Source organism: Henckelia pumila, chromosome 2 (genome assembly GCF_033568475.1).
Source record: "Henckelia pumila isolate YLH828 chromosome 2, ASM3356847v2, whole genome shotgun sequence".
Classification (NCBI taxonomy): domain Eukaryota; kingdom Viridiplantae; phylum Streptophyta; class Magnoliopsida; order Lamiales; family Gesneriaceae; genus Henckelia; species Henckelia pumila.
Window position 1 is genome coordinate 147,988,067 of NC_133121.1, and position 72,089 is coordinate 148,060,155.

The 72,089-nt window shown below is 37.0% G+C and overlaps 4 protein-coding genes across 5 annotated transcripts; 2 read left to right on the top strand and 2 right to left on the bottom strand.

The window, feature by feature from the left end:
* The first annotated feature begins 7,051 nt into the window (after positions 1–7,051).
* On the top strand, positions 7,052–12,602 carry LOC140879955 (UDP-glucuronic acid decarboxylase 2). The gene is made up of 7 exons (XM_073283950.1): positions 7,052–7,951; positions 8,055–8,202; positions 8,285–8,364; positions 11,291–11,374; positions 11,502–11,576; positions 11,938–12,030; positions 12,157–12,602. Exons 1-7 carry the CDS (start codon positions 7,370–7,372, stop codon positions 12,367–12,369), a joined length of 1,275 nt encoding a protein of 424 aa, XP_073140051.1. The 5' UTR covers positions 7,052–7,369; the 3' UTR covers positions 12,370–12,602.
* Positions 12,603–12,771: 169 nt separating this feature from the next.
* On the bottom strand, positions 12,772–16,082 carry LOC140882397 (uncharacterized). Its single transcript, XM_073288379.1, has 7 exons — positions 15,992–16,082; positions 15,794–15,834; positions 15,406–15,430; positions 14,142–14,216; positions 13,699–13,803; positions 13,364–13,483; positions 12,772–13,098 (listed from the first exon to the last, which is right to left on the bottom strand). The coding sequence occupies exons 2-6, from the start codon at positions 15,796–15,798 to the stop codon at positions 13,367–13,369; spliced, it is 327 nt and encodes a 108-aa protein (XP_073144480.1). The 5' UTR covers positions 15,799–15,834; positions 15,992–16,082; the 3' UTR covers positions 12,772–13,098; positions 13,364–13,366.
* Positions 16,083–39,131: 23,049 nt separating this feature from the next.
* On the top strand, positions 39,132–46,011 carry LOC140880590 (magnesium/proton exchanger-like). Of its 2 annotated transcripts, XM_073285160.1 has the most exons (9): positions 39,132–39,272; positions 39,818–40,261; positions 42,658–42,833; positions 43,727–43,845; positions 43,980–44,128; positions 44,399–44,520; positions 44,603–44,819; positions 44,922–45,051; positions 45,647–46,011. In XM_073285160.1, exons 2-9 carry the CDS (start codon positions 39,871–39,873, stop codon positions 45,942–45,944), a joined length of 1,602 nt encoding a protein of 533 aa, XP_073141261.1. In that variant the 5' UTR covers positions 39,132–39,272; positions 39,818–39,870; the 3' UTR covers positions 45,945–46,011. The 2 variants fall into 2 exon arrangements, with proteins under 2 accessions (XP_073141261.1, XP_073141262.1); XM_073285161.1 differs by lacking the exon at positions 42,658–42,833 and having other exon boundaries at positions 39,818–40,146.
* Positions 46,012–52,504: 6,493 nt separating this feature from the next.
* LOC140883364 (U1 small nuclear ribonucleoprotein A) lies at positions 52,505–54,731 on the bottom strand. Its single transcript, XM_073289803.1, has 5 exons — positions 54,575–54,731; positions 54,288–54,460; positions 53,760–53,853; positions 53,038–53,126; positions 52,505–52,923 (listed from the first exon to the last, which is right to left on the bottom strand). Exons 1-5 carry the CDS (start codon positions 54,660–54,662, stop codon positions 52,636–52,638), a joined length of 732 nt encoding a protein of 243 aa, XP_073145904.1. The 5' UTR covers positions 54,663–54,731; the 3' UTR covers positions 52,505–52,635.
* Between the last annotated feature and the right edge of the window lie 17,358 nt (positions 54,732–72,089).

Consider the following 72,089-nt stretch of genomic DNA (forward strand, 5'->3'; position numbering starts at 1 on the left):
TACAGAAATTTTTGATTTGGGATTGTCCCTTGATGGCGAGAATAGATTTTGACCGATGATGATCCTGTGATATTATGGAATGTCAGCGAAGAAAGAACTTTCTGATATCTATTTTGAGATTTTGTGAAATATTTTATTGATCGAATTTGATTAAGGACATTCGATGAATGTGGATTTGTTTAAGAATGACTCATTATACAAGTTTGAGATGTTAAAAACTGTTTGATTGACATAAGTTTCCTCTGAATTTTAGACTGTGTATTGGGTTTAGTTTGAGATTGATTGATTGAATATTGAGTTGTTGACTCGTTAGAGATTTTCGAAGTCCTTTTGTTTGATTCTTTATCAGCTGACCGACAGATATGACCAGTGAATTGTTTTCGAGGAATTCTTGATACTCAGTTATGGCGATTCCAGCATATCATCATCAGATCGACGGACAGTCGGAGCGAATTATTCAGATTATAGAGGATATTCTACGAGCCTTAGTGTTAGATTTTGTTACTAGTTGATAAGAATCTTGACCTTTTGGTTGAATGTTCTGATTTGAACAACTATTAGAAGGATTAAAGATGACTCTTTTCGAAGTGATATTCGATCATAAATACGAATTTTTTGTTCTTGTTTCGGAAATGATATTTCTAAATGCATCAATTGTAGAGTCAGATTTGACCGAATGTGGTCAAAGATGTCAGAGAAAGCGAATATGATTCATGATATAATCAGAACAGTGCGAGACAGATATGTCAGAATTTTAAGTCTAGATTCATACTTTAATATTTGAGCAAGATTCGTTCTGTAGTACTTCAGCCAGATGAGGCCGAACTGAATGAGAATGTGAAATATTTTCGAACGACCAATAACCAATACAGATTACGTACCGAAAAGAGAAGTAGCTCAAGAACAATTTGATTCTAGTTATTATGGTGACTTAGATCAGAGTTGATGAAGTCACCTGAAAGCTATAACAGAATATAAGACATATATATCCAAAAATTTTGTTTGAGGTCAGATTTATTTTCAGTGCTTGATTCAGTCTATTTTTATCAGTGTTGAGATTGAGATTCTATTTCGAGGACGAAATCTTATTTTAGAGAAGAGAATTGTAACGCCCAAAAAATTAACTATCGAAGTAATTGACAATTAAAATAATTATTGAGTGGATAAAATAATTATTACTGCCAAATGAGTTATAGAGTGTATTTACAAAATACACGTGTTATTTAGTCAATAAGTTTGACTATTTTTAGATATATGGTATTATTTGATATTTTGAGATAATTATTGTATTATTGGAATTATAATTATTATTTATGCCAGATAATTTAATTTGGAAAAATATTGACTGAAATGACTAGTCAGAGTCTAACTTGTACTTAGTAAGTAATTTGCAAAATTATGAGTCCAATTGACTGGTCAAAGTCAATAATTTTAGAAATGATGTATTTAGATGTTGGATGTGTGTACAGTAAAAATATCAGATTAAAGACTAATTTTACCATTTGAGCATCAAATAAATTATTCCGGGACCCAAAAATATCGGGTTACTTTAAATAGCAAAACATGCACTGAAACACCATAAATAAAACACAGAACAGAGAAATGGGCCGATTTTCCCGAAAATTCTCGAGTTACTGTAGCAGCTCCCATGTTTTCCTTTTTCGGAAGTTAACTGGATCTCCAATGAAAAATCCGAACGGTCATGTTGTAGCTAAGATAAAGACAAATCTATTAGTATAAAGAAATCGAAGATCGGATGGTTGGATCATCGAAAAAATGAGAAAGAACAGTTGGGTTCTGCGCAGGTACTGTTCATCGTCTTCTTCGGTTTGAATTTTGCGATTCGAGCTCGTTTTTGTTGGTTTTAGAGTTATTAAGCGATGCTACGAGGTTTGTACAAAAATTATCGAGCTTATGGTAGTATTTTGGTGTAAAAACAACACAGATCGGAGCAAAACCCATCTTGTCGTTGCCGCCCTGTTTTTCTCCGATAGCCGCCGCACCGGACCTCCGTTCCGACTGATTTTTGTACGGTTGTGTTCGTCTTGAAGAGAGATACAAATCTGCAAAAGTTCGTAATTTTTGGACAAGGTCTGGATTGCCGCCGTCGTCTTTTTCGGCGAGCCACCGACCTCCGACGTGTTAACCATTTTTTATCGCCTCGACGTGATAGATCCAAATATCCAAGTTTCGAGTCGAGATTCGAAACCGTGAAGCGGTGAGAACGCAATAAAGTTGGCGAATTAGCGGTCAAAGTTTGACCAAAGTTGACTATGGTTGACTTTTGACTATTATATTATTTTTCGCAGATTGGAAGCCAGTAGAGGATATTTAAAGGCAGAGATCAACTGTTTAAGGGTTTGAACTTTTCCATATTTGGAAAATTGAAGTATGAGCGTACAAGAAATAAATGGGATTGAGCCTCGAGATGAGTTGAATTCTCGAGCTCATTCAAAAATCACATACTTGCATGATTATTTGATCTTGAATGAGATTTTGAATGATTGATTGACTTTCTATATTAATTAAAAGACATGAGTTTGTCTACATGAATTTGATTGAAATATTAATGTATATACTTGATTGAAAAGCATGAAGTTACTTATTTGAATTACTACGATGATTATCGATTATATTCATGATTTTGAATATATGAGTTGAATGTGTTGGCATCTATGATATTTTCATGTCTGAGTACACAGATTTGTTATTCTTTATTTGATTTAATTGCATTTGATTCATATGCATTCATATTGAGCCTATATCCTTGATTTGATAGGGCTGAGTCGCCCAGATACGAATTAGATGATTTGGGAATTATAATCGAGTGGTCTGGGTTTTTGAGTTACGCCTAGCGTCTGAATACTCATTATAGTTGCTCCAAACTCTAGAGAATTGAGATACGTGACACCACTCCGATCGGGAGCGTAGGTGAGTACGTTACGAGATCTTGTCATCGGGATCCCAAACGATGAACCGAGATTTCTTTGTTATCCAATTTGATAATCCTGATTTTTAAATACATGCATTTTATTTTAATTATCATCGAATAATATTTTTATTATATCATGATTTTGATATATTCATTGTTATTGCATGTTACGTCATTTATATTGAGATTTTATTCTCACCGGAGTTATCCGATTGTTGCCTTGTTTTGTATGTGTGCATGATAATAAGTGGGGCAGGAGCTAGTCAGAGAAGACATGAATAGCTCGAGATCGAATGATAGACGTGAGGAATCGGTTTAGAAGTTGAATAGATTTTAACTTTTTGTTTATTTGAAAGCATGTTTAGAGTTTTAATTGTCAAGAATTATGATTAATTGAGTATACTAAGAATCATGTTAGGATTGTCGAAATTATGAGATTGCTTGTATTTTATTTCCAAGATGTTGTAAAAGGGATTTTATGTTGAAAACAAGTTCAGAGTTGATTTTGAGAGTTTGAGGCACTATTCTTTAAAAAAATAGTTTTTTTTCTTGGCTCATTATTTATCGATGGCTGATTTGTTATTCGAGATTAATAGATTAGACCGAGGTCCTCACAATTTATCTCACAAGCACACAAGACACGAGGCACAAACTTTATGGGATACATTCAATGATAGACCAGTTCGGTTAATCAAAGTCTGGATTCCTAAAGGACTAATCCATCGAGGACCCACGTAGACTTGAGTACCATAGTCTAGTTTGATTCTGTACTAACAGGTGACAGGAACAGAAGAAGTCAAGGAATCAATTCGGCATGAGTAGCCTAACTGTAGTAGTAAGAAACTAAAAGAAAATCAGTTTTGAAGAGAAACTGAAGTGAGGAGGAACTTAAATCTCATAAATTTCGATGAGGATTGCGTAAATATTGAAGAACATCAACTGAATCACATATCTTGATTCAAGACTAAGCCTTCTTACCCTTAACTTTTAAATTTAAGCATTAATTAGCTTTATTAATTCAGTTTGCTTCGCGAATGATGATATGTTTTGTAATGTCAGTTTCGATCATTTGTCATTGTAAGTAATATGTTGCATGAATTGAAATAAAGGGTACCTCATAACAAATAGAAATAGATTTTATTCATAGATGATTTTTTACAATATATATATCTCATTCCACTGCTATCATCCAGTAGCTGATCCAGGTGCCCAGTTCACCTGAGGAAGCTTCCAGGAACTATGCAGTTGAGGAGATTTTGTTCAAAGTCTGAAGCTTTTTCATGAGCATCGGGAGGAAGAAACCTTCAGTTCTAAAGACATATTCGGACTTGGAAGTACAAAGTCGTTGTTTATATTTCTCAAACCTCCAGTCTTCTACTTGCAGAAGAGGAACCGCAACTGACTGCAACTCTTTCACTTTAGTCTTCACAGACTCCGTCTTCACAGAGACGACACTCTCATATTTATGCTTTTGAGCTTCCATGAGCTGAACTGATATCATAATATTTATTTTACTAATATCTTACGTTACACTATAGGACTTTAGCATCTCTTTTATAGACACACTCAATCATAATTAGAGTCGCACAAATGCTCATGTTTTCCTATAAACATCTCGGGTACTCTTGAGAATACGAAGAGACAACACGTTTTCCAACATAATTCTTACACTGATTTGAGGGGGAATGATGACGTGTTTTAATGGTCAACTGATAAAGGCAAAATGAGTAAATCAAAGTCTCACAAGTAATGTCAGTCGAGATTCAACTCAGGAAAAGATGACGAGTCAAAATAATCCCATCAATACAGCATTCTTAAATAAAGCTTTGAGGAACATCATTAATTGAGTGGGAATGACATATTTACAAAAAGAAATTTGTAGCAGAAGAAACTTGTGAAAAGATTGACCAAATGAAATTGAAGACACTCTTTCAGAAGGAAGAACTGAAGAGCAGTTGAGTGTTGCATTGGTTAAAACAATTGAAGAATTTTCAATGAAAGAAACATAACAAGAGTTTTGACAATATCAAAAAAGGAGAAATTGTTGGAACCTAAATAGTTTTGATATTGACAAAACTGCACGAGAAAAACTAAAAGGTAAACTGCACTTGTTCACGAGCAAAAATGAAGAATAAGACTGAACAAGTTTTCGAGCAAAACTGCATAAGCAAACTGAGTTGACTATTGACCAGAGCCAAACTGCAACCATCAGTCGGTCAAACCAATCAAACTAAGTTCACTTGGTAAACTGCATTCAGTCAGTCACTCAGAGCCAAAATGCTTCAACAAAACTGAATTACTCAAGATGAACGATTGCAAAACTGAACCATGCAAGAAACTGCGTAAGCAAGACTGATTCAACCTAAATCTTATGGATATACTTTTCCGTACAGCTGATGTTGCCAAAAAAAAAAAAAAAACATAGCACAACAGTGTACTACCATGTCAAAAGATGTAGGACGAAAAGACAAGTTAACAACCTCAATTTGAATTTAAAAGAGTCGTTGCCCACCAAGTATAAATACATATCAAGAGGTGCTTGAAGAAGCATCCGGCTGCTTAGAAAAAAATTCAAGCATAGTTTACACACATATAGTCAGTCGAGGAATTCAAAGCTTACTTCAAAGAATGCATCAAGACACAAGCACACATATCAGTACACCAGATCAGTGAGGATCACTTTGTGCTAAGCGTTGAGTTGTAAAACAAGTGTTGTATTAAGTTTAGTAGTTGAGGTGCTGCAAATCTCGTTGTAACAAGAATCATTCGAGGGCTGAGTTCTTGAGTCTAGGAGTTATGGAATAGGCTGTGTGGTAAGTCCTAATCTTGGAGTGGGCTGTTGCAAAGTATTGTAATAGTCAAATTCTTCTAAAGTGAATCTTTCCGAAGAGGAAGAAGGGGTGACGTGAAAAATTTAGCTCCAAACATCTAGAAACAAACACTTGCGCATTTTACTTTTGGTCGAGCATTCTCAGTCACGCACTGCTCCATTCAATCTATTTCATCATAAGTTCTAATCTTTTAGTTGGCATCATTCCGCACATAATATTTGTTTGTCAATTAACATCGACACACAAGAAAAACAGTTCAGTAGATCAACTTCAACTGAACTCAACTTAGAAGAGTCAAAGGTCAACTGCTACAGTGAACTCAGTTCAAAAAATTAGCTTTCACAACCCAACTGATCCTAACTAGGAATATTATAGCAGTTCGATCATCCCCAAACCGATCATATCATTGACATATCTTAGGTCTTAAATTTTATAAATATCAATATTGTTTATGAATATTGATATATATCCATATTCTTCAGGAAAATTAATAAAATTATATCTTGTTTCAATATTCTTCAAAAAGATTAATTAATCTTAGATATTTTATCGATATTTTGTAGCTACATGTATTGACACACCAACTATTTTCAAGCTGTAAAACACTTTTTTTGACCCATTGAATTGCTTAGATGTGACCCACCCCAATTGTACACAATTACATAAATTTCCTCTGATATTACTATTTTTATAAGGTAAAATGGACTACAAAGTTCTCTTCCAAAAAATTTTCCTTAATATATTGCTAACAGCAGCTTCAATTATTATGAAAGCTGTTTTAAAGATATTGATATTTTAAATAGGCTGCTGCAATTAATTAATGAAATGAAACAAATTTGTTGGAGGTCGTAGACTTTTTATTATTTTATTTATTTTGTCTCTCTCGAAAATGAGCGTCCAAATTACTCAAAGATCTCACCGAATTGCCTTTAAGTAGCTTTCATTCTATTGACCAGCTTTTGGTGGTGACACCAGTGACGGGACGATTATGCCCCTCGGACTGTAACAGATTATTTGCCATTCCTCGAGTCCCGGGTAAAGTTGGAATTTAAATAACACTAATATCATATGTATAACGAGACATATATGAGGGTTAAATATGGTAATATATTAATTCTTAATATTGTAAAACTACCTTCAATACATTTTTGAAATTAAAATGCATTGGGTGTAGTTATGTGATCTCAAAAACAATGTTTAACACGTGCGTATAACTGTCATTATATATGTATTAGGCTATGTTTTTGAAGAAGTCAAAAACTTTAAGCATGGCTAGGCGTATTCATGATTTTCACGTAAAAAATAATGGCGTAACAATTAGTAAATGATTTGGGCCTCCACCTTTTGCAAGTAAAATGGGGCCCATAACAAAGAGCAGATTAATGAAGTAAATCGGAGGGTAATTACGTAATATGAGCCAAACCTAAGCTTCCTATTAAACTGTGGAATACCTCTCAGAACTGCGATCGATCAGACAGACAGACATCAGACCTCCGGCCGCCGACTGAGACCACCCCTTTTTCCCGCCGGCCATTCTTCTTTAATCAAAATACGTAGAACCCACATTCAGAATCTGTCAGCCATTGACTAAGATTGCTCCCTCATCATGGCTTCCGAGTTGATATTCCGAGGTCACGAGTCGCAGCCCGTGAGTGACGCCTACTCGCCGAAGCCGCAGAAGCCTTGGCCCGCCGTGGCTGGGCCGGTCCGCTACATGCTACGCGAACAGCGATTGGTTTTCATGTTGGTCGGCATTGCCGTCGCCGCTCTGATCTTCATTACTGCCTCCAAACCACTCTCGCCGATCCAGGAGGCCCACATTATCCAGCCGCAGCCACACCGAGTGATGTACCAGAAGGGGGTCGTCGGCTCCTCCTCCTCGGGATTCGTGGGGAAAATCCCTCTGGGATTGAAACGCAAGAGCTTGCGGATTGTGGTGACGGGCGGCGCGGGATTCGTGGGAAGCCATTTGGTGGACCGGCTGATGAGCAGAGGCGAGAGTGTGATAGTGGTGGACAATTTCTTCACGGGGAGAAAGGAAAACGTGATGCACCATTTCGGGAATCCGAGGTTCGAGCTCATCCGACACGACGTGGTTGAGCCGCTGCTGTTAGAAGTGGATCAGATCTATCATCTGGCTTGCCCCGCGTCCCCCGTTCATTACAAGCACAACCCAGTCAAAACGATCATATCCTTCCTTAAATGATTTTATTTTTTTATTTAGTAATATATGAAATCAAAATTTGGTATTGTGTTTAGAAGAATCCTTCCTTAATGAATGAATGTTGCACAAGACGAACGTGGTGGGGACATTGAACATGCTGGGGCTGGCGAAGCGTGTGGGGGCGAGGTTCTTGCTAACCAGCACGAGTGAGGTATACGGAGACCCATTGCAACACCCCCAAGTGGAAACGTATTGGGGCAACGTCAATCCCATTGGTGCGTTAGTACAAATCTCATTAATGATGATGGATACCATCTATCTTTTGATTGATTGATTCTGACAATTAAGCTGCTGCAGGTGTCAGAAGCTGTTACGATGAAGGAAAACGAACTGCCGAAACTTTGACCATGGATTATCACAGGGGTGCTGACGTTGAGGTAATCTCCTCTTTTCTTTTTCTTTTTCTTTTTTTTAGTTAATAATTAATTACTCTCTGTACCATGTGAGCCTTGAACGACACCAATATTATGTAAATATTAAGGTTAGAATTCGACTCCAATTAGATTATATTTGAGCTCCAGTTTGATCACAGCTCCGGCTCAAATTCGGCTTCAATATAAAATCAAATATTTTTCGAGGAGCCTTGAAATGCTTCCAAATTGTCTCAATTCGTTAACATCCTCAAGTCTCTCATTTATGCACACACATGTATTTTTGTGTTTTCAAATTTTTTTTAAAAAAAATTATTGAAATTGAAAATATTAAGATTCATAACGTGTATATAAGATGCTATTTTATTTACATAAAAGTTCATGTAAGACGGTTTCATAGATCAATTTTCTTAGATGGATTTTTTATTCACGTCGATCCATAATGAAACAGTATTAGTTTTTGTACCAAAAGTATTATTTTTATGTCAAAAAAAATTGTTTCTCATTTTCCGAATTGATCGGATTTTACTGGCATTTGTTTGGTGTTTTAATTCCTAATCTATCCTCTAAAATAAAGATCAGCGATCTCTATTTTCAAAAACCTTCTCCAACTCATATCCTCTAAATATTACCAAATACTCTATTTTTCTATTTTTTTTTACAACACATATATATATATAATTAAATAATTACATAATATATCTTTCAACTAAATTAATTCGATAAGATTCAAATAAAAATTGTGTAATATATTAATAATTATATATTATATTAAATGTGTTTTGGTCGTATTTTTTTTAAATAATGTGTTCTGGTCATATTTTTTTAAATAATGAATTTATTTTTTTAATTACTTGCATTTGAGATTTGATCCAAATATTACAAGTACAATAATAAATAAAAAAAAAAGAGAGAACACTCAATAAAAATTGGACCAAATAACCCACTAACATTTAATATAAGGATTGAAAATAATATAAAATAATTTGAAATAAAGATCAAAAATAAATTTTTATGTTAAAAGGTCTAATTAATAATTTTGAAGGATGACATTTTCGTAACTATGTCATCCTCCAAATTCATCCTCCATAGTAGGGGTGTTCATTCGGGCGGTTTGGACCGATTAACCGAAATTTCGGTTCTCCGAAAAGCCAAACCGAAAACCAAACCGAACTGAGCGGTTTGGTTCGGTTTTTAACCGAAATTATTTCGGTTTTTCGGTTCGATTTTTCGGTTTTTTTTAAAAAAAAAAAATTGAACTTTTTTTTTAAAAAAAAATCGGTTTTTTGAATTAAAAAAACTAAATATTTTTAGTTATTTGAATAATTTTTTGGAAAAAATTAATGGTTAAATCAAATATTTGTGATTTAATACTTCGAAAAATATATTTGAAAATAACTGCACTTAAAACAAAAAAATTGCTAACATTTTTAATTTCAATAATAATAATTTTTGAATTTATAAAAATAATCTAATATATAATGCAAATATGTGTATATATAATATAATAAAATAACTTCATTAATTTTTAATTATTTCTATTTCAAAAATTAATATTTTTTAAAATCACTAAATCAATACATTTTTCAAGTTGAATCCACAATTCAAGTATGTTTGAATAATTAGATAACTAATTAAACCAATTATATTTTTTAAAAAAAAGAACGAATGATGACTTTTGTTATTTCAGTTTTTTAATAAAATTAATTTTATGGGCACACAATATTGATATACATATTAATTGATTGGTAAAAAAATTCAAATTCAAAAACAAAACAAAAAAACAAAAAAAAGCAAAAAAAAAAAAACGGTTTTTCGGTTCGGTTCGGTTAACCGCGAAAAAAAACCGAACCGAACCGAAAAACCGAAAATCCGGAAATCCGAAAACCAAAAATCGAACCGAATTTTCGGTTCGGTTTTCGGTTCGAACCGAATTTTCGGTTTCGGTTCGGATCGGGCGGTTATCCGAACCGTGAACACCCCTACTCCATAGCTACAATGATCCTCCAAATATGGAGGATCACTGTAGCATCCTCCGAAATGGAGGATGCAAATGGAGATGGGTTGGAGCTCTAACTAGGGATGGCAATTTCCTCCGAACCCGATGGGGAACCCGATATCCGACCCGAACGGAGGAGGGTATGGAGGCATTTTTTGGACCCGATTAAATAAATGGGTAAATGGGTATGAGGATCTTGTAAATGGGGATGGAGGAGGATGTAGTGGTATCCTACCCATATCCGACCCAATACCCAATTATATATATATATATATATATATATATATATATATATACATATTAATTTATATTAAATAAATGCTAATTTAATTTTTTTTTGTTGAATTATGTTAGTTGGATGAAATAATGAAAATTATTAATATAAAACTAATGCTATTTTTTAGAAGTTTTATTTTTTATATAAGTCTTTGGTTGTAAATTTTCTTCGGTGTTTTATTTTTTTATTATCTTAAAAATTTTGATATAAAAATCTAGTAAATAAGTATAGTTTTATCAAATAATTAAAATTTTAAAAAATTATTTTTATGGAGTATATAAAATAAATGGGTATATGGGTAGGGTATGGATATCCGATCATCCGACGGGTATGGGGATGGAGATGAAATATCCGATGGGTATGGGTATGAGGATGGATTTAATAAATGGATATAGGGATAGAAGTACGATATCCTACCCATACCCGACTCATTGTCATTCCTAGCTCTAACCATCATCTAATATTATCATCGAGATTCGAGGCATTAATTATTTCACAAGTTCAAATTGTATGGGTCTTTTTTATTTATATAATACATATTTCTAAATAAATTGTCAAATATTCAACATATAAAATGATATTTTACCGACGGTGGGATATTTAAATTTAATAATGGTTAATGATAGATGCTGATGAAATGAAAAAAATCGTTACAGGTGAGGATTGCTAGAATCTTTAATACATACGGACCTCGTATGTGCATTGATGATGGCCGTGTTGTAAGCAACTTCGTTGCCCAGGTAAATAAACAGTGGAGTTTTCGTTACTTTTCATGTTTTTTAAATGCTTCATTAACTAATTATTAAATGAGACAACTTTGAAAGCACAAATTACTCCATTTTCTTGTCCCCTAAAAAAAAAAAACAGGCTTTGAGGAAAGAGCCACTCACTGTTTATGGTGATGGGAAGCAAACAAGAAGTTTTCAGTTTGTTTCTGATTTGGTAAGCATCATTTTTCGGGTTACCCATTTAATTATATCCACCTTTTTTCCAATTAACCTACTACTGTTTGAATTTGAAATGCATTGTAAAATATATAGCATAAAGCATCATGCTTTGTTTTCACATTCTTGGGCTGTATATGGTAGCCTTGACTTGGCTGTCTTTTATGTTGTCTTGTTATTGCCAAGTGAGAATCATACTTATCTATTCTATTAACTCATATTTTTTGCTTTTGTTACTAGCTTTCCTAGTTACTTGAAAGGCTCGATTTGTTGGATCTAATACAACCTAGAATTCGTTGATTGGTGTCGTATTTCATATAACCTAGAATACATATTTCTATACGTGTTTAAATTGTTAGGTGGAGGGCCTAATGCGATTGATGCAAGGAGAGCATGTCGGGCCTTTCAATCTTGGTAACCCAGGAGAGTTCACCATGCTTGAACTTGCTCAGGTATCTCCATCTCCATCGCTGCATCAATCTTAACTCTTCGTAATCATTCTTGGAGTCTTCATCTAATCTATCTAATCTAATCTGTTAAAAATACGTATGAAATCTGTCGTTTTATTGGGAATGCAGGTGGTTCAAGAAACCATTGATTCAAATGCAAAGATAGCGTTCAGGCCTAACACAGAAGATGACCCTCACAAGAGGAAGCCTGACATCACCAAGGCAAAGGATCTGCTGGGTTGGGAGCCCAAAGTGTCACTCAGACAAGGCCTCCCTATGATGGTCTCAGACTTCAGGCAACGGATCTTCGGCGACCACAAAGATAACACTGCTTCCACATAGCATGTTAAAGTCGACTGTGATCCGCATCGTAGCCAATCTTTGGAGGCGCGGACATGAATGTCGTTACAGAAGCCACCATGAAGCAAGGATCACCGATCTTCCATGTAGAGTTCCTGTTGAATTTTGAAAGTTTCCCAACTTTCTATTGCTATCAGTCTTTGTACCCGGTTCTTTTTTATATCACTCGAAATCACCATATGATTTTTTCATTGAACTTTAATGATTTAGTATCACTCTTCCTCTATCAAGAAGGCATTGGATACCCTCACGAATTTGTGTGTTAAAAAGGTAACCGGGTGTATATTATATCACTAGGTATAGAATGCTTTTATAAAAACAAGGAATCATACAATCAAACTCAACATAAGTAAACCTACTACGAAAGGCAGGTTCACCCCAAGCTGCGCACACAATTCAACTCAAAACATATTAAGAGCAGACAACAAAAAAGCTACAAAGTCCTGCAGTTTCAGGCAACAATAACTGGAATAAGCAAGTCACTAATTACATCTGAAAATAAGTTGGACGTGAAAGTATACTCAACATCCATAGTTTTTAGTTGGGTTACTACAACTTCGCGAAGTGCATGCAAACAAAGTGAAACAGGCTACGCCACAAGCTTGGCAAATTGGCAAACAAAATCATGAAACAGTTACATTCGTCTACTAATTGAAGGCTCTATTGAAATTCCCGATGCACTCTGGTAGATGCACTCTTGTAGTTATACACCTGCATAAATGAAACAAATGAGAACCCTATTGCACACCAGCTGAAATGATGGATAATTTTGACAAATATACAGTTTGGAAAGTGAGCCATAAAATTAAAGTTACTTGGGATATTCTTTTTCAGACATCATATCCTATCTTTACTAGCATTCATAAGAATATAAACAACCAAACAGGGTCAACAGATTGATGGCTCAGAAATAAATTTGTGGTCACAGTTCTTGCTAAGGTTGGAAAATTGAAATTGAACATGTAGCAATTAATACCTGTCACTTGGGGTTTCTGAGGACAATGATCACTGAATCTCCACGGAGAAACATCTTACTGATAAAACGATCTTTGTTAACCGGAAGAGCTTTCTTCTTGCCTTTCCCGGTCTTTGGCACCTGTGCAGTGAAATAGCAATTAGATAAAGCCATCGCCATACAAGGAGAAGTCATCGATAGATTCAGTGGAAAATATTAAAATAAATAATTGTTTTTTCCCAAATTGATATCAAACACATCAAATCAGCCTCGGAAATAAACCAGATGTCAAATCTGTGACAAAAATAACACCAAACATCTGTAACAAGAAGTAGCTCTCCAAGAAAGGAATCAACCTCAGTCCACATCTCCCTCACATTTTCCAGAACCATGTTGCAGTGGCGGTCAAAAGCCCTTACATGGCCCAGGAGTTTTTTGTTATTCCGGCAATTGATCAACACCTAGCAGCCAATAAAGGACAAGTCAAATTATTGCAATAAACATATTCATATAAAATAGCACAAAAAAACCTTATAAAATCCCATCCATGATCCATCTCCGCCCTCCAGCCCCAAGGAATGAAAATATGAGAGAATAATTATATACACTGTGTCAAAATTTATACACGTACACTTAGGATGGGATGAAGTTGCAAAACAGAAAGAGCAGAGCAATGGTAAGACAGGTAAAGAGTCTCGTTTAACAAAAGAAACATCTATCAAAATAAAGACATTTACATGAGCATACACAATTTTTCAAGAGAGAATCTTAACCTGGTTCCAGTTACATTAATTAATACCTGTGTGTTATTTTTAACACTCATCATCAGAACAGAAAGCGGACCTGTGTTGAACTCCTCATCCTCGTTCTTAACCTGTTGAAAGAAAAAACTTGTTTAACCAACATCATGTTTCCAAACTTCAACACACCAGATTATAATTAGAAGAGAATCCGTATAAAAGAGAGCATGCATGAATTTAACTGCCCTTAGAACAGAAAACAAGAATATGAGTGCTGCCAAATTGGTCAAGTGGTATCTTGGGTGCTAGATGTTTATAGAAATCACTATCAAGATGAGGGCCAACAATACATTTACACACAAAAAATTGACAAATAAAAAAAGTTGAAAGCACCATATATGTGACCGACTTCTTTGCTGTGATGTTAGGAAAATAATACCATGCATATTCAGGCTGAAAAAAGACTGTATACTAAGGTTTTAAAATTCTCTAGGCGCTAGTCAGGCGGCAAACCAGCGCCTAACGCCTAAGCCGCCTAGGCAGATAGGCGGATTCCTCGAATCAAGTAGAAATTGAAGCCTTAATATGACATTATCAATTTTATTATGAGTTTAACAAATACACACACCTCATATATAGTCATATGTCCATACAAATCGATTTCTCCCCCTTGGTTCGAAGGTTAGGGCAATAGAAATTGAACATTGAAAGATGAAGATGAAGTTTGGTGTTAAGGCAACCCACAAAATATCTTGTTCGACGTTAATTTAGGGCCTATAAATGTTGAAAAAAATATAGGTTTAAAAGTTAAAAAAAAACTACATTTGAGTTTTTTTTTTAATTGGACTTTTAAATTAAAAGCCAAAACTAAAACCTTTCCTGTGCGCCTAGGCTCGCCTGGACCGATTAGTCGGTGCCAAGGACGCCTAAAATCCCAAACTAAAACCTTTCCTGTGCGCCTTGGGTCGCCTGGACCGATTATTCGGTCCCAAGGACACCTAGGCTGGTCGACTAGCACTTTTTTCAGTGCTAGTAGGCCAGCACCTAGCACCTAGCACCTAGGCCTGTTTTTAGAACACTGCTGTATACTAACACTTCTGCATCATAAATTTCATCTTATGCCTCTGCTGCAATACTTCATTACAATGCTAGCATGATTAATATGGTGAAAATGAATGCTGGGGTAAAGTGCATGTTCGATTCTTTGATATATACTCGACAAATGTTCTGTCTTTTAATGCTAACCCCAAAACAAGAACAAGCATCCAAGCTTGAATAAGAACAACATAGTTTAAGGAAAAAGAAAAGAGTGAAGTAACTTACCGGGGCGTCCTCTTCCATCGGTCGACTGCAAAAACACAAACCAAATTAATAACATCACATGAATCAGAATTCTATAAAACTGACTAACGTAAGCAATCAATACCAGAAATCCTAGAATGATAAAGGGTCGAACAATTTAGTACAGAGTATAAGTACAATACAATTAAGCATACAAGGAACATGTCTTCTCAATACATATTCATGCACATATAAGTATAGGACAGCAAGTTGCTAAATTGTAGACTAAGTATCGGATTCAAGAGTCATTTGTCTATCGGGGTCAAGAGTTATTTATCAAACCCCAACTAAAAAAAACGCCTAGGGTTTTACAGTAAAACAAACAAGAAACACAAATTAAACCAATAGAAACCGATCCGAGTTAACGCACCTCATCTTCAGGATTCAAAAGCTTCAAAATCCAAAACACAACTGCAAAAAGTACGAATTTGTGGTCAAAATCACTGAAGAAAACGCTAGGGTTTAAGAGATGAAGCGAGAATGGGAGAAAAAATTTAAAGTCGTAGGCATAGGGGGCGTAATTTACAGGTGGATGGGGAAACTAAGCTACAGTGAGCTCGTTAAATACCTATAGCGAAGAAACGCCGCACGCCGCCTTGTTCGCCACCCGCTAGCTGTAAGGTTTGGGCGAGAGATGGAGACTTCTCGGTGGTTTAAACTTTAAATTCTATTATAAACTATGAGCTGAGTGGCTTCACTGGGCTTTAATTTGGACTGTTCCAACATTACGGGCCCGAACAGAAGTTAAATTTATTTATTGGGCCTAAAGATCTTGATACTTATTTAAGCAGAAAGTCCGGTCCGAACGTAGCTTTGGCTTGATTATACTTTTCTTTTAGACCAAACATTTTTTGAAGCAATCTCAAATACCCAATCAATTTATTGAAATTTTAGATAATTTTATATAAATATTCTCAAATATTCATTTTATTTTAAACTCCAATCAAACTTATATTTAAATTACAAAATATTTCCTTTCAAAAAAAAAACTTACTAAATATTTTTTTTATTTTCATACAATTTTTAATACTTAATTTATCATGGCAATCGTGAAAATAATATGAAAATTAATTAATATTAAAAAAATTATGCATTCAAAAAAAATTACAAATACACACAAATCCGATGCGAGAGACCGTTAATATATATTAGTTAGTTCCACTGTTATATAATATTATTGATAAAAATAAGTGCTCATTTTACTTCTGACACCTAATATAAAAAGGGAATCCATATTGATAGAGATTAATCTGCATTAATCTATCCTTAATATCTTCGAAAGGTATGGGATCTATATATCACATGCTCATCATTTGACATCTTCTCATTATTATCGTAAAAAAAAGACATCTTCTCATTATTCATCTAAACTCGCATATATAACACATATTATTTGAGGGTCTCACTGTTCACTCATACGATCATACCTCTTCATTCTTACACCTTCTTAATTTTTCAATTTTAAAAATAATATTATTTAAAATTAATATAATTTATAAAATTCAAATGAAGGAGATGTAGATGCGTCAAAATGGGTTAGAATCGTAGCGTTGGCCCGCCCGACCATATAAAATAGGTGGTTTGGTTGGTAATTTTCTAACCCATATGGCAGGCTGGCCCGCCTTCGCCTCGCCTAATGGTGTTGTTGCGGGTTGCGGTCAGCCCGCTCCAACCCATCAGATTACATGTAGCTTGTTGGGTTGACCTGTCCCGCAACCTAAAATCGATAGGTTGGGTTTGTGTTGTCCAACCCGCCTAAAAAGTAGGTCGGTCTGCCACACCACGGCCTAATTATGGATTGTGGGTCGGTTCGCTCTGTTAGCTTCGTTTTGACACCTCTAGAGAGAAGTGAGGGTGGACTCTCACACCCCTATCACAGCGTGTGTGTGCATGCGCCAGAAGTTCGTGTCTGGCGCATGCTTCACGCGTATTGATGGAATTTTTAAAACATGATATATTAACGAGATGCGGTGAATTTTTGGGTTGATGTGTCGGCCAGGATTATTAATATGTGCACTGCACTTTAGGGATGTAAATGAGACGAACAGTTCGCGAATTGTTCGGGTCTCGACTCGTTAAAAGCTCGTTTGGGCTCGTTTAATGAGGCTTGTTAAGACAAATGAACCAAGCTCGAGCTTTATAATATTCGGCTCGTTAGCTCGTGAACATGCTCGTTAACAGGCTCGTTAACAAGCTCGTAAGTCATCTCTTAGACGAAAAATAATAGTATTGATATTTAATTTATAAATTTACACTTTACTTATGAAAAATATTGAAAAATCTATAAAAATTAATTTATTAGAATAAAATTACAAATTTTAATAATAGTATTATATTTTTTCAAATATATAACTTAGTTTTTAATTAATTTAATGAATATTTAAATTTATAGTTTAAATATATTAAGCTCGTTTAGGCTTGAATAAGCTCGTGAGCCATGAATATATTCGTTAAATAAGCTCGAGCTCGGCTCGTTTATAAATGAACCGAGCTTGAACATTCAAAAGCTCGACTCGGCTCGTTTACATCCCTACTGCACTTACATTGTCTATAAACATGAATTGGTGTTAATAATCGTCCATTAATGCAGAGAAAAAAAATATAATAATTCTAAATTGACATCGAGAGTAATATTATTCCCATTTATATTTATGGATAAGAAGTATAAAAGTACCTTAACATTGAATGTGAATATTTATTGAGTTATTATAAAATAATAAATAGATTTCTCTTATTTTGTCATTAATAGACTTTAAAAGTTTGATTCAGAGATCTTATATTTTTTAGAGTACAAGTATAATTTTGATCTAAATTAGAAATATATAATATAATTATTTGCACTAATGATGAGATTTGAGCATTATTATTTCGAGCAAAAAAATTTACAAAAAGCTTCTAAATCTATATAAATAAATTAAAAAAAACCATCCGTAGAGATCTTGCGTTGTTAATTTAAAAATTCACTGAAAAAATTATATGATACTATAATTATTCTTGTGGTTGATATTATTTTTTATTATAAAAGAAATTTAAAAGACATTGTGGTATTTCATTTTTTAAAAACGAAAAAAAAAATTGCATACGATGCAAATGAAATCTCCCGTAATGTATTTGAAAGAATTACCATTTTGGTGCTGGTTATTTATTTCTTTGTATTTTCGTCATCCAATTGTACTGGATCAACTAATAATCACTTAATTAGCACGCAATTTTATGAATAATTAAACATACTCAGAATCCCATAATTCACTAGCGAAAAACAATTGGAACCTCATAAATAAAATATTTATACAACCTAAGAAAATAGGTCGAATTTAAAAAACAATAATAATAATAATCTCATATAACATCAACTGGTAACATCTGCTTCAGTCTTATAGGCATGATTATTGACTGGTTACTATCTTGACCGTCATGGAAAACTTGCAAATTTTACTTTCGAATTGAGTATTCACTATTCATGATGAAAATTAGGACGTAAACGACACTCGTTAATACCTAAATATGAGCATAAAAGTATATACATGCATGCAAAAATAAACGTGTACTAGATATCATAGTCAATGAAGAACATCATGCTCAGACTAAACGTCAAGTGCGAGTAGTATTATCGCGGTCCCAGCTAGAGCTGTCAGACAATTTGTTGGGTATTCAACCAAAGTTTCACATTGTAAGATCAAAAAAAAATCATTGGTGTATGAGGTCTTTTGAGTGAAGTCCAAAAGCAAAGCCATGAGGATTTAGACCCAAAATGGATAATATCATACCATTGTGGAGATATTAAGGATCTGTTGCTTAACAAGTGGTATCAAAGCCATGGTCTGATCGATCCAGGTGGGTTGAATCCTCATAGTACTTAAACGGAGGAGGTGAGGGCTCTCGGTAAAAATCCGTGATAAGCTCTCAAGGCGGTGATACTCCCGATAATTCATATAAGACATGCGCTTCAACGCATTGACGTGGAGTGGCCTCGGTTGGAAGACGGATTGAGTGGAGGCCTGGACCATGTGAATAATTGTGGGACTTTGTTTCAGGGCAGTATTGTTGTAGTTGTGAGACCTCGATTCTAAACAACTAAACTCGGACAAAACAACCGATAAGCATATAAGAACCAAGATTAGAAGCAACCAAAAATAAACTTTTTTTTTTTTAAAAGGACGTTCGCGCGCCCGCGCCTCGCCAAAACCAGCACGCCTGCGCTCTCAGAACGCGCGCTAGCGCCCTAACCTCGCCAAGACGCCACGCGCCCGCGCCCTAACCTCGCCAAGAGGCCGCGCGCCCGCGCCGTCCTCTTGCCCAGAAATCTAAGGCACCGAAAAGAAATCCAACCAAACCTAAACACTTGCATTTAAAGTATCTGATAAGCCAATAACAATACAAGAACAGTTTAGGGAAGAAAAACATTCGATTCGGTAGTACCTACATCGATTCTTGCGTACAATACAAAACGAGAAGTTTGAATGACAAAACATAAACTAGATTGACATGCTGATTCGACTTCTAAACGAGTCTCACTTCTATCTCTTGCTCTTGACGCTAACCCGGTCTACGCTGACTTGATCCTGCCCCTTTTGTTGCCACATACAAAACAAAGCAACAGGCGGATAAACCGGTGAGAATGATATTCCCAAAAAAAGCAACATAACAAGTAATACAATCAATAAACATGCTTCCAAGGCAATACATGATCAAATAACAACGTAATGAAATGCATGTCTTTAAATCGGGATATCAATTCTGATAAACGAGGGATTACTGCTGTGCTTTTTGGGATCCCGAGGATGAGATCACGTGAAGACTCACCGACTCTCCCAATCGAGGTGATGTCACGTATCCCACTCCTCTAGACTTTGAGCAACTATAATGAGTATGCTAGCACTAGGTGCAACGACTACGTCCTAGGCCACTCGACTATAGCTCCCAAACGTCTAACAAAAGGGATGTTCTGCTCATCGAAACAATAGTGCTGGCTCAATATGAATGCATATGGAAACAAAAGGTACTTAGCCATATAATTCATTCAAATAATCAACAAAATACAGGTTCCATAAACTAGAACCAGTATCGATGCAATATGTGATTTTAAGGGAAACTCGAGAACCAACTGTCCCGAGTATGCTATTCCGCACAACGATGACTGCTTTTACCTTTCAAGGCAAGTAGTTTCAACTCTGGAAAAGCTACAACAAAAGATTGTATCAACAACTATACAATCTAAACAACAATCGACGGCTCAAGGAAAACTCTTTACCGATCTTCGTCTAACTCTTGACGATCAAATACTGTTAACCCTGGGCTTGACAAACTCCAAACGAATCTGTTCAGATACAATAAATGATCAATAACCACGATCAACTTACAAGCCAAGTTCAATAACTCAAAACGATTCGAAATCTCAAAACTCAAACTGACGGCATAACGGCTATAAACTGAACAAACCAGAAATGCAAACAGCATTTCAATATCGATATCAATACGACTCAATGCTAATACAATAACAAAAGCTCCAACCCAACCAATCTCAAAACTCAAACTTTCAAAAATAGCTTTCAAAAATCAAAACAATTACGAACGTCGCTCTATTTCAAAACTGACAGATAATAAACGATCAAAACTCCGCCAAGTACAACATACTCGAATCTCGAACGATTCTAACAACATCCAAAAACTAGAATGTATCTGATCGTAGAAAAACTTACAATAAAACGGAGCTCTCGCTGCAATGACCGCTAATATGCCTTCAGAAATAATTTCTAACGGCCGGATCGAGCTCGGACTGAAATCCCAAAGCTCAAAAGCTCAAGAAGACGTCTACAATGGAGGCTCTCGGTTGGAGGAGGTAGGAGGATGCTTTGAATAGTCAACACAAGTGTAGATAATATATAAAACTCAATAATTGCGTTTTATATGCAAATATCAAGACGAGCGTCCGAAGTAAAGCCAAGTAAAATTTAGCGAGGCGTTTAACTAATAAAAATAAAAATAAAAAGGCGAAGCCGATTCAAAAGGTCGACAAGTCATGTTTAATGCAAAATTCATATTTTACTAATTCTAGCAATCATTAGTAATTTAGAATGTAATTTAACAATGTTGAATTTTTTAGTAATGCAAAAAATCTTTACAACCTACCCAATCCGAGGACCCGGTATCTTGAACACTTTAACATATGATCCATGTCATGTTTACTTCAAGATTAAAATCTTTGGAAAATATTAACGAAACAACTCGATATCTAAAACAGTCAATGCGTCATGTTTCGATTTCTCTCTTTTCACCCTAAAGACAAGACTAAAATGGGGTTGTGGGTATTAGATAAGAACATTTGCAAAATGGACCCTGATCAAAATCAAGTCGGCTCGTGAACTCTATAATCTCCGATTAAATCAAATAAACTCATTTAAGATAAAAACGGGGCGTTACAATTCTCCCCCTCTAAGAAGAGATTTTGTCCTCGAAATCAATAATAATCGCAACTCATAAGATAGAATAAAGAACTAAAAACGGTAAGAAGAACTCACGTCATCCGAATAACTCAGGAAAACGCTGTCTCATGTCGGATTCTGTCTCCCAAGTCGCTTCCTCGACCCCGTGACGGCTCCACTGCACTTTCACCAACGGAATCAACTTGGTTCTGAGTTGCTTCTTCTTCCGATCAAGGATCTGAATCGGTCATTCAAAATAGCTCAGAGTATCGTCTAACTCGGCTTTGTCAGGATGAAGGATATGAGAAGGATCTGGATGATACTTTCGCAGCATCGAGACGTGAAAAACGTCGTGAATACCAAATAAAGACGAAGGAAGTGCAAGTCTATAGGCAAGATCTCCTATCTTCTCAAGATTCCCTCTCTTCCCAAATCTGACAGTACCTATGAAAGGAGAAATCTTAAGGAAAACACGGTCTCCCTGCTCGAAACTCAGAGGTCTACGTCTGACATTTGCATACTTTGCCTGTCTATCTTGAGCTGACTTCATTCTCAACTGAATGATCTTAACTTGCTCTGCCATACCTCTAAGCATATCCGGTCCCAAATCAGGTGACTCGGACAAATCATCCCAGAACAACGGAGATCGGCATTTCTTACCGTACAATGCCTCAAAAGACGACATACCGATACTCGCTTGGAAGCTGTTGTTGTAAGAAAACTCAACAAGAGGCAAAGAATCTTGCCAACTAGTGCCAAAGTCTAGCACTACCGCTCGCAGCATATCCTCTAATGTCTGGATAGTCCGCTCTGACTGTCCGTCGGTCTGAGGATGATAAGCTGTACTCAGATACAATCGAGTACCAAGTGCCTCCTGAAAACTGTGCCAGAAGTGCGAAGTGAACCTAGGGTCTCGGTCTGAAACGATCGACTTTGGCACCCCATGAAATCTCACAACATTGCTAAAATATAACTCAGTCATCTGATCATGACGATACGTCATCCTGTACGGAATAAAACAAGCAGACTTCGTCAATCGGTCGATCACTACCCAAATAGCATCGCATCCTCGAACAGATCGCGGTAGCTTCGTGACGAAATCCATAGAAATATGATCTCATTTCCATTCAGGTACAGATAGACTGTGCAATAGACCACCCGGTCGCTTCCGCTCTGCTTTCACTTGCTGACAGTTTAAACACCGAGATAAAAACCTTGCAACATCGCTCTTCATTCTCTTCCACCAGAACTGGTTCTTCAGATTGTTGTACATCTTACGACCTCCAGGATGAACACTGAACCGACTGTAATGAGCCTCTCGGAGAATACGCTGTCTCAACTCCAAAATATCAGGAACAACAATATGGTTATTCACGAACAAAACGTCATCTCTAACCTGGAATTCAGACTGATGCCCAGATCAGACTTTCTCTACTGAAACCTGAATGCTCGGCTCAGACTTCTGTGCTTCTCTGATCGCAACAAACAACTCTGGCTCGGCTTGAATAGCAAGCACTCTGATAGTCTTCCTATCTGTTTCAAACTCTAAACCAGAAGTGCAACAATCATCGATCAACTGAGAAACACCGATAGTCGAAAGAGATAGAGAACAAAGCTTTCGGCTCAAGGCATCTGCAACTGCATTCGACTTTCCCGGATAATACTTGATTTCACAGTCGAAATCCTTCAATAGATCTAACCATCGTCTTTGTCCCATATTCAGCTCTGCCTGTGAAAACAAATACTTAAGACTCTTATAGTCATAAAAGATCTCGAAAGACTCACCATAAAGATAGTGACGCCAGATCTTTAGAGCAAAGACGATCGCAGCTAGTTCCAGATCATGAACCAGATAACGAGTCTCGTGCGGTTTCAGCTGCCTTGATGAGTACGCTATCACATGCTTATGTTGCATAAGAACAAATCCTAAGCCACGGTTAGAAGCATCGCAATACACGGTAAAACCTCCAGTACCTTTCGGAATAGAAAGAATCGGAGCACTGGTCAGTCTCCTCTTCAGATCAACAAAGCTAACCTCGCAATATGCAGTCCAGATAAAAGGCGCATTATTCTGAGTCAGCTGGGTAATTGGCTTGGCAATAGAAGAGAAACCCTCGATGAATCGGCGATAATAACCAGCTAAACCCATAAAGCTTCGGATCTCAGGTACTGATGTCGGTCTAGGCCAATTCATAACCGCTTCAATCTTGCTGGGATCGACAGAAATCCCATCTCCAGAAATAATATGACCGAGAAAGACAACTCTATCTAACCAGAATTCATATTTAGACAGTTTGGCAAACAACTGCTCAACTCGCAAAATCTGCAAGACGATCCTCAAGTGCTCTGCATGGTCAGTATGGCTCTTCGAATAGATAAGAATATCATCGATGAAGATAATAACAAACTCATCTAAATAACGCTGAAAGATACGGTTCATCAAACCCATAAAAACTGCTGGAGCGTTAGTCAAACCGAACGGCATGATTATAAACTCGAAATGACCATACCTCATTCTGAATGAGGTCTTAGGAACATCTTCCTCTCGCACTCTCAGCTGATGATAGCCTGATCTCAGATCAATCTTAGAATAGACAGAAGAACCCTGTAGCTGATAAAAAAGGTCATCTATTTGGGGTAGAGGATACCTGTTTTTGACTGTAGCCTGATTCAACTGACGATAGTCGATACAGAGCCGCATAGAACCATCCTTCTTCCGAACAAACAGAACAGGAGCACCCCAAGGCGATACACTAGGTCGGATGTATCCCTTGGCAATCAAATCTTCAAGCTGCTCCTTCAACTCTCTCAATTCAATAGGTGTCATACGATAAGGAGCTTTGGAAATAGGTTGAGTACCTGGCACCAAATCGATGCTTAATTCGATCTCTCGAATAGGCGGTAATCCAGGAACATCTTCCAAAAACACATCCGCAAAATCTCTAACCACTGGTATATCAACCAATTCGGGGCTAGATTTCAGTACATCAATTGCATAGACCTAAAACCCCTCTGCACCTTTCTGTAACAAACGAGTCATAGATAACACTGAAATCAAAGGAATTCTTGATCAAGAACCCTTACCAAAGAATTTCCACTCGTCTGCCATTTCAGGTCTGAACCTGACAACTTTCAGAAAACAATCGACTGTTGCCCTGTACTTGGTTAAAGCATCGATACCGACAATACAATCAAAATCTGACAGCCCAAATACAATACAGTCTAACTCTAAAATATTACCCTTAAAACACAGTTCATAGTTCCTGACTAATCTGACAGAAATAATTCCTCCACCCAAAGGTGAAGTAACAGCTACTACAGTAGGCAATAACTCAGTAGGCAAAGCATGCAATAACACAAATTTCTCAGAGATAAAGGAATGGGAAGCACCTGTATCTATCAAGACATGAGCAGAATAACCAAAAATCGAACAGTTACCTGCTATAACATCGTCTGGTTCTGCCTGATCCTGATCCTCTGTCAGAGCAAAGACACGTGTTTGCGTTCTCGGAGGCTGGTTCACACTAGAGTTACCTCCCTGTCTGTTCTGCTGCGCTGGAAAGAGTGCAATGCAAAAGACTGCCTCTCAGGCTGAGCTGTAGGTCGAGATGAACTTCCACTCTGAGCTCGATCTCTGTTACGCTGAGGGCACACCTTGGAAAAATGTCCCGGTTGCTGACAAGTGTTGCAGTTCCCGAAGACTCCTACACACTGATCTGTCGAGTGCCTACCTCCACACTTGCTGCAATACAAGGAAGATGATCAGGAACTCTGTCCAGAACCAAACTGCTTGGAACCACTGGAACTAGAAGAATTGTTCCCCTACCTCTTGAACTATTTCCCTCTTGCATTATACTGATCCTTTATGTTCCCCCACTGCTTCCACCTTCATACCTCTGCTGCTGGTTCTGGTGCTGAGGTGACTGATTCTGATACTGAGATGGTTGGTTCTGATACTGCCTCTGCTGCTGAGATACCACCTGATTACCTCTCTGCCTCCACAAGCCTGCTTCTGCTCACTTTGCGTGATTCATGGCATCCGCAAAGTTGTCTGGCCTAGCCGTGTTTACCAACGTGAAGATGTCGGGATTCAAGCCATTGATAAAATGATCAGCTTTGGCTTCTTCACTGTCGGCATAGTGCGGCAAAACGCAACAAGCTGTCAAACTTGGCTACGTACTCCTCAATGTTCATATTCCCTTGCCTCAGATTGGCAAACTCGGCTCCCTTGTCCTTTCGGTACGAAACAGGGAAAAACCGCTTATAAAACTCAGTTTTGAAAAGAGACCAATCGACAACTGTACCTCTGTTCTCCATGGATCTCTTGGTCGTGATCCACCAGTTCTTGGCAACACCACGCAGCTGATGAATGACTAACCTAGTTCGGCTGTCATCTGTATAATCCAGGGAATCGAACAGCTGATCAATGTCATCCAACCAACTCTCACAGTCAACTGGGTTCTCAGTACCCATCAACAAAGGCGGATTAAAAGACTGAAACCTCTTCAGCAAGGTTTCCATATGAGTCGCTGTAGCATCCAACTGATCAACTTCAGTACTAGCTTGTTCAGCCGTAGGAATGACTGGCGGTGTGTTCTTGTTAATCACTCGACGAGGACCCATCTGATAATCAAATGTTAGGACACGAGATAAACTCAATCGCTACAATTCGGTGCCCTTACAACCGCTTGGAATACCGGATACCCGTCGATAACAAAAACAATTATATCTCAAGTAGTTCATGCTTTATAAATTAAATCGCAACATCATGTAATTCAATTAATTCTTAAATAATAAAGCATGCTCACATGGTATTAATTAAACAATTAAAGAACTCGAACTACCACGCTCACTCTAGTTCAACCAAGAATCTTAATTCTCTGATACCACTTAATGTGAGACCTCGATTCTAAACAACTAAACTCGGACAAAACAACCGATAAGCATATAAGAACCAAGATTAGAAGCAACCAAAAAAAAACTTTTTTTTAAAAGGACGTTCGCGCGCCCGCGCTGAAGTCAGCGCGCCCGCGCCTCGCCAAAACCAGCGCGCCCGCACCCTAACCTCGCCAAGAGGCCGCGCGCCCGCGCCGTCCTCTCGCCCAGAAATCTAAGGCACCGAAAAGAAATCCAACCAAACCTAAACACTTGCATTTAAAGTATCTGATAAGCCAATAACAATAAAAGAACAGTTTAGGGAAGAAAAACATTCGATTCGGTAGTACCTACATCGATTCTTGCTTACAATACAAAACGAGAAGTTCGAATGACAAAACATAAACTAGATTGACATGCTGATTCGACTTCTAAACGAGTCTCACTTCTATCTCTTGCTCTTGACGCTAACCCGGTCTACGCTGACTTGATCCTGCCCCTTCTGTTGCCAAGTACACATACAAAAAAAGCAACAGCCGGATAAACCGATGAGAATGATATTCCCATAAAAATCAACATAACAAGTAATACAATCAATCAACATGCTTCCAAGGCAATACATGATCAAATAACAACGTAATGAAATGCATGTCTTTAAATCGAGATATCAATTTTGATAAACGAGGGATTACTGCTGTGCTTTTTGGGATCCCGAGGATGAGATCACGTGACGACTCACCGACTCTCCCAATCGAGGTGGTGCCACGTATCCCACTCCTCTAGACTTTGAGCAACTATAATGAGTATGCTAGCACTAGGCGCAACAACTACGTCCTAGGCCACTCGACTATAGCTCCCAAACATCTAACAAAAGGGTTGTTCTGCCCATCGAAACAATAGTGATGGCTCAATATGAATGCATGTGGAAACAAAAGGAACTTAGACATATAATTCATTCAAATAATCAACAAAATACAGGTTCCATAAACTAGAACCAGTATCGATGTAATATGTGATTTTAAGGGAAACTCGAGAACCAACTGTCCCGAGTATGCTATCCCGCACAACGATGACTGCTTTTACCTTTCAAGGCAAGTAGTTCCAACTTTGGAAAAGCTACAATAAAGATTGTATCAACAACTATACAATCTAAACAACAATCGACGACTCAAGGAAAACTCTTTATCGATCTTCGTCCAACTCTTGACGATCAAATGTTGTTAACCCTGGGCTTGACAAACTCCAAACGAATCTGTTCAGATACAATAAATGATCAATAACCACGATCAACTTACAAGCCAAGTTCTATAACTCAAAACGGTTCGAAATCTCGAAACTCAAACTGACAGCATAACGGCTATATACTGAACAAACCGGAAACGCAAACAGCATTTCAATATCGATATCAATACGACTCAATGCTAATACAACAACAAAAGCTCCAACCCAACCAATCTCAAAACTCAAACTTTCGAAAATAGCTTCCAAAAATCAAAACAATTCCGAACGTCGCTCTATTTCAAAACTGACAGATAATAAACGATCAGAACTCCGCCAAGTACAACATACTCGAATCTCGAACAATTCTAACAGCATCCAAAAACTAGAATGTATCTGATCGTAGAAAAACTTACGATAAAACGGAGCTCTCGCTGCAGTGACCGCTAATCTGCCTTCAAAAATAATTTTCAACGGCCGGATCGAGCTCGGACTGAAATCCCAAAGCTCAAAAGCTCAAGAAGGCATCTACAATGGAGGCTCTCGGTTGGAGGAGGAAGGAGGATGCTTTGAATAGTCAACACAAGTGTAGATAATATATAAAACTCAATAATTGCGTTTTAGTCCCTGAAATTTCCAAAATTTGTAAAATGAACCCTGATCAAAATCAAGTCGGCTCGTGAACTCTGTAATCTCCGATTAACTCAAATAAACTTATTTAAGATAAAAACGGGGTGCTACAGTAGTGACCCTACCCAAATCCACTACCTAATCAGAGTTTAATTAGCGCATGCAATAAAAGCTTAAAACGTAAAGAGCGGAATATTTTAAATACAACAAATCTAATCGGCAGAATACAACCAACGAAAAAATAGTGTATAAATACTCTTATACAACCAAATCAAAAGTCTTAGGTTAACAAACCCTACCACTAAAGCCTCGATGCAACAGGTAACAACCTCAACCCTGCTGCGAATCACCTGGATCGTCCAGCCTCAAACCTGTCCCGCCACAAGGAATCCCAAAAAGAAACCAACACAGGGGTGTGAGCGACAACGCTCAATACGAAAGTAATGATATATAGACTATAATATGCAGCAAACAAATGACTTTAAAAAGCTGGTTAAAACAGTCTACTCAGGGCGTCATGAATATACAGTACCGTGCTAAGAGAGCGACTTCGTGGGGTACTCGTATATTCTCCTATCAACTATAGCGTCAAAACGCACCGTCGTGGCCGCTCTTAGTGATAGCAAAACCAGGGGCTGAGTCTCCCCTCCCCGACACGAATCCATAAGGAGTAATGTAGTAGTCCGTAACCAAGTAAAGTAATTAAGTAAATAATCGCAATTAAGAATCCTAAGTTTGGACGCCCCAAAGGGAAGGATCGGAGGCTTCGAACGAGATCGGATGCTCCGTCGGCAGGTTCGAACGATCCGATCGGGATCTAGTATTACGTCATTGATTACGTCAGCAAAGTGACGTCATGGCTGACGTGCGGATGGGACTTCGGACGACCCGAAGTTCAGATCGGACGGTCCGATCATATTCGGACGCTCCAAAGCCGGTTTGGACGGTCCGAACTTCGTCTGATCCCGTTTGGATCCTCCTAACCTAGTTCGGATCCTCCGATCCCTCCGAACCCTTGAAACCTTTTCGGCCATTTTTGAGTGTTCTGGGCCCATTTTTGAACTCTTTAGATCCTTTTGGAAACCCCTTAATCATGTTTTACTTAATCTAAACATGATCATTGGATTAATTATAATTAATCTTTAATTCTGGATCCGGGTCACTACAATTGTTGTACATTTAACCAAAGTCTCATATTAGAAGATCAAGAGAAAGACTGTGGGTTAATATATATGGAATAATATCTTCATTGGTATGAAGTCTTTTGGGTGAAGTCCAAAAGCAAAGCCATAAGGGTTTATATCCAAAATGGACAATATCATATCAATGTGAAAATATCCGGATTTCATTGTATTAACAAATGGTGTCGTCAGTGGAAACGAGTCATGGTCTAGATCGAGCCATGTGGGAGGAATCATCGGAATACTTAAAGGAATGAGGTGAGGGATCCCGGAAAAATCCGTGATAAGCTCTCGAGAGGTGATGCTCCCGGTAATTCATGTAGGCGTGTGTTTCAATGCATTGATGAGGAGTGGCCTCAATTGGAGGACGAATTGAGGGAAGGTCCGAACCATGTGAATGATGGTGGGACTTCTTTTGAGGAAAGATTGTTGGGTATTCAATCAAAGTCCCACATGAAAAGATCAAGAAAAGATCATGAGTTAATTTATAGAATGATATCTCTATTGGTACGAGCCTTTTTAGGTGAAAACCAAAAAAAGAATAACCATGAGAGTTTATGTAACGTCCTCATTTTATTAATATTAATAAATAATATAATCTAAAATAATATAAAATTTTGGCTATTTTTTTAAATGGGGAATGGATAAACAGAAAATAAAGTAAAATAAAAATCCTTAAAATAAATTAATTATTTTCCAACAACTTTCAGTAGTGCAAAAAAAAAAAAACTAGAATAAAATCTAGCAAAACAACTAGGAAAAAGTTCTAGTATCTAAAAGACCTTAAAAATTCAACTTCCATCACAATATTAAAAAATTCATAAACATTTTTCTAAATTTGCGAAAACATCATGGTCTTGGATAGTCGTCTTCTTATAGCCATCGTCCTTTTCAGATTGTACCGCATCATTCCTCCTCACCTGCATCGATGTAGTCTAGTGAGCCTAAAATTCCAACAAGTAATACCGGAAATAACAAATACATAAATAATAACTTTCAAAACTTTCAATACCATTAAATCTTTAAAATACTCAACTTTAACACAAGCAAGCACACACATGCATACAAACCTCTACTTTTCATTAAACTTACACCTTTACTCTTTACACATCACCTTAATAAAAATAACACCTCAACATAAACCTCGAACATTTTATTTCTTTTGAGATGTGGTTCAGAAACTTTTATCTTTTTTTATAATGGACGCTTGATCAAGCTAATACAAAGAATTCCAGGTTTGACGGGGCATTATGACCTGAAGGCCTTATCTGTTAGCCAAGACTGAGAAAATAGAATCACAAGAATTAATTTTATGTGATTTTAATAATCTCATAAAACAAGATCATGATTCTTCTACGTATTTAACACGAATTAATTAATTAAACACACAAAGAAATGGGAATTACTCTTAAAGCATGCTTTAACGATCTCTTGTCTAGAACGGATATGCGCCTCAAAGCTTCAAACCTTCAAGCCTTCTCTGGTGTTCTCTCAAACTCGAACGTAATATTATTTGTGCATGATCACAAATTTCTACCAGACTAAGTCTAGAAAGATAAGATAATTTCAAATATTAAATATGGAATTATCTCTTTTTCATAAATGAATAGATTATTAAATCGTAGCATATCTTATCATATTAGTAAAGTTTTAATTCAAAATTTCATAGATATTGATACTAAAATCATATTAATTTATTCATATGAATTCCATAAATTATAACTCATATAATTTATTCGAGTTTATATTCGAGCCACCAAAGGAACCTTATCGGACCAAATTAAATAAAGCTCCAATAAATTAATTTGATCTAATAAACTCATGATCAATCAATATAATTTATTAATCTTATTCTACTCCACTAAAAGTATAAGATTGTTCTCTCAATCTAATTGAAATTACTGAAGCATAAAATCAATAATTACATCCTCTGATTGATCGACACAACAACCGTCGATCAACTAGAACATCAAAAATAGGGTACCATGACCATGTTGTCTCTATTAGATATTCATAACCACTCAACCCTCATCTTCTATTTGACAGTCGCATGTGATCACATCGCAATTAATTCAATAAATAATATTGAATTACTGAGCTCAGATTTTACTGTACTTAATTAATTATGTCACCTATAGGGTGAACGTAATTAATTTTACTTTTAAAATTGTCACCATGTTTGGGACCAATCAAGTAACCGAAACAATGCAGCCCTCCTATAGGGAGACCAATGAAATTTGCACGAGGCATACATAAATTCTTACTAATGGATTAATGAGGGAGACCATGGGCTCATATAAAATGCACCCTCTCCCACTTAATATTTTTAGAAAAATAATTTTGGGTTTTATCCGATTAGTTATATTCTAACTATTTTAACTCATAAAATAGTTCAATTATTAATCATAGTATTTATTTTCTATACAAAAATAAAAAATAAATAAAATTTTATGCATGACAATATAGTACCTAAAACGGTGTTTATTCAATCTACATGACATGATACATGAAGGACATATAATGCACATAATTATTAAATCAATAGGAAATAATTGAACAAGAACAAATTTATGGCTCATCCTAGACACAAAAATATAAATAAATTAATTGAACCACAAACTGGCACAATTTTTCAATTTAAATGTTTATATATCCAGCCCAGATTTTAGTCCAAAACAACTCAAGGCCCAAATTAGAAACCCATGAGTCACGAATTGGTTCATAGCCCACGACCCGAAAATCCATGGACCAAACCCGTGACCCAACCCGGATCTCTACTTTGCCCTAGTCCACTATGTTTCCATGTCCGTCTAGCCGCCGCCACCATCGCCGGAAAAATAAGGGATACCATGGATTTCCGTTATGCCACTCACCGAGAATACCACCGTGACGTCTATGTTACTTCAAATCTGAAGCAACCAGTCACGATTTCTCGATCCAGCGTAGCCACCGTCGCGCCATATCCTTCCCGTCGGCGTCGTGGTGCTTTTAGAGCATGTCAATAGGGTCGCTGGACACCGTCGAGGATTTTCGAGGCTTTGCAACGGCTTGGCTTGCTTCTGCGATTCAGATCTGGAGCTTCCATGGAGGATTTCAAAATTTACAGAACATGCCCCTGGCCTTTTGAAGAAGATGTAGTTTGATCGCTGGATTATTTGGACAAAATTGCAGATTGACCCTCCAAAAGTTTCAAACGTGACTGAAGTCTCAAGTCCGAAAATTACAAAAAAATTTGCAATAAAATAAAAAAGGGGAAAGATGGAGTCGTAATACACCCCCTTGGTTACAGACTCGATAATTACGAAATACAATTTCATCAAAATCTAGGGTCATAAACTGTTCAAAAATTATATTCATTCATTCAAACCATATTCACATAAATCTAACACCGTTTTAAACTAAAAAATGCACAAAATAATTAATTAATTTGAAATACGCAGAACATTATCAAAACATGTGGCTCTGATACCATATGTTAGCCAAGACTGAGAAAATAGAATCACAAGAATTAATTTTATGTGATTCTAATAATCTCATAGAACAGGATCATGATTGTTAAACGTATTTAACAAGAATTAATTAATTAAATACACAAAAAAATAGAGATTATCCTTGAAGCGTGTTTTAACGATCTCTTGTCTGGAACAGATCTGCGCCTCAAAACTTCAAACCCTGAAGCCTTATCCGGTGTTCTCTCAAACTCGAACGTAGGATTATTCGTGTGTGGTCACAAATTTCTACCAGAATACGTTATATAAACTAGTCTAGAAAGATAAGATAATTTCAAATATTAAATATGGAATTATCTCTTTTTCATAAACGAATGAGGTAGATGAGATCCTAGCATATGGATAATACCCAAATCATGGATCCAACGGTTCGTATTTTTACACATAGACGTAATTAATTATATATTATTGACGTGGCAAATCATGGGACATTAGATTTATCATTAGGGTATTACCCATATGCTAGATTGAAATCTACCAATGAATACATTATCAAATCGTATCATATCTTATCATATCAGTAAAATTTTAATTCAAATTTTCCATAAATAATGATATTATAATCATATTAATTCATTTCTACGAATTTCATAAATTATAACTCGTATAATTTATTCGAGTTTATATTCGAGTCACCAAAGGTAACCTGATCAGACTCAATTAAATTAAGCTCCAATAAATTAATTTTATCTAATCAACTCATGATTAATCAATATAATTTATTAATCTTATTCTACTCCACTAAAAAGATAAAATTGCACTTTCAATTTAATTGAATTCACTGAAGCATAAAATCAATAATTACATCATCTGATTGATCTACACAACATTATCCACACGTCGTCAACTTTTGTGGCGGGGTATTATGACCCGAAGGCCTTATCCAACAAGTTGTCAACCTCATTTGGCGGAGCATTATGACCGAAGGCCTTATCCTCACGTCATCAACCTCAATCGTAATTTCACCACAAGTCATAAAATATTTTACACATTTTTTTCTCCTCAAAACCCACACACCACACACCAAAATTTACACAAAAACACACACACTAACTCACGCACACAACACATGCTCACACACGATTACACACACACCCGTACACATATACACACACACACATCAGCACACAAATACACACATATCAGCACACAAATACACACACACACAGAGTATACATGTATAGTACACGTATACATATTTTATATGTGTATAGTACTTGTATACACACACAATACATACACTAAATTTTCATATACTTATAAATAAATCATCAAATCTCGTCTGGATCATTAAAAACATCATCAAATCCCTTCATCCCTTCAAAAACTATATGTCTTCAACGATACATGAAAAGAACGGGATTTTACTTGCCTTATACAGTAGTAAAGATGATTCGGAGATGATTCTGCAATCATAGCGTACCCAAACACGACCGAAACTGATCAGAAAGCAAAAAGAACTAAAACCCTAGCCGCCTCCTTTTTTCTCTCGCATTTTCTCCCTCTCTCGTTCTATCTCTACGTTCTTTTTTTGTGCGCTTCTCCCTTCTCTCCTTTTTTTAAATTGACTCCCAAGCCCGGTCCAACAATAACTTAATACTACTCTATATTCTAATCCTAAAAAGCCAACCCAACAGTCTATAAAAATAAATAAAATACATATTAACCTTCTTACCGTGTCCGGGTATCTCTTCACTAGGATGACCCAAAAATCATCCCCTAAAATTTAAAAACCTCAGAAGTAACAGTTAAACGTTAGAAATAAATCATTAAAGTCTAACACATAAAAAATTAAACTTTCAAATATTAAAAATAAATCAAGCAAAATTCATGCATGTGGTCAGATTGATCACCTAAATTCTCAGGCATTATAGTTTATGCCCAAAATGGACAATATCATACCATTGTGGAGATATCAAAGTTACATTACTCAACAAATGGTATTAGAGACATGGTCTGATCGAGCCATGTAGATGAAATCATCGGATACTTAAACGAAGGAGGTGGGGGCTCCCGGTAAGATCCATTATATGCTCTCGAGGGGTGATGCTTCGGGTAATTCATGTAAGGCGTGCGTTCCAAATTTCCAATACATTGAAGAGGAGTGGCCTCGATTGGAAGATGGATTGAGGGAAGGCCTGGACCTTGTGAATAATGGTGGGACTTCGTTTGAGGGGAGGATTGTTGGATATTCAACCAAAGTCCCACGTTAAATATCAAGGAAAGATCATGTGTTATTACATGGAATGATATCTCTATTGGTATGATGTCTTTTGGGTGAAGTCTAAAAGCAAAGCCATGTAGGTTTATACCCAAAGTGAACAATATCATATCAATGTGAAGATATCCGGATTCCATTGTATTAACAAATCGTCGTCTGTGGGAACGAGTCATGGTCTAGATCGAGCCATGTGGTAGGAATCCTCGGAATACTTAAACGAAGGAGGTGATGGCTCTTGGTAAAATCCGTGATAAGCTCTTGAGGGGTGATGCTCCCAGTAATTCATGTAAGGCGTGTACTTCAACGCATTGACGATGAGTGACCTCGATTGGAGGATGAATAGAGGGGAGGCCTGAACCATGTGAATGATGGTGGGACATCGTTTGAGGGGATGATTGTTGTGTATTCAATCAAAGTTCCACATAGATAGATCAAGAAAAGATCATGGGTTAATATATAGAATGACATCTCCATTGGTATGAGGCCTTTTTAGGTGGAAAAAAAAAAAAAAAAGAAGCAACACCATGAGAGTATATGCCCAAAGTGGACAATATCATACCATTGTGGACATATCAAAGTTTCATTACTCAACAAATGATATCAGAGTCATGTAATCGATCCATGTAGATGAAATCCTCGAATACTTAAACGAAAGAGGTGAGGGCTCCCGGTAAGATCCATTATAAGCTCTCAAGGTGTGATGCTCCTGGTAATTCATGTAAGGCGTGCATTCCAACATAGTGAAGAGGAGTCTCGATTGGAAGACGGATTGAGGGGAGGCTCGGACCTTGTGAATAATGGCGGGACTTCGTTTGAGGGGAGGATTGTTGGATATTCAACCAAAGTCCCACATTAGAAGATCAAAGAAAGATCATGTGTTATTATTATATGGAATGATATCTCAATTGGTATGATGTCTTTTGGTGAAGTCCAAAAGCAAAGCCATGAAGGTATAGACCCAAAGTTGAAAATATCATACCAATGTAAAGATATCTGGATTCTATTGTATTAACAAATGGCGTCGTTGTGGGAACGAGTCATGGTATAGATCGAGCCATGTGGGATGAATCCTCGGAATACTTAAACAAAGGAGGTGAGAGCTCCTGGTAAAATTCGTGATAAGTTCTTGAGGGGTGATGCTCCTGGTAATTCATGTAAGACGTGTGCTTCAACATATTGACGAGGAGTGACCTCGATTGGGGGATGAATTGAGGGAGGTCCGGACCATGTGAATGATGGTGGGACTTCATTTGAGGGGAGAGTTGTTGGGTATTCAATCAAATTCCCACATGAAAAGATCAAAGAAAGATCATGGGTTAATATATGAAATGATATCTCCATTGATATGAGGACTTTTAGGTGAAAACCCAAAAATGCAAAACCATGAGAGTATATGCCCAAAGTGGACAATATCATACCATTGTGGAGATATCAAAAGTTTCATTACTCAACAAGTGGTATTAGAGTCATGGTCTGATCGAGCCATGAAGGTGAAACCTTGGAGACTTAAATGAAAGAGGTGAGGGCTCCCGGTAAGATCCATGATAACCTCTCGAGGGGTAATGCTCCCGGTAACTCATGTAAGGCGCGCACTCCAATGCAGTGAAGATGAGTGGCCTCGATTGGAAGACTGATTGAGGGCAGGCCCAGACCATGTGATAATGGTGGGACTTCATTTGAGGGAAGGATTGTTGGGTATTCAACCAAAGTTCCACATTGGAAGATCAAAGAGAGATCATGTGTTATTATATGGAATGAGCCTTTTGGGTGAAGTCCAAAAGCAAAGCCATGAATGTTTAGACCCAAAGTGGATAATATCATACAATTGTGGAGATATCAAGGTTTCATTGCACAATACAGGTTAACCCATGACAAGGACGGGCCGGCCCGCCATCCCGATTGGTTGGATATCCTCATAAATAAATATTAATAAAATTTTTAACTATTGATTTCACAAGTGTACATTTTATATAAAGTTATTAATTAATACAAAAAAATTCACTACTTTCATTAAGAAAATACATATATCACCATAAATCCTTTTTTTCCTTGGCCTGCCTAGGCCCGCGACCCGCTCGGGTTGGCTCGCCTAGGTCCTCATTTAATTGGGTTGAAAAAAATTCAACCCAGCCTACTGAAAATTGTGTGGCAGGCTGGGCTGATCCGACAGGTTTAACCCAAATTGACGGCTCTAGTCCTAGCATATAGCTATCACACTCGTATCAAGATCATGGCCATAAGATATGCTAGTCATCGTAGTCTCTGTTCTGAGTAACAATGACTCTCAGTGTTCGATCGTATGAAAAACGTATAGGAATGAACAACTCAACTATGATGACTATCTCAAAGAAAAACGTATAGGAATGAACAACTCAACTATGATGACTATCTCAAAGAAGATAAACTCAAAATGGTATGTGCACATACAACATATATATAATTCAATAAAACATGCATATCAATGCAACACATAAAAATGCATATTCATTGATCATCTCAGTCATTATTTTTATACCTCTAAGTACTGGTTTAGGAATCGTCCAAGCACCGATCCTAGGCAACAACATACAAACATACAATCATTTTTATCCAAGAGCATCCACATGAAATTCCCTAAAACAAAATTTTATCTTCAATTTTTTACGTTATACAAAAAAAAAAAAAAAAAACCTTTCTTCATCAGCTATCATACTATTCTCTAAATTTAGATTTTATGAACAATAATTTTTAAAATTTTAGGGAATGAAATATATTATCTAAATATAAAAATATTATTTCTCTGTTTCTCTGTCATTCTCATTTCTTCGAACCATTACAAATAAAGCAAATTAATAATAAAATATTAAGAGGAGAGGAAAACATAATAATTATTATTATAAATTACATGGAGACTGATACATTTTAAAGTGAAAATAGATATCTAAATTTATTAAAGTGGCTATTTTAGCCTAAAATTTAGATTTTGGACAGTGAGTCTGATATGGATCCTTTACTTCATCTATAATAATCTATCCCCATCTACTATTGTAGCTTACAGATCATATTTGCATATGTCGATAACCTTTGAAGGAAGATCATTTCGACGATCAATCTAGATTTTGCTACCACTAATGGAAGTGGTTCGTATCTGAGTTGATCGCAATATATGACTCCAACTAAAACAAAAGACATGAATCAAGAGAAACCGTTCAATTTCATGTAAAAATCTGAAATTTGAATCGCTTATTTATAAGTTGTGTGTCGGGAGGTCCGAACCGTGCATGCTAAAGTGTATCATGCTCGATTTGCCACCTATGTGGACACCTGGCTTCCAAAGGTCTGAAACTACTGCGTATCGGTGCATTTTTGACACATTTATTTGTCTTTCTGGCCATGCTGATTCATTCGAAAGATCCTAATTCTTTGGTGATTTTGAGTTGACTTCGATATTTTCAGTCCTGTCAATATATACCTATTATGATTTGTTTAATCAAATGACCTCTTATAATGTTCTAGTATTTAAATTCAATTTTTTTTAAAAAAATATTTAAATACTCATAACAGAATAATATCAAATTTTTGAAATAGAAAATTAAAATAAATTGATAAAAAAAAATAATATGGGTATATGATTGGACCCGAGTGTAGCACGTCAACCTTGTGCTCAGCTGTTTATTAAGAAGCACGTGAAGCTTAACCTGCGATTGCTTGAAGAAATAGGCCGGAAGTTCCAGCCCATTTGCCTCCAATTCCCGGATTCTTATCTCGCGTCTTCGAATCCGCCGCATTTATCATCGGTGATCCACACCCGACGGTAAGTGTCTAATTTTGTTGTGCGGACTTGATGATGTTTAATAGTTCGAAAAACGTCATTTTCGATGCTTTATTTCATTGTCATGATTGTCGTCGGTTTAACTAATTCAGCTTGTTGAGGTGAAGCCTTGCTAAATGCTTGCCGCGTTTCTGTGATCTGATTTGTCGGTGCTAATTAGGCTAATTTGCCTGCATAATTTGTCCATTTCAGGGCTGTCAACCGCTTTTTTCATGAAATATGTGTGAGTTATAGTTGGGGTTTTTTAAGATATATGAAAGTAAGAGGATAAGTTCATTTCCCAAAGTGTGTCTATTTTTCATGCTAGGCAATTTTGTTTTGTCTGTCTGTATCTAGGAACTTTCCTGAAAAGGTATCGGTTTCTATTCATCCTATACTTAGTTTGGTTTCTTTTTGAGCTCCCTTCGTACAAGAATCTTATTAAACTTTGCAATTTATATACTTCTAGTAAGTCAAATTTTCTTGATTTTGTTTAATCACGAGTTCCGATAATTGAGCATGTATTAAGTGTTGTATTTATTTGGCAGTCCCCTCTTGCTTCATGAGCGAGCCATAGACTCTAATTCACTAAGTTATTAAGATGTCTCATCTTAATAACACCTCTGAGAATGTGCTTGGGAGTTCCAACATCATTGGGCATGAGAAATGTGGACTTTATTTGCTTTTCAAGTGGGAAACCGGGCTTGGTGATGGTTCCAGAGGCTTCTTGTATTTCATGGCTCTTGCCTACTGTTTTATTGGATTATCGTCTATAACTGATCGATTTTTCCGGTCTATGGAAAATGTTGTCAAGCATACACGAACAGTGGAAGAGATAGATCCTTGTACAAATGCCAAAGTTCTCAAACACAAAAAGGTTTGGAATTATGCCATAGCGGACATCACTTTACTGGCATTCGGAACAAGCTTTCCCCAAATTTCATTGGCTACTATTGATGCTATTAGGAATACCGGAAATTTGTATGCTGGAGGTTTGAGTCATTTTTCAAGCCTTTTTTTTTCCCTGAGAATTTTTGTTATCTGGGCTGAATCACATTTTCCCCTTTCCTTTTGCTGTTTTGGTGATATTTTCTATCTCTTTTAGCGATCATGAATCACTCACTCATTTGCTATCGATATGTAATCTCTTTTCTTCCTCGAGCTCAAGATATACATTTTGAATTAAATGCTACTTTGGTATTCTTGATTCCTGATTTTATCCTGCTAATATTTGTTTTCTTGGGATGGATGTGCAACTAGATTATGTAAGCATTTTTGGACGAAGTTAAAATTAATTTTGGTCAGGATCACTGTTCTTATGTTACGTCTTTCCTATTCTGCATTTCATCCGATTTTTTTCATTCCTTTTTTTTTAAATAAAAATTCTAACTTTGTAAGCAAAATAAGAGTTGTCTGAAATCGTAAAACAACAAAACATAAGTCTTTATCTTACTAAGTGGGTCGGCTATTTGGATACTCGTACGCCATTGTATGTGTTCTATCTCCTATTATATCCTAATTTAAATTTAGATCATGCATATCATGCTTACTCATTATTATCTAAGGCTTTTTTGGTCTCCCTCTTAGTCTACTAATATGGGCACTAGTCATGGTCTCGCATCTTCTAGCTGCAGCCTTCATTGGTCGCCTTTGTACATGTCCATACCATCTCAGACGTGTCTCCCTCAATTTTTATTCAATATGCGCAACCTCAACTTTCTCTAATATATGCTTTTCTTAGTCTATCCATTATTGTATCCGCACATCCACCTTAGCATCATCATCTCTTCAATTCTAATCTTTTGTTCATGTGCCCGCTTTATTGCTCAATATTCTGATTCATATAACATAGCACACACAACCACTATTTTGTAAAAATTCCCTTTGAGTTTCAGGAGTACCTTACAATCACATAAAATACCAGATGCACTTCTCTACTTCAACCATCCTACTTGTATTCACTGTGATAAATCTCTATCAATCTCCCCATCTTTTTGTAAAAATGATAATTGATACTTAAAAGGTCTCACTCGTCGGTAATTCGACATCTCCTATTTTAGGCATTTCCTCGTTGTCTCTCGTATTGCTAAACTTAAATTTCATGCATTCTATCTTTACTCTACTAAGTCCAAAACCCTTATCTTCCAAAGTTTCTCGCTGAATTTCAAGATCTGCATTTACTTCTTCGCGAGTCTCATCCACCAAGACAATGTCATCTGCAAACAACAAGCACCAAGGCATCATTTCCTGAATATGTCTGGTGAGCTCATCCATGACAAGTTCATTAAGATAAGGGCTTAAAGCTGATCCTTGATGTAGTCCTATCTGTAAAGGAAACTCTTCAGGAATCCTCATGAGGTCCTCAATCTTGTCACTACGTCCTTATACATGTTCTTGATGACTTCAATATATGCTACTCTTATGCCTTTCTTTTCCAGAACCTTCTACATAACTTCTTTCGGCACTCTATCATATGCCTTTTCTAGGTCGATAAACACTATGTGTAAATCTCGCTTCTTCTCTCGATTTCATCTATTAATCATTTAAGAAGGTGTATAGCCTCCATTGTCGACCTTCCATGCATACAAGCAAATTGATTTTCAATCAACTTACTCTCTTCTCTTAATCTTCTTTCAATCAATCTCTGCCAAAGCTTCATGGTATGACTCATTAGTTAATGCCTCTATAATTTGCACAGTTTCATATATCTCCCCTACTTTTAAACAAGAAAATCACAATAATTTCTATTCATAGATTGAGCTTTTGCCTCGTTCTTACTATTTTGTTAAATAACTTCGTAATCTATCCAATGCCTTGATTCCTGGGCACGTACAGACATTGATAGGAATATCATCGGGTCCTGCCTCCTTTCCGTTTTTCATCATCTTCAAAGCTTTATCTACCTCTGAAGTTCGAATTCTTCGATAAAAACTCATGTTTCTAAACTCCTCTAACATGCTTAAATTTCCTAAGTTATAAAGATGATGATGATGATACTTCGTTTCCTATGAAAAAAAATATAATATTAATACCTTTTGCATCGTTCTCTCCGTCATTCACTAACATCCTATTTGAAACATCTTTAATGCATCTTATTTGATTGAAATCCCTTGTTTTCCTCTCTTTTGCTTTAGCGGGCCTGTTTTATAGACCTTTTTTTCTCCTTCTTTTGTATCAAGCTGTCGATATAAGTCTTCGAAAGCTTTATCTTTAGCTTCTCGCACTGCTGTCCTGGCCTCTTTCTTGTTAACTGCATATGTTTTCAAGTTTTCCTCATTCCTACAAGTGTAGATTAATTTATAAGCTGCTCTTTTGACCTTCACTTCTCTTGTAGAACGAAATATATTTATTTGAATCTTGAATGCATTACCACCAACTTGATCAACAGGCTTAGGTCCTGGAACACTTGTTGGTTCTGCGGCTTTTGATCTATTTCCCATTCATGCGGTTTGTGTTGTGGTTCCTAAAGCTGGAGAACTTAAAAAGATATCAGATATTGGAGTCTGGCTTGTGGATCTCTTTTGGTCTTTCTGGGCTTACATTTGGCTATACATAATACTAAAGGTGATGCATGTTTATTATTGTCGTCATCTTAATTTATTGCGCAGACATGTAAATACGTAATATCTGCTAAAAATTGGTTTATTAGATCAATTTACTAGAAGTTTTACTTCCAATTTTATGTTTTATGATACTTCACAGGACTAAGCTATTGATCAAAGATAAATAAATATAGGAACGTATATGTTATTTTTATAAGGTGAAGTTGTTTGAATCCAATTACAGACTGATGGGAGTAAAGTAAAACGTTTTGTTTAAAGTGCACACCTTCCACCAAAACTCAAGAGTCTTTGGGCGAATTGGCGAGACTTTTCTTTGGTAAGATTTGAAAATAGCATCTTTAGCAGTTTGTTAGTTCCATTTGTGACAAAAAGGAGTAGCTCATGTGTATTTTATTCAGCTGTGAAATACATGTAAAACTCTCTCTTATTTCTGAATTATGGATAAATTGAACATAGTAAGGGGTGGATGTGTTAATCATCCGGAGTGACATGTTATATGGAACTTCTCTCCAGAAACTATGTACAGTATGTTTATATATTAGGCTTCAGTTGTGTGCTACTGCTTCGATGCTTGTTTCTTGAACTCGACCTATTCGGCTAAAAACCAGCCCATCTTTTTCATGTGTTTTAGTAGTTGTAAATGTAAATGCCTTGTACATGTTTCCGAACTTCGTAGTTTCTTTTTCTTTGCATAAAGGATGATTTCCATTGATGATGAATTAAAAAGGAAAAAGCAAGAGAGTTTTTTTGTGGAGAGGTGAATATTTATTGTTAGTTGAATTACCTGATTTAAATCTAAAAAGCACGTGGATGAACATATAATTTTATCCCCTACGTCCATTGTTGGTTTGTTTGCATCTTGCCTGTTTAAGCATGAATTACTTGCTTTCACAGGTGTGGACGCCAGATATCATTACTCTTCTTGAAGCTTTGTTGACAGTGCTGCAATATGGGTTACTGCTTACACATGCATATGTTCAAGACAAGCGTTGGCCATACGTGTCTTTGCCATTGTAGGTAACCTGACAATCTCAAATTATATTCTTCTCTATCTACAGAATCACTCATCCAAGAACTTCATTCTTTAGTTAAAGCAAGAGAACCAATGCCTATTTTCTTTCTTCTGGCATCTATTAATTGTAATCAGACCAAGATCTGAGAGGCCGGAAGAATGGGTACCACCAGAAACTTCTACCCAAAAGGATGGCAACAGGAATAATAACAAGTACCCAGGAATACTTGAAGTTAATGAAAATAGAGATGGAAATCTTGCTGGTGTTTTATCTATACACAGTGGTAACATTCTGATTGAAATGAATTTGCGCCTCCTTTCTCTTGTATATAGTATATTGATGGACTGAGGCATTGATATCTGTCCAAGAATGGAGCAGTTTAAATCCAGCTAAAGACTTAGGCTGGACTCCACATTTTTGCTAATATGTTGTTAAAGATTCCCTACGAAACTCTGCTGAAAACGTTATAATTATGGAAGTATCGACAATTATAAGTGACTACCATTTCCTTCTATTTATTCTAATATTCCCTATGCGAAATGTAAACCTGCAGGTCTTGCGTATCAAAAGTTACCTGATACCATCGAATCCTCAGAGCAACCTAGTGAAGATATAATTACATACAATGAGAATTTTCTAGCCATCTGGAAGCAACAGTTCGTTGATGCACTCACGGTACAATACTGCGTCATCTTTTGTTAGGATCTTTTTGGGGTCATTTTCTTTGCTGAATGGTTTATTTATCTTCCTTTACCAGTTTGAAAATTCAGAATCAAGAAAAGTGAATAATACATGGCTATGGCTGGCAAAGGCATTTTGGCAGTTTCTCATTGCACCGTGGAGATTCCTATTTGCTTTTGTGCCTCCTTATCAAATTGCTCATGGATGGGTTGCCTTCATTTTTTCTTTAATCTTCATCAGTGGGATAGCTTACATTGTAACTAGGCTTACAGATATGATAAGCTGTGTCACAGGTTCACAGTTAATTTATGATTTGTATACCATTACAAGTGTTGATATCTGGAGCCCTGTCCAACATCTTTGGTATCGATATTATTGATAGTCTCAAAATGCAGGTATTGATCCTTATGTCATAGCATTCACAGCTCTAGCAGCTGGAACATCATGGCCAGATTTAGTAGCAAGCAAGATTGCAGCAGAGAGGCAGATAACAGCTGACTCTGCCATAGCTAATATCACTTGCAGGTTCTTTTGGTTGCTCTATTATTCTTTGAGATTTCATGGGACATTTGAAGTATATATCTTCAGTTTTTGTTTCTCATTTTAAATTTTTTAGCTATTCAATTGTGTCATTTAATCACACATGGGAAAAATTTCAAATTATTTTCTTATTTCGTTTGCATCAAGTACTCACATAATGTTGTCATGAAATTGTGTTTGCTATGATTGGTGATAGCTGTTTTAGAATCATGTATGGCAAATATGTTAATATATGACCAAGCAAACTTAAGCTGGTTTACAACACCTCTGTCGTGATACATTGCATCCTGATGAAAAAACATTCTTGACTCTGGATAATGGACTACTACGTTGCCTTGCTTTCTAATCCCTCACGTGATAGCGATTGTTCCTTGTTATAAAAGTTGATCGAAAAATTTTATCGATCATTTCTAACATCTTCCACAAATTGGCATGAGATGCATTGTGTGCCAATTGTTTTTCCTGTTACATTTCTACACAAGTCGTCGGTAGCATAAACTAGAGATTTCAATAGCAAGAGTTGTATCAACTGAAATAGTTTCGCTTATTAAATATGTTTGTTTCATTTATCCTAATGCAGCAATTCGGTGAACATATATGTTGGCATTGGCGTACCGTGGCTCATCAACACTTGCTACAATTTCTTTGCATACAACGAACCATTGCGGATAGAGAATGCGGAGTGGCTCAGCTTCTCTTTACTTGTGTTCTTTGCTACTTCTGCAGGATGTATTGGTGTGTTAGTATTTCGGCGGATTACTTTGGGTGCTGAGCTTGGAGGTCCGAAATTTTGGGCCTGGATTACCAGTGTTTATTTCATTCTGCTATGGCTTATTTTTGTTGTACTTTCATCTTTACGTGTTTATGGAATTATTTGAACTCTCTTAAATATGTGGGAAAAGGAGATAAACATATATGCTATATATGTATGGGTCTCGTTTGATATTTGGCGTAACGCAGGCATTGTTAATCGTGATATCACATCCACGATACAGGGTTAAAATTGAGGTTCGATGCCTTTCAATGTATAAATTGGCACATTAGAAGCTTCATATGTGCTTAAGAAATGGCTCTCTCTTATACTATTTTGATCATTATCAATTCTTTTTTTTCCTTTTTTTTTTGAGTAAAATTTGGAGGTGTTCATATCTTAACATAGATTTACCCTAAGGTCTATGCGTTTGTGTCACTGAATTAAGGGTGATCAAATTTTTTTTATTAATCGACTGCATTATTTTCCAGAAAATCGTGATTAAAAATGATAATCATAAATCATAATAGGGCGTGGAAATTTTTTTTTGGTTGAGAACAACACCAAACCTAGGGGTAGACCTGGCCACGGGCCGGGTCGGCAATAGGCCGACCCTTAATCGGCCCGCCCGTGGCCGGATTCGGTCCGGGTCTCGGAACCGCCGGTTCGGGTCCGATAACCGGCCGTTCCGGGTCCGGGTTGACCCTTATTTTTTTAAAAAAAATTTAAAAAAACTTGTATAATTGAACTTTAAAACCTCTATCAAATATTTTATTATCTCAATAAAAATGCTATTATATTTATTAAATAAAAAATATATTATATTTCAACTTTTAACATCTTATAATATTACATTTATTCAAGAAAAACGTGTTCTTTGGAGCCATAGTATATATATATATATATGACTGTTATAACGCAGAGAAAGTAATTTGGAACATCTGATAACGTGATATATCATATTTCTCTGCAAATTCTTCCCTCTCTCTCACAAAAGTCAAGTTGACGCATATTTTCGTTCGACGAAGATCGAGATATTTGGTGTGCTGCTATATCTCGATTGTAAAGTCGTTGTATCTTAGAGACAATTGTCGTCAATGTTTAAGCACTGTTAACGAGCAATTTCGTCTTGCGGATAGAGAGATTCTCTCGCCTCGACTTGTTCATCATTGTTGTTGCTGTTGTTGCTGTTGACATTCAAGTTTTTCAGAATTCAGAATACATCCTATTAACAATCGCAAGACGAAATTTTGTATTTTTCGGATTCTGAAGATGTCTACCATTTCTTTCACTCCGCTCGCTTCCGCCCCTGCACATGGAGAAAAGCCGCCAAAGTTTTCTGGTGCCGACTTCAAACGTTGGCAGCAGAAGATGATGTTCTATTTGACAACACTCAATCTATCTAGATTCCTGAAGGAGGATCCCTCTGTCGTCGTTGAAGGTGATTCTGACACCCAAAGGAGGACCGCTGTTGATGCATGGAACCACAACGATTTTCTGTGCAGAAACTACATCTTGAATGGCCTTGATGACACTCTCTATAGTGTCTCTACTCCTCTGTGAAGACGTCCAAGGAACTCTGGGATTTCTTGGAGAAGAAATACAAAACTGAAAATGCCGGCATAAAGAAGTTCGTGGTTGGAAAATTTCTGACTTCAAGATGATAGACTCAAAAACTGTGATGAGTCAAGTGCAAGAAATACAGATTATCTTGCATGACTTGTTGGCCGAAGTGATGGAAATCAATTAACCATTCCAAGTCGCGTATATCATTGAGAAGTTACCGCCGCAATGGAAGGACTTCAAGAACTACCTTAAGCACAAACTTAAGGAGTTGAAACTTGAAGATCTGATCATGAGACTTCGCATTGAGGAGGACAACAGAAAAACTGAGGCCAAATAACATAAAAAGATGATTGAAACCGAGACCAAAGAAAATCTGGCGGAATCAAGTATGAATCAAAAGAGGAAGCGCCCCTATGATGAAAAGTAAAAGGGAAAAGCAAAGAAATTCCAAGGAAGTTGCAACAACTGTGGCAAACCGAATCATATGGCAAGGGACTGCCGTCTTCCAAAGAAAATCAACAAAAATCAGAAACCAAAGCAAGCAAACATGGTTGAACAAAGGTATGTATCTTTAGCAATTTTTTTATATTGATTTAAGTGTCGTTATTTATGAGACCAACATGGTGGATGATCCAAGAGGATGGTGGATCGATACCGGCTCTACGAGCCACGTTTGTGCCGATAAAGATATGTATTCCACATATGCCACAGTTGGGGAACAAAAGATGTTCATGGGAAACTCCACAACGTCTGAAGTTGTTGGATTAGGAAACGTGGTGTTGAAAATGACCTCGGGCAAAGAGCTGACGCTCAAGAATGTGCTGCATGTGCCAGACATTCGGAAGAACTTAGTTTCAGATTCTCTCTTGAGCAAGGCAAGATTTAGAATGGTGTTTGAGTCCGATAAATTTGTATTGACAAAGTCTGGTGTATTTGTTGGCAAAGGGTACCAAGATAGTGGTCTCTTTAAATTAAATGTAATGAATGTTATCCGCCCTGAGGTGAAGAATAAAGTTGTTGGTTCTGCTTACTTGATTAAAAGTTATGAATTATGACATGAACGACTAGGACATGTTAACTTCAATACGTTGCAACGACTTTCAAATTTAAATGTAATATCTACGTTTAAAAGAAATCCACAAAACAAGTGTGAGATTTGTGTTGAAGCAAAAATGGTTAAATCTCCATTTCATAATGTCACGAGAAGTACTTTGCCACTTGAATTAATATATACTGATGTATGTGATTTAAAAATGGTACAAACACGAGGTGGAAATAAATACTTTATAACATTCATTGATGATTGCACCAGATTTTGTTATGTATGTTTATTGAAAAGCAAAGATGAAGCAATCGAAGCTTTCAATAAATATAAGAATGAGATTAAAAATCAACAAAGTTCAAAGATTAAAATGATTCGAAGTGATCGAGGTGGAGAGTATGTGGCTCCTTTTGAAGAATTTTGCTCAACTTCGGGCATCATTCATCAAACGACAGCCCCTTACTCACCTCAATCCAATGGCGTTGCTGAACGCAAGAATCGAACCTTAAAGGAAATGATGAACGTGTTGTTAATAAATTTTGGCTTACCTCAAAACATGTGGGGTGAAGCGATTCTCTCAGCAACTCACATTCTAAACAAGATTCCAATCAAAGAAAAAGATGAAACACCATATGAACAGTGGAAAGGTCGTAAACCTTCTTACCAACACCTCAAAGTGTGGGGGTGTTTGGCTAAAGTAGAAGTACCTAAGCCGAAACAAATAAAAATTGGGCCTAAAACAGTTGACTGTATATTTATTGGTTATGCATACAATAGTAGTGCATATCGATTTTTAGTACATAAGTCAACGATTCCTGATGTACATGAAGACACAATTATGGAGTCAAGGAATGCTGTATTTTTTGAAAATATCTTTTCATGTAAAGAAAGGAAAGAAATAAGTTCGAACAAGCGAACTTATGAAAATACAGTTGAAACTCCACAAACCAACGTTGAACCAAGACGCAGCAAGCGAGCAAGAGTTGAAAAATCGTTTGGTCCTGATTTTCTAACATACATGTTGGATAATGAACCAAAAACTCTTTAAGAGGTTTTATCAAATCCTGATGATCCTTTTTGGAAGGAAGCCATACAAAATGAAATAGATTTCATCATGTATAATCATACATGGGAGTTGGTTGATCTCCCTCCGGGATGTAAACCTTTGGGATCCAAGTGGATTCTTAAAAGTAAATACAAAGAAGATGGATCTATAGATAAATTTAAAGCTCGTCTGGTGGTTCAAGGTTTTAGACAAAAGGAATGATATGATTTCTTCGATACCTACTCTCCGGTTTTTAGAATAACATCCATTCGTGTTCTCATAGCTATTGCAGCATTGCATGATCTTGAGATACACCAAATGGATGTTAAAACAACATTTTTGAATTGAGAGTTGGAAGAAGAAATATATATAAAATAACCAAAAGGGTTTATTGTACCCAGAAAAGAAGGAAAGGTGTGTAAACTTGTCAAGTCGTTGTATGGACTTAAACAAGCACCTAAACAGTGGCATCAAAAGTTTGACACTGCTATGTTTTCAAATGGTTTCATATGAATGTGATAAATGTGTCTATATTAAAGGTACTACAAATGCATATGTAATTGTTTGCCTTTATGTAGATGACATGTTAATCAAGGGAAGCAACCATGAATTGATTGTGAAAACAAAGAAAATGTTGGGACAACATTTTGACATGAAGGATTTGGGATTATGTGATATTATTCTAGGGATTAAAGTCTCTAGACTTCTTGCTGAAATTATGTTATCCCAAACTCATTATGTAGAAAAGGTTCTTGAACGATTTAATGCCACAAATCGTCCTCCGGCTAGAACACCTATGGAATTGGGTACACATTTAGCCAAAAATAGAGGAGAACCTATTTCACAAGTGGAATATGCAAGGGTGATAGGAAGTTTGATGTACTTAACTAACTGTACACGTCCTAATCTTGCATATACAGTAAACAAACTTAGTAGGTTCACAAGTAATCCAAGTGATGATCATTGGAAAGCATTAATGAGAGTGCTTGGATATTTGAAATACACTTCAAGTTATGAAATAGTGTATACAAAATATCCTGCGGTCCTAGAAGGATATTGTGATGCAAATTGGATTTCTGACACGAAAGACTCCAAGTTTACTAGTGGATATGTGTTCAAAATCGGTGGAGGAGCGGTGTCATGGAGATCCTCTAAACAAACTTGTATAGCTCGGTCAACTATGGAATCCGAGTTTATTGCTTTAGATAAAGCTGGAGAAGAAGCCGAGTGGCTTCGAAACTTTCTAGAAGATATTCCATGTTGGAATAAACCAGTGTCTTCCATTACGATTCATTGTGACAGTCAGTCAGCAATAGGAAGAGCACAAAATAGCATGTACAATGGTAAATCTCGACATATTATTCTTTTTTGGATTACAAAATAATATTTATTATTTTTGTTAGTGCGCCCGAGCGGTACGAAACTACCGACCAAGCGCAGCCCTCACCTTGCGAGACAGTAAGCTTGAGATTTGTTGGCCGCCCGAGCGGCAAAAAACTACCGACCGAGCGCAGCCCTCGCCTGCCAAGGTAGTAGGCTTCAGAAAAGGTGGCCGCCCGAGCGGTTAAATATTACCGCTCGAGCGCGCCTTCTACAGTCCGAAAAGTTGCATCTCTTTCTGGGTTTTTTCTATCATGAGTTGCATCCTTACGCCATAAAACGTGTTGGAGTCATAGTATATATATATATATATATATATATATATATATATATATATATATATGACTGTTATAACGCAGAGAAAGTAATTTGGAACATCTGATAACGTGATATATCAGATTTCTCTGCAAATTCTTCTCTCTCTCTTACAAAAGTCAAGTTGTATTTTCGTTCGACGAAAATCGAGATATTTGGTGTGCTACTATATCTCGATTGTAAAGTCGTTGTATCTTAGAGACGATTGCCGCCAACTTTTAAGCATTGTTAACGGGCAATTTCGTCTTGCGGATAGATAGATTCTCTCGCCTCGACTTGTTCATCATTGTTGCTGCTATTGTTGCTGTTGACATTCAAGTTTTTCAGAATTCGAAATACATCCTATTAACAGTCACATTGTCTTCCCACACTAATGGCATTACGACGTCGAAGAATTGATATCCCAGAATGGTGTCCACTTTGCAACAATGATATCAAAATTGATATACATGTATTGGTTCACTGTCTTTTTACTCAAAGTGTTTGTGCTTGACGTATCGGAAGTAATGTTAGTGCGGTATCTTCTTTTCGAGAGTGGTGACAATATTTAAACATCACTCAGTCATCTTCTGATATAGAAAGTGCAACTATGGTTTTGTGGAGCATTTGGAATAATAGGAATGAATTGGTTTGGAATGGACTCCTAACCTAAGCCCGTAGCAATGGTGTATCATTCAGCCGTGGAGCTCTGTAATCTATGACAATTGGAAGATCATGGGAATGAATACAATATACCTTCGCCAATACAACATCACATAACAAAATGGTGTGCTCCCCCGAACAACTTTCTCAAATGTAACATAGATGCAATGGTTTCAAGGATCCTCCGCGTATGTGTTATGGATGTGTTGTACGTGACTCTTCTGGTGCTATAATGTTGCTTTTAACTCGACAGTAGCTGAAGCTTGAATTATACGTGCGACACTCAGCTGCCTTGAGGAACTACATCTCTCAAATGTTATTGTAGAATCCGATGTGCTTATGGCAATAAATTCTTTACGGTCAATGGATCAGGATATTTCAAGCTTAGGCATGATAGTAGAAGAATATGGTGGAACTGTGAAAGAATGTAGGTTCCTAGCTTCGAAACTACATTCTTGTTCTCTCTCTTTTGTTCGTAATGATTTTTGATTTCAAAAAATAAAATAATAATAAAGAAAAATGTATAAAACTAATCCATTATATTAAAATTATATATTGTTATCATCTTATTTTATTTTATCCCTGTATTTCAATTTCTTATTTACCTTTCAATTATTCTATCACCCAAACCAAGAGGTTTTAATGGTTTATTACCCGACTCTTTGGCATGTCATATATGTATTTTTCTAACCTCTGATAAGGTAAAAACAATAGATTCACCGCACAAAATAACCTTACACTAGAGTACAAGAAACATCGGTTTGTTAATTCCACTAAATTAAGGTTGATACAATATAAAAACACTGAATAACTCGGCAAAGAAAGATTTTACTTTTTGGCATACGTGATCAGCATTGGGTTGTCTTCAGTTATCTTGAATCCTTGAAGCCCCTGCATTGCAAGTGTCGACTGCATTTCATTTTCATACTCAACAAAAGCAATGCCTGGCTTTGCTTCAATCATCCTAACTTCCTTAAATCCTTGGGCTTGAGTGAACAGCATTTGCAGCATCATCGAAGTTGTCTGATGGGGAAGATTCTGAACGAATAAGATGTTATTCGGCGGAGCAGGAGCCTCTGGAACGGCCCTCGCACCTGCAAATGGTATTTGAGACAACTGCACCATGCGAAAAGATAACGAGTCAAGAATTTCAAAATAAAAAAATATAAAAAATCAGAAAATACAAAAATGCAAAGAATTATATCAGAACAAAGTCCTAAATATCCTTACCGGAGGAGCAGCACCATAGGCACCAGCATATGCAGGATTCAGGCCCATTGATGCCTGATTAGCATCAGTTTGATCCTTCTTCTTTCTTCCTGCATCACATAGAAACATACGGCTGAATAAATAACCAGGAAAACAAAATTGAAAGTAAGCTGAAGAAATGCACCACCATTCTTAATATTGTACTCAACCCACAATTTTTCTTAAAGACTAAAAATTTCATTATCCAAATTCCAGGAAACACGTTTCAAGTATACTATGAGCAATAGACATAGCAAGTTTTCGAATTTGAATTCTCTGCTCTAAACAATGCAATAGCCATATATAGATGAGAAGAAAACTATTCCTGAATCCGATGAGGGAATAGACAGATACCCATGAAATGAGAGGCAACATATATGTTGTATAACAAATACAAACTCATACTCAAAAGCATATACAAGCAAAGTTCAGAGCTAAGTTTTGATGCCACACCTTTTCTTACATAAGCATACTTTAACATGTTTGCAATGAAGCCCACGAGATCATATCAAAAAATATGTTAAACATTACAAAAGGAAGGGCAAAGACATGCGACAGAAGAATGTGTGAATGGTTTTGTACCACAATTGCTCATTTAGCTTGTGATTTGGAAGGATTGATTAAAAAAACAAACATCATTTCACTATAAAATAAGAAAATACAGTTACATTCATACATTAAATTGTTCTAGAAAGATGTCTTACCTCTATCGTCATGCTTCCTCCTTTTTTCTCGAGGCATAAAACTTCCATCTGCCTTTGCAACGATATCTGATTTTGACTTTGCATATTGTATCCTCTGCCATTGGTGTACAATTAAGATACTTTCAAAAACAGAAAAAGAGAATCTGAGGACGATACATCAGCAAGAATAATAAACATATCAATGAGGGTATCAAGGAAATGACTGTGCATAAACAAATGCACCATTCTCCCTGGGGAAAATATCAAGAAAGACAAGCAAATGCCTGGAGCTTGCGTCAAAAAATCCACTCATTACACGCCATATAAAGTCTCAACGTTGGAATTTTTCTTCTAATGATAAAGCAAGATTCAGTTGTGCACCTGATTACTAATAGATGTGAACGGAAACAACTGGAACTAAAAAAAATTGCATTAACTTTCAATGTTTTCTGTTAAGATAGCTATTAGTGAATAACATCTCATTAAAAAGCAAACTGAAATTCAAGATAAATATTGTAAAGAGAAATTTTAAAACTCAGAAATGCACACCATGGGCTTGTCGTAAAACGGAAAACCTTGCATCTGACTACGCGCATTGGTGGCGGAAGAAACCTCCTCGAAAACGACCCATGCTTGCCCCTTGTGTTTTAGGGTTTTGAACGCTAAAACCTCCAATATTTTCCCGAACTGTGAAAACACCGCGAGCAGCGATTTCTTCAATTCTACAGAAAAACAAAAATGAAATAAACAAAAAAAATCATTCCGCTGCATCCTCACTAACAAAACTAAACTAATATCAATTCTATAACAAAATTACGCGAATGTAAAGAACATACCCTCGAGCTTGATTTTCTCGTTGAGGTTGTTAATGTAGATTGTCATGTTGGGTTGGACGTCCGTGGACGTCGGGGTAACCTCCGCCATGGATACGGCCGTCTACGACTCTGATTCAATTTCTAACAAAGCTTCGAAGTTCTTAGCGAAGGTGTAGATTTGTTTTTGGGCTATCAGCTTTGGGCCACAACAGCTGGGAAAGTCTCTGCTTAAAATTAGTGGGCCAACATGGATGGCCGTTGGGTAGCATAGACCCACCCCCACATTGCGGTTGTGGGTATAGAAATTTTCATTCTATACCCAGACGGTTGGGGTTATTTTGATTCGACACTTGTTAAATTTGTGATTAAAACATATTTTAAAATATAATATATTATTTTTTGTTAGGATTGGTTTGGGGGTGGGTAAACTGCTTTGATGTAACTTGAGAGGGAATCGATTTGGTAAACTAATTGGCACTGTAGCAATTGACCCCTTAATCTTCAAGATTGAGTCCACTTGAGGTTGGTCAACTGAACTGTTATTTTTGGCGTGTTTATGTTAATCAATCAACTTGGATAAGTGTAGAATGAAGTCGACTAACATATTAGAACTTGTGATCAAATGGTTTAGTGAGTGGGTGAGAGTGATCGACTGAAAGTAAGATGCGCAAGTGTTTGTTTCTGGATGTTCGGAGATTTCAATACTTCTATGTCATCATTTCTTCCACTTAGGAAGGATTCACTTTAGAAGACTTTGACTATTAAAACATTTTGCAACAGCTCACTCCAAGACTAGGACTCACACACAATCGCCTATCCCAGAACTCCTAGACTCAAGAACTTAGCCCTCGACTGATTCTTGTTACAACGAGGTTTGACCTCAACTGATAAATACAACTACACCGCTTGTATTACAACTCAGCACTTAAGCACAATTTGATCTTACTGATATGTATGTTGATATGCTCGATTGTGTTCTTCGGCTCTTGATTTCTTCTTTGAAGTAAGCTTTAAATTCCTCAACTGAACGTCTGTGGGTAAACTGAAGGTGTTCAGTTTAATATATGCGCTAGTATTTCTCTAAGGAGCCTGATGCATTTCAAGCACCCCTGAATGTGTATTTATACTTGACGGACAACGGCTATTTCAAATTCAAATTGAAGTCGTTAACTTGTATTTTTCTTGTACATTCTTCGACGTTGTTGTTACACTTTTGTGCTCTGCTTTTGCGGAGTCAGATTTGTACAGATGATCTTATCCGGGCTAATTGCATCAAAAACCCCTGTGAAAAGTCTAAAAGACGTAAAACACCCTGTGTAAAATTAATAGCATGTTAAATCCTATGTTTTTAAAAAAATTAGCATAAAACCTCTATGAGAGGGTATAAATGTACCCGAGTTTGTATAAAATAGGGGTAAAATGTGCTATATTTTAGAAAACTGAGGGATGCATTAGCCTATAAATATTTATTAGGGGGTTTTGTGACTTTTAGATTTTTCACAGGGGAGATTAATGCAATTAGCCCAATCTTATCCATAAGAGTTAAACTGGTGTAGCAATCACGCAGTCTTCTGAATAGTTTAGTCGAGCATTCATTTAGCTTTGATATATCAGTTTACTCGATAGTCGACTCTAGCAGTGCAGTTAGCTGGAGAAGTTTGGCTTTTGGGAAACTGATTCAGTTTAGCTCCTTAAACTGAATGCAGTTTACTTCATATGTTCGGTTGAGCTTTAGTCAACGTTCAACTCAGATGATGTCTTCAATTTAGCTCGAAAGTTTTTTCAGTTTATGTATTTTTGCATTCGAAGCTGGACAGAATCAATTGACCTATGATTTTGACTAATTAGTTTTGCCAATATCAAAATCTCGTATGTTCCGACATTTTTTAGAAAAAAAATTAAACATAAATAGCTTCTTGAGGTTTTCTAATATTACAAAAGATCCAATTAAACTTAAAAATTAAGGATACCTCCCTTAAACTTTGTAGGGATGTACAAAATATAACAAAAAATGAGAAATGTGCTCATTTTTCGGTGCCACGTCACCATTTTTCGACGTCACATTGGCATTTTAGGTGTCACGTCAGCAGTTTGACCAAAATATTCGAAAGCTAAAAGTTAGTATACCAATAGCAAACTTTGAAAAGTTAATGAAGGAAAACAAAAAAAATGGACAAGTTAATGGAAAAAAAATATTTTTCTTGATTTTTTCTATATTTTTAATATATAAATTTATAACTGTTCTTTTATTATTTTAGTTTTATTATATATAATTTAATTGATATTAATTCACACAAATAAAATTAATTAAAATACATTTCAAATTTGATAGTAATTTGAAATCAAATTTGTCAAATATTGAAAGGATTTATTTATCTAAATAGTTATTAAAACTCAAAAAATTATGAAAACATTAAAAATTGGCATAAGTTGTAATTGTTGGAAAACTGTGTTCAGATCAATTAGAATTAATACCCGGTGCAGCGGAAGTTTAAAAATTTATTTTATTAATATGGAACGATTCCATATCTGGGTATCAAAACTTTACGATTAAATTTGTGTAAGTAAAACAAATAATCACTATTAAATATTTTACCTTGAAATCTCGAAGCGAGATTATGGACACCAACAGAATTTAATCTGCTCTTGTTGTATATCCCAGGAACTGATGAATGAACGTTTCTTCAATCAGGTCCACGAATAGAAAACAAAACCCTCTGATTGACTGCACTAGAAATCAATCAAAAGTTTGCATAGAGAATAAACAGATATGATCTGTTAATTTAGATTGTAATTTTTCACAAAAATCACAACTCGAATTTTCTCCAAAAGGGGCAGAGGATTTCGAAAATCCCCTTGAATAATATAGGCTGAAATTCGAAAATTTCAAGACTGAAAATCTCATGGAATTTTCGAACACTGCAGTATATTTATAGATAATTTCTAGTTATAATTGTATCAGAACTCTAACTCCTTAAAGCCTACAATCCATAACTTAAGCCCAACAAGCCAAGCCTGTTGTTATAGAAATTAATATAAAATTCATCGTGACTCCGATTGATAAACTGATTTCACCAATGTGCACAGAAACCATTTCTGCATCTTTTAGAGTCAAGATAATTTTTCTAAATCCGAATTCAGTGATTTCCAAAAATGTCCATTCCTATGTCATTTTAGGAAATCCCACTCCCTTTAGTTAAGAAGTCCAACTTCTCTTTCATTAAATTTAACTCTTTAAATTTAACTATCTCTACGGGGTTTTAGTAATCCATTACTTGTGTAACCCTCAATGGTTCAGGAATACAGCTAGCCGTGGGCTCACAACTCCTTGTGACTCGGAACAACAATTTCCGACTTACCCATCGAATCATGGTAAGAGCACCTAGCAACATCGCCCCATGATTTCCTAGGTATTACTGATAGTGCCTGCAAGAACCAGTAGATTTTGGTTAGCGTACAGTACGGTCCCTTCAACCAAATATCCCGATCGAATCAGCAACCATTGGTGCATCGAGAGTCGTTCGAGATTCGATAACTATGCATAACATCTTGGAGATCTATTAGTGACATCGCATGTGTTACTAGGAACACCAAGTAACCTAAAACACATCATGTACTCTGGCCAGAGATTCGTCACACTAATATCTCCTCAGATCGCATAGGATATCCACACTCGCAAGTATGTGGTGAATCCTTGACAACAAAGCATCGACTCCTATATGTGTCGTAACTGTACCCAATCCCGACACCTGATGACCCCAATAGAGTCGGTAAACGAGTCAAAATATAGTACTAGCATATAGAGTCTCAATGATGTTTCAAGTAATAAGGACTAATGGTGTACAACCAAAACCGCGGACTTTATCCACTCGATAAGTGATAACCACTTGGAAAGTCCGAATAGGGTAGTTCGATCATTCATCATATGAATATCCATTTGCATGCTTTGAACATCTCTATGTTCCATACCAATGAAACGTGGTACTCGGCATCGCAAATGCTAGTCTCAATCTCGAGCGATCCTTATCCTTATTTGCGGACGGCTCAATTGACTAGGAACAGTTTAGAATATACAGTGACTATAAGATGTGTTTCATGATAGCCATCCCCATGTGCTACCACATCTTACATACACTATAGTATATTCAAGGTCTTTATCAAAACAACAATAGTATATCATAATATAACATTATGAAGAAAGATAAAGTCAATGCCATTATAAAAGTGTAAATTATATTAAACAAAAGATTGTTTTACATAGAGTCATAAAAGCCCTTAGCCACAAGTTGGCTAACCGGGCACCCACTCTTTCAATCTCCCACTTGCCCTAAAGCCAACTAGTCATACTATGTAATCCCATTGCTTCGCGATGTTTGTCAAACAATGGTCCTGGCAAGGGCTTAGTAAGCGGATCAGCGATATTGTCTGTAGAGGCCACTCTCTCGACACTGATGTCTCCTCTTTCCACGATCTCCCGGATGATGTTGTATTTCCTCAGTACGTGTTTGGACTTCTGATGAGACCTTGGCTCCTTTGCCTGAGCAACGACACCCGTGTTGTCACAGTACATCGGGACTGGCCCAACAGCTTCAGGAATTACACCCAACTCTTGGATGAATTTCCTTATCCAAACCGCCTCTTTAGCAGCAGCTGATGCTGCAATGTATTCTGTCTCAGTGGTGGAATCCGCTGTGGTCTCCTGCTTGGAACTCTTCCAAGAGACAGCACCGCCATTGAGCACGAATACAAATCCATTGGTTGATTTCGAGTCATCCACGTCACATTGGAAGCTAGAGTCGGTATAGCCTTCCAACTTCAATTCTCTCCCTCCATAAACCATGAATAAATTCTTAGTCCTTTGCAAGTACTTAAGAATATCCTTCACGGCTTTCCAATGCATTTGACCGGGATTGGCTTGGTATCTGCTCGTGACGCTCAGAGCATAGGCCACATCCGGTCTGGTAGATATCATCTCATACATGATACTACCTATGGCTGACGCATATGGCACGTGTGTCATCTTCTCTATCTCTTCGTCAGTCTTGGGACACATAGACTTGGATAGAGAAACTCCATGACACATAGGTAGATGTCCTCTCTTGGACTCATCCATAGAAAACCTTTTCAATATGGTGTCGATGTAGGTTGATTGAGTGAGTCCTATCATTCTTTTAGATCTATCTTTATAGATCTGAATTCCTAGAATATAGGATGCCTCACCTAAATCCTTCATCGAGAATCTACCTGATAACCATATCTTGGTTGACTGCAACATCCCTACATCATTCCCCATGAGTAGGATGTCATCAACATAAAGTACTAAGAATGTTACCGCATTCTTAACTAATTTCTTGTACACGCATGGTTCCTCCGGGTTCTTGATAAAACCAAAATCCTTTATCGTTTCATCAAATTTCTGGTTCTAACTTCTTGATGCTTGTTTGAGACCATAGATTGATCTCTGAAGCTTGCATACCTTATGCTCGCTTCCCATGGATGTGTATCCCTCAGGCTGCATCATATAGATCTCTTCCTTAATGTTTCCATTAAGAAATGCAGTCTTTACATCCATTTGCCATATCTCATAGTCATACCATGCTGCTATGGCAATAAGGATTTTTATGAACTTGAACATTGCGACTGGTGAAAAAGTTTCATCATAGTCAACTCCTTGTCTTTGAGTATAACCTTTTGCCACCAATCGTGCCTTGTAGGTCAATACCTTTCCATCAGGCCCAAGCTTTCTTTTGTAGATCCATTTGCACCCAATTGAAACAATTCCATCGGGAGGATCTACTAAAGACCAAACTTAGTTAGAATGCATCGAGTCTATTTCCGATTGCATAGCTTCAAGCCATAAATTCGAATCCGCATCAGAAATTGCTTCCTTGAAGTTTCTTGGATCACATCCAATGTCGGGTTCACTTTGATCCCCTTCAAGAAGAAGACCATATCTAATAGGAGGCCTAGAAGTCCTCTCGGATCTCCTAGTAATAGGTGTGTCTTGTGATGATTCTTGAGGTGTAGGATCGCTATTTTGTATCTCGGGTTCTTCTCGAATTTCTTCGAGTTCCATCATCTTGCCTTTCTTATCCAATAAGAACTCCTTCTCCAAGAAGGTGGCATTCCTTGAAACAAACACTTTTGTTTCAGCAGGATGATAGAAATAATATCCGATTGAATTCTTCGGATACCCTACAAAATAACATAAGGTGGATCGACTATCCAACTTATCTCCCACTGTCTGCTTCACGTAAGCAGCTGTTGGAAAACGGTGATCAGATCAATCAGGATTGATACCTGGTGCAGCGGAAGTTTAAAAATTTTTATATGGAACGATTCCATAATGGGTATCAAAACTTTACGATTAAATTGTGCGTGTAAAAATTAAATAACAATTATAAATTTTTACCTCCAATCTTGAATCGAGATTATGGACACCAACAGATTACTCTGCTCTTGTTGTATATCCCAGGAACTGATGGACGAACTGTTCTTCAATCAGGTCCACGAACACAGATTTAATCCCTCTGATAGATTGCACTAGAAAATCTATCAGAAGTTTCTACGAAGAGAATTAACGAATTTGATCCGTTAAACCAGACTGCAAATTCAAAATTCACAGGCTGGAATTTTCGACAGAGAGAGGGAGGGGGCAGCGGCCACTGTGTAAAAACAGCTAGGGTTTTCAAAAATATTTTGTGACCTCTGTTGTGTAATTTCTGTACTGCAATAACTTATTTATAATGTGGGCTGCTAACAGCTTAGGGCCCATTAGTCATAAGTTCAAGCCTGACAAGCAAAGCCCGCATGTTCAGAAATTAATATAAAATTCATCATGACTCTGATTGATAAACCGATTTCACCAATGTGCACAGAAACCATTTCTGCACCTTTTAAAGTCAAGATAAATTTTCTGAATCCGAATTCAGTGATTTCCAAAAATGCCCATCCCTATGTCATTTTAGGAAATCTTACTCCTCTACTCTTAAATAAGAAGTCCCACTTCTTTGTTCATTAAATTTAACTCTTTAAATTTAACTATCTCAACGGGGATTAAAAATTCATTACTCTGTGTGACCCTCAATGGTTCAGGGATACAGCTAGCCGTGGGCTCACAACTCCTTGTGACTCGGAACAACAATTTCCGACTTGCCCATCGAATCATGGTAAGAGCGCCTAGCAACATCGCCCCATGATTCCCTAGGTATCACTGATAGTGCCTGCAAGAACCAATAGATTTTGGTTAGCGTACAGTACGATCCCTTCATCCATATATCCCGATCGAATCAACAACCATTGGTAAATCGAGAGTCGTTCGAGATTCGATAACTATGCAATACATCTTGAAGATCAAATAGTGACATCGCAAGTGCTACTAAGAAACCATTTCTTAAAACACATCATGTACTCTGGCCAGAGATTCGTCACACTAATATCTCCTCAGATTGCATAGGATATTCACACTCGCAAGTATGTGGTGAATCCTTGACAACAAAGCATCGACTCCTATATGTGTTGTAACTGTACCCAATCCCGACACCTGATGACCCCAATAGAGTCGGTAAACGAGTCAAAGCACAGTACTAGCATATAGAGTCTCAATGATATTTCAAGTAGTAAGGACTAATGGTGTACAACCAAAACCGCGGACTTTATCCACTCGATAAGTGATAACCACTTGGAAAGTCCGGATAGGGTAGTTCGATCATTCATCATATGAATATCCATTTGCATGCTTCGAACATCTCTATGTTCCTTACCAATGAAACGTGGTACTCTGCATCGCAAATGCTAGTCTCAAACTCGAGCGATCCTTATCCTTATTATCGGACGGCTCAATCGACTAGGAACTGTTTAGAATATACAGTGATTATAAGATGTGTTTCATGATAGTCATCCCCATGCACTACCACATCTTACATACACTATAGTATATTCAAGGTCTTTATCAAAACAACAATAGTATATCACAATATAACAATATGAAGAAAGATAAAGTCATTGCCATTAATAAAAGTGTAAATTATATTAAACAAAAGATTGTTTATACAAAGAGTCATCAAAGCCCTTAACCACAAGTTGGCTCACCGGGCACCCACTCTTTCAATCTCCCACTTGCCCTAAAGCCAACTAGTCATACTACGTAGACCCATTGTTTCGCGATGTTTGTCAAATAATGGTCCTGGAAAGGGCTTAGTAAGTGGATCAGCGATATTGTCTGCAGAGACCACTCTTTCGACAGTGATGTCTCCTCTTTCCACGATCTCCCGGATGATGTGGTATTTCCTCAGTACGTGTTTGGATCTTTGATGAGACCTTGGTTCCTTTGCCTGAGCAACGGCACCCGTGTTGTCACAGTACACCGGGACTGGACCAACAACTTCCGGAATAACGCCCAACTCTTGGACGAAATTCCTCATCCAAACGGCCTCTTTAGCAGCAGCTGATGCTGCAATGTATTCTGCCTCAGTGGTGGAATCCGCTGTGGTGTCCTGCTTGGAACTCTTCCAAGAGACAGCACCGCCATTGAGCATGAACACAAATCCAGAGGTTGACTTCGAGTCATCCACGTCACTTTGGAAGCTAGAGTCGGTATAGCCTTCCAATTTCAGTTCTCTTCCTCCATATACCATGAACATATTCTTAGTCCTTCGTAAGTACTTAAGAATGTCCTTCACGGCTTTCCAATGCATTTGACCGGGATTAGCTTGATATCTGCTCGTGACACTCAGAGCAAATGCTACATCCGGTCTGGTAGATATCATCCCATACATGATACTACCTATGGCTGACGCATATGGTACATGTGTCATTTTTTCTATCTCTTCATCAGTCTTGGGACACATAGACTTAGATAGAGAAACTCCATGACACATAGGTAGATGTCCTCTCTTGGACCCATCCATTGAAAACCATTTCAATATGGTGTCGATGTAGGTTGCTTGAGTGAGTCCTATCATTCTCTTAGATCTATCTCTATAGATCTATATCCCTAGAATATAGGATGCCTCACCCAAATCCTTCATCGAGAATCTACTTGATAACCATATCTTTGTTGACTGCAACATCCCTACGTCATTCCCAATGAGTAGGATGTCATCAACATAAAGTACTAAGAATGTCACAGCATCCTTAACTACTTTTTTGTACACGCATGGTTCCTCCGGGTTCTTGATGAAACCAAAATCCTTTATTGTTTCATCAAATTTCTGGTTCCAACTTCTTTATGCTTGTTTTAGACCATAGATTGATCTTTGAAGCTTGCATACCTTATGCTCGCTTCCCATGGATGTGTATCCCTCAGGCTGCATCATATAGATCTCTTCCTTAATATTTCCATTAAGAAATGCAGTCTTCACATCCATTTGCCATATCTCATAGTCATACCAAGCAGCTATGGCAATAAGGATTCTTATGGACTTGAACATTACAACTGGTGAAAAGGTTTCATCATAGTCAACTCCTTGTCTTTGAGTATAACCTTTCGCCACCAATCGTGCCTTGTAGGTCAATACCTTACCATCAGGCCCAAGCTTTGTCTTGTAGATCCATTTACACCCTATTGGAACAATTCCATCGGGAGGATCTACTAAAGACCAAACTTGGTTTGTATGCATCGAATCTATTTCCGACTGCATAGCTTTAAGCCATAAATTTGAATCCGCATCAGAAATTGCTTCCTTGAAGTTTCTTGGATCACATCCAATATCGGGTTCATCTTGATCCCCTTCAAGAAGAAGACCATATCGAATAGAAGGTCTAGAAGTCCTCTCGGATCTTCTAGGTATAGGCGTGTCCATCAATGGTTCCTGAGGTGTAGGATCATTATTTTGTATTTCGGGTTCTTCTCGAATTTCTTCGAGTTCCATCATCTCGCCTTTCTTATGCAATAAGAACTCCTTCTCCAAGAAGGTGGCATTCCTTGAAACAAACACTTTTGTTTCAGTAGGATGATAGAAATAATATCCGATTAAATTCTTCGGATACCCTACAAAATAACATAAGGTGGATCGACTATCCAACTTATCTCTCACTGTCTGCTTCACGTAAGCAGGACATCCCCAAATCCTCAAGTACGAATACTTAGGAGCTTTGCCATTCCATAACTCGTATGGTGTTTTATCCACTGCTTTAGTGTGGACGTTGTTCAACAACAATACCGTCGTTTCAAGCGCATAGCCCCAAAACGAAGGTGGAAGCTCAGTGAAGCTCGTCATGGATCGAACCATGTCCAACAAAGTTTGATTACGACGCTCCGATACACCATTCAGCTGAGGTGTCATAGGAGGAGTCCACTGAGAGAGAATCTCATTCTCTTTCAGATAGTCCAAAAACTCGGTACTTAAGTATTCTCCACCTCGATCCGATCGAAGTGCTTTAATACTTTTACCTAGCTTGTTTTCTACTTCAGCCTTGAATTCTTTGAACTTTTCAAATGCTTCAGACTTATATTTCATTAAATATAAATACCCATACCTAGAATAATCATCAGTAAAGGTAATGAAGTAGGTGTGGCCATATTGAGTACCAATTCTAAATGAACCACAAACATCTGTATGGATCAAATCCAACAGATTTTGACTACGCTCAGGTTTCCCCTTAAAAGGAGATTTAGTCATTTTTCCTTTCAGGCAGGACTTACAAGTAGGTATAGAGTTAATATCAGACATATCAAACATGTCCTCTCCCACTAGCTTGTTCATAATCCTTGAGGAAATATGACCTAGCCTAGCATGCCATAGGTTTGCCGGGTTTTGACTATCGATTTTCCTTTTGTTTGTTGTTACTGGTTTATCAACATAATTTATTGGAACGTCTTTTAATTTTAAGTTATATAGATCGTTTTCAAGTTGTTCATTTCCAATCAAACATTCATTCTTGTAAATATTGCAAATCTCATTCACAAAATTGCAAGAATAACCATCTCTATCAAGCATAGAAACAGAAATAATGTTTTTAATCAAATCTGGAACAAATAAAACATCTCTCAAAAGTAACTTAAAATCGTTCTGCAAAATTAAATAAACGTCTCCTACAGCTTTGGCTTCAACTCTAGAACCATTTCCGAGCCTCAGCTGGGTATCACCCATTCTAAGCTTGCGACTTCTTGTTATCACCTGCAAATCATTGCAAATGTGAGATCCACATCCGGTATCCAATACCCAAGAAGTAGTATTAAGTGAAACATTTATTTCAATATAGAACATACCCTTCGCAGTTCGCAACTGCTCTAGATATTCCTTGCAGTTACGTTTCCAATGACCGGGCTTCTTGTAGTAATGGCAAACATCCTTGGACTTTTCCATGTTTGAAGCCTTTGTCTTGTACTTCTTCTCAGGTTCGGTTTTCTTGGGTGGGGCAGAATGTTTCTTACCCTTTGTACTTGGCCCCTTCTTAGCAGAAGAAGAGGAGCCCACCAAGAAAGCCGGTTTATCCTTCTTTAAAGTGGATTCATATGTTACAAGCATATTGACCATCTCTTCAAGGGAGGCCTCTATCTTGTTCATATTGAAATTCACCACAAATCCGTCAAACGAAGAAGGAAGAGATAGAAGTAATAAGTCCACGTTGAGTTCATGCTCCAACACAAAATCAAGCGTTACCAACTTCTGTATGAGCCAAATCACTCGTACCCCATGATCACGGACCGAAGTCCCTTCACGCATGCGACACGTCATTAGCTCTTTTACAGTAGCGAACCTTTCAGCTCTCGATTGAGCCCCAAAAAGTTCCTTGAGTTGTACGTGAATGTTAGCAGCATTCACGGTATCCTCAAATCGCCTCTGGAGTTCATCAGACATCGAGGCTTGCATATAGCATTTGGCCTTGATATCATGGTCCCACCATGTATCAAGTTTGGCCAACTCTTTCGGACTTACATCAGCTGGTGCTTCCTTCGGAGGAGATTTTTCTAACACGTAGAGCATCTTCTCCGAGGTCAAGACAATCTTCAACTTACGGAACCATTCCGTATAGTTTGCTCCAGTCAGTTTATTTTGTTCGAGGATAGAGAATAGTGGATTGCGCGAATTCATCTTAATGAAATACTGAAAAGAAACAGACAATTATCAGTGATTGTTTAATTAATTTACTAAGACATAAAATAGGCGAAATTTATTTTATGAATCTCACTCCCACTATTTTAACGGTTTCACTACCCTCTAGTGGAAACGGGAAACTGTTTTTCTTAGTGGGAACATGGAGTCCAATTGACAAACTATGGTCCCGAATAATATCAGTCAACCATAATTTTCAAAAGGTAGAGCCCAATTGCTTCCAAAGCAACCTCCACGTTTTTACCTCATGTCCAATAAGGGCCCAATAATATGACGCCGTTTATTGTGACATGTCAAGATGACCCATCAATATTAAGTTGTGATGGACGATCGCCATGTGGATCCCCTAATAATATGAGCCGATCCCATGGGAGTTCCACCCAACTTACAACATGTGTCGATCCAATGTACAGCTTTCCGACGAACGGGCCCCCCCAATAATATGAGCCGGACCGTATCCGCGGGTAGCATCTCATACATTGATCGTTGACGGAAGGTAGGAACATTTAAACAATTTTAAATTTCCTTTATTTATCTTGATATCAATTTTAAATCATATTTAAAATGAGGGATTTTAATTTTGAAAATTTGTCTCATCATTTTAAAAATTTGTATGCTTGCGGGATTCATACAATTTTGTCTAAAACATGCATACAACTATAATATCATATATTATATAGGATGATCGATTCCATTTCTAATCGACCCGTGGTTGCCAATCACGAGTCTAAGTCCAATCCTAGGTAATATGCAGGTATGCAATGCAATCCTATTACATTGAGCTTCCAATTTACATTTCTTCAGTCTTTATTGTCTGCTGGGCCCACCTCCGTTTTCAAATCTTCATCTCCCACTAAGTCTAATGTATTTACAATAAATAACCATGACAAGTAGGGGATACATTTTAAGGGGTGGGAACGGGCCATAAACCAGGCCCACTTTTATTACATATGACAATTCATATTGGGCCATAAACCAGACCCATTAATAAATCCAACAAAAATAAAAACAAATGTAAATTCCTAACATACACCTACAAAATTGGTCATGGCAATCGATCATCCTTATCCAATAATATTTAATTCAAAATTAATTTATTGGATAACATGCAATGGCAATTTAAATTAAAAGGATAAAATCATATTCCATATATAAAATCTTATTTTACATACAAAATCATATTTTATCTTTTTATCAAATAAAATCATATTTTACATATAAAATCCAATTTTATACATAAAATCATATTTTACTCAATATTTCCATAAGATCATATCTTATCATCAATTGTACCAAAAATAATTAATTTCATAAAATCTGATTTAACGGATAAAATCTATAAATTTTCCAAAAATTCAAATTTATCCAAAAATCAATTTTAAAATTTTCGGACTCGAACAATTCGATCCGACGCCTCGTGGACCAATCAAAACAATTTTCGATCGGACCAAAAATAGAATTTTAACATATTAAAATTTTAATTTTAAAATTAAAAAATTAATTTTTCGCGGGCCGCCCGGGACGCTCTCGGGCTGCCCGCGCCCCAAAGGGGCTCGGGCCGGGCAGCGCCGTGCGCTGCGCTGGGCAGCGATCCAATCGCTGCCCGTGTTTTGCCCGAAAAAAAAAATTTATTTTTAAAAAAAAATTTATTTTGTTTCAAAAACCGAGGCTTAAAAATTTTTGTACAATGGATTAATTTAATCGCTTGATCTGAGCAACCTGGCTCTGATACCACTGTTGGAAAACGGTGATCAGATCAATCAGGATTGATACCCGGTGCAGCGGAAGTTTAAAAAATTTTATATGGAACGATTCCATAATGGGTATCAAAACTTTACGATTAAATTGTGCGTGTAAAAATTAAATAACAATTATAAATTTTTACCTCCAATCTCGAATCGAGATTATGGACACCAACAGATTACTCTGCTCTTGTTGTATATCCCAGGAACTGATGAACGAACTGTTCTTCAATCAGGTCCACGAACAGAGATTTAATCCCTCTGATAGATTGCACTAGAAAATCAATCAGAAGTTTCTACGAAGAGAATTAACGAATTTGAACCGTTAAACCAGACTGCAAATTCAAAATTCACAGGCTGGAATTTTCGACAGAGAGAGGGAGGGGGCGGCGGCCACTGTGTAAAAACAGCTAGGGTTTTCAAAAATATTTTGTGACCTCTGTTGTGTAATTTCTGTACTGCAATAACTTATTTATAATGTGGGCTGCTAACAGCTTAGGACCCATTAGTCATAAGTTCAAGCCTGACAAGCAAAGCCCGCATGTTCAGAAATTAATATAAAATTCATCATGACTCTGATTGATAAATCGATTTCACCAATGTGCACAGAAACCATTTCTGCACCTTTTAAAGTCAAGATAAATTTTTTGAATCCGAATTCAGTGATTTCCAAAAATGCCCATCCCTATGTCATTTTAGGAAATCTTACTCCTCTACTCTTAAATAAGAAGTCCCACTTCTTTGTTCATTAAATTTAACTCTTTAAATTTAATTATCTCAACGGGGATTAAAAATCCATTACTCTGTGTGACCCTCAATGGTTCAGGGATACAGCTAGCCGTGGGCTCACAACTCCTTGTGACTCGGAACAACAATTTCCGACTTGCCCATCGAATCATGGTAAGAGCGCCTAGCAACATCGCCCCATGATTCCCTAGGTATCACTGATAGTGCCTGCAAGAACCAATAGATTTTGGTTAGCGTACAGTACGATCCCTTCATCCATATATCCCGATCGAATCAACAACTATTGGTAAATCGAGAGTCGTTCGAGATTCGATAACTATGCAATACATCTTGAAGATCAAATAGTGACATCGCAAGTGCTACTAAGAAACCATTTCTTAAAATACATCATGTACTCTGGCCAGAGATTCGTCACACTAATATCTCCTCAGATTGCATAGGATATCCACACTCGCAAGTATATGGTGAATCCTTGAAAACAAAGCATCGACTCCTATATGTGTTGTAACTGTACCCAATCCCGACACCTGATGACCCCAATAGAGTCGGTAAACGAGTCAAAGTACAGTACTAGCATATAGAGTCTCAATGATGTTTCAAGTAGTAAGGACTAATGGTGTACAACCAAAACCGCGGACTTTATCCACTCGATAAGTGATAACCACTTGGAAAGTCCGGATAGGGTAGTTCGATCATTCATCATATGAATATCCATTTGCATGTTTCGAACATCTCTATGTTCCTTACCAATGAAACGTGGTACTCTGCATCGCAAATGCTAGTCTCAAACTCGAGCGATCCTTATCCTTATTATCGGACGGCTCAATCGACTAGGAACTGTTTAGAATATACAGTGACTATAAGATGTGTTTCATGATAGTCATCCCCATGCACTACCACATCTTACATACACTATAGTATATTCAAGGTCTTTATCAAAACAACAATAGTATATCACAATATAACAATATGAAGAAAGATAAAGTCATTGCCATTAATAAAAGTGTAAATTATATTAAACAAAAGATTGTTTATACAAAGAGTCATCAAAGCCCTTAGCCACAAGTTGGCTCACCGGGCACCCACTCTTTCAATAGGACATCCCCAAATCCTCAAGTACGAATACTTAGGAGCTTTGTCATTCCATAACTCGTATGGTGTTTTATTTACTGCTTCAGTGTGGACGTTGTTTAATAACAATACCGCCGTTTCAAGCGCGTAGCCCTAAAACGAAGGTGGGAGCTCAGTGAAGCTCATCATGGACCGAACCATGTCCAACAAAGTTCGATTGCGACGCTCCGAAACACCATTAAGCTGAGGTTTCATAGGAGGAGTCCACTGAGAGAGAATCCCATTCTCTTTTAGATAGTCCAAAAACTCGGTACTTAAGTATTCTCCACCTCGATCCGATCGAAGTGCCTTAATACTTTTACCTAGTTTGTTTTCTACTTCAGCCTTGAATTCTTTGAACCTTTCAAATGCTTCAGACTTATATTTCATTAAATATTAATACCCATACCTAGAATGATCATCAGTAAAGGTAATGAAGTAGGTGTTGCCACATTTAGTACCAATCCTAAATGGACCGCAAACATCTGTATGGATCAAATCCAACAGATTTTGACTACGCTCAGGTTTTCCTTTAAAAGGAGATTTAGTCATTTTTCCCTTTAGGCAGGACTCATAAGTAGGTAGAGAGTTAATATCAGACATATCAAATATGCCCTCTCCCACTAGTTTGTTTATCCTCCTTGAGGAAATATGACCTAGCCTAGCATGCCAAAGGTTTGCTGGGTTTTGACTATCGTTTTTCCTTTTAATTGTTGTCACCGGTTTATCAACATAATTAATTGGAACGTCTTTTAATTTTAAGCTATATAGATCATTTTCAAGTTGTCCATTTCCAATCAAACATTCATTCTTGTAAATATTGCAAATCTCATTTACAAAATTGCAAGAAAAACCATCTTTATCAAGCATAGAAATTGATATAATGTTTTTGACCAAATCCGGAACATATAAAACATCTCTCAAAAATAACTTAAAATTGTTTTGTACAACTAAATAAATGTCTCCTATAGCTTTGGCTTCGACTCTAGAACCATTTCCGAGCCTTAGCTGGGTCTCACCCATCCTTAGCTGACGACTTCTTGTCATCACCTGCAAATCATTGCAAATGTGAGATCCACATCCGGTATCCAATACCCAAGAATAAGTATTAAGCGAAACATTTATTTCAATGTAAAACATACCCTTTGCAGTTCGCAACTGTTCGAGGTATTCCTTGCAGTTACGTTTCCAATGACCGGGTTTCTTGCAGTAATGGCAAACGTTTTCATCTTTTATCCCAATTGAAGCCTTGGCCTTTCCCTTCTTATTTGGTACAATCTTCTTGGGCGGGGCAGAACGTTTCTTACCCTTTCCACTTGGTCCTTTCTTAGAGTTAGAAGAGGAGCCAACCAAGAGTATCGGTTTATCCTTCTTTAGTGTGGCTTCATATGTGACAAGCATATTGACCATCTCTTCAAGGGTGGCCTCTATCTTGTTCATATTGAAGTTCATCACAAAACCGTCAAATGATGAAGGAAGTGATAGAAGCAACAAGTCCGCGCTAAGTTCATGCTCCAAAGTCAAGTCGAGTGTTACCAACTTTTCAATGAGCCCAATCATGCGCACCCCATGCTCACGGACCGAAGTCCCATCTTGCATGCGGCTCATCATGAGCTCTCTGACGGTGGCATACCTCTCCGACCTTGACTGAGCTCCAAAAAGTTCCTTGAGGTGCACGTGTATGTCAGCAGCATTCACGGCATCCTCAAATCGCCTCTGGAGTTCATCAGACATTGAAGCTTGCATATAGCATTTAGCCTTGATATCATGGTCCCACCATTGATCAAGTTTTGCCAATTCTTCCGAACTTATATTAGCCGGTGCTTCCTTTGGAGGATTCTTTTCTAACACATAGAAAATTTTCTCCGAGTTTAGAAT

What these genes read in the sequence shown, in the direction of transcription:
- LOC140879955 (XM_073283950.1), top strand. Translation starts at nt 7,370, where the DNA reads ATGGCTTCCGAGTTGATATTCCGAGGTCACGAGTCGCAGCCCGTGAGT. An exon ending in TTCAGTTTGTTTCTGATTTG is followed by an intron (nt 11,577 to 11,937) that starts GTAAGCATCATT and finishes TTAAATTGTTAG; the next exon opens with GTGGAGGGCCTAATGCGATT. An exon ending in CCATGCTTGAACTTGCTCAG is followed by an intron (nt 12,031 to 12,156) that starts GTATCTCCATCT and finishes TTGGGAATGCAG; the next exon opens with GTGGTTCAAGAAACCATTGA.
- LOC140882397 (XM_073288379.1), bottom strand. An exon ending in GTGTTAAAAATAACACACAG is followed by an intron (nt 13,804 to 14,141) that starts GTATTAATTAAT and finishes ATTGGCTGCTAG; the next exon opens with GTGTTGATCAATTGCCGGAA. An exon ending in TGAGGGAGATGTGGACTGAG is followed by an intron (nt 13,484 to 13,698) that starts GTTGATTCCTTT and finishes TTCACTGCACAG; the next exon opens with GTGCCAAAGACCGGGAAAGG.
- LOC140880590 (XM_073285160.1), top strand. Translation starts at nt 39,871, where the DNA reads ATGTCTCATCTTAATAACACCTCTGAGAATGTGCTTGGGAGTTCCAAC. An exon ending in GGCTATACATAATACTAAAG is followed by an intron (nt 42,834 to 43,726) that starts GTGATGCATGTT and finishes TTGCTTTCACAG; the next exon opens with GTGTGGACGCCAGATATCAT. An exon ending in ATAGCTAATATCACTTGCAG is followed by an intron (nt 45,052 to 45,646) that starts GTTCTTTTGGTT and finishes ATCCTAATGCAG; the next exon opens with CAATTCGGTGAACATATATG.
- LOC140883364 (XM_073289803.1), bottom strand. Translation starts at nt 54,662, where the DNA reads ATGGCGGAGGTTACCCCGACGTCCACGGACGTCCAACCCAACATGACA. An exon ending in CGAGAAAATCAAGCTCGAGG is followed by an intron (nt 54,461 to 54,574) that starts GTATGTTCTTTA and finishes GTTTTTCTGTAG; the next exon opens with AATTGAAGAAATCGCTGCTC. An exon ending in GAGGAAGCATGACGATAGAG is followed by an intron (nt 53,127 to 53,759) that starts GTAAGACATCTT and finishes TATGTGATGCAG; the next exon opens with GAAGAAAGAAGAAGGATCAA.